The sequence below is a fragment of the Ictidomys tridecemlineatus genome, chromosome 1 (genome assembly GCF_052094955.1).
Source record: "Ictidomys tridecemlineatus isolate mIctTri1 chromosome 1, mIctTri1.hap1, whole genome shotgun sequence".
NCBI lineage: Eukaryota > Metazoa > Chordata > Mammalia > Rodentia > Sciuridae > Ictidomys > Ictidomys tridecemlineatus.
The window spans coordinates 243,898,543-243,970,631 of NC_135477.1; the positions used below are offsets into that span (position 1 = coordinate 243,898,543).

At 39.2% G+C, this 72,089-nt stretch overlaps 1 long non-coding RNA gene across 1 annotated transcript; it reads right to left on the reverse strand.

Annotated features, from left to right (window-relative positions):
- Positions 1-22,636: 22,636 nt before the first annotated feature.
- LOC120885505 (uncharacterized) lies at positions 22,637-50,227 on the reverse strand. Its single transcript, XR_005728166.2, has 3 exons — positions 50,056-50,227; positions 48,095-48,164; positions 22,637-22,795 (listed from the first exon to the last, which is right to left on the reverse strand). It is a non-coding gene; the product is annotated as an uncharacterized LOC120885505 (long non-coding RNA).
- Positions 50,228-72,089: the final 21,862 nt, after the last annotated feature.

A 72,089-nucleotide genomic window follows, 5' to 3' on the forward strand; every position in this document is an offset into this window, starting at 1 on the left:
TGCTCAGAGGACTTCTGTTCATATCTGAATATTCACTTTCATTTCCAGTTAAGTACGCTAGATATAACTTAGAGTGAAACACTCCTCATGCACTTCACATTTTGAAATTCTACCAGCCAGTTGAAGTTTAAATGTATATTTTTCCAAGAATAAAATGCAACAATAATTAGTATAATTGGATGGGTGTTTATTTACATTTCTTAGGCCTCAACTTAAAAGTTTGTTTTCAGAAAAGAAAGAAAATTAGTATGGATAAATTTCTCACTTCAGATTACATAACATTATTACAGTAAAATGTAGCAAAATTACTATATGGCTTATTTGAAAACATTAAAGCTCTTTCCTGTTTGTACACATAAAAGCAATTATACCAATAATCAAAAACTTTCAAAAATAAGCAAGGAAAGTAATAGGTTGGCAGTACATTCAAACTTTAAGCAAGAATATGACAGCTTCTGAAGACACTGGGTTATTCTTTGAAGTCAGATTGTCCAGCTCCACTGCTTACATGTTTAATCCCTAAATCATGTTCAATGAATACAAAATATGTAATTAGCAGCTTCATTGAATGTGAATATTTTACACACAGACTTTCAGAAAAGTTGACTTGCCAGTATAGTGGGCTTAAAATGATTTCAAATACATTGGAAAAGCCAAAAAAAATGAGATATTTCATTTTAAAGAAAATCTGAACAGGAAGCTTGACATTTCTCAAGGTTTTTATGATCCTCAAAGGAAAGAGGTAACTGAAAGAAGAGATGAGTACCCTCAAGTATTTGAAGTTTCCCAAATGCCAAATCAGGAAATACTGTGCACCATCCTGTTGCTGGTAGATCGCAAAACACCACAACTCCTCTGGGGAACATTTTTGTGGTCAGGAAGAGGCAAGACTTTGATCTACTGAGTGCCTTTTTTGCTGAATCTGAAATTGAGAAAGTAATTTTTCCCTAGTGATATTCTTTCTAATCTACCGAAAATTCTGCATTAGCCCAGGTGTATCAGATATCTTAAGCCTCTCATCCTCTTCCCTACTCAGAGCCCAGACTTCTCCAATCCTCGCCACCCAGGATTTAAGATCCTGAAGTCGAACACATCATGGACTGGAAACACTACCCAGGTCTGGCCATGATGGGAAAAGGAGAGCGCGCTGCTATATGCTGAATCCCTGAGGCTCCTGGTGCCGACAGTTGGTAGAAGGAAGCATCAGCTACTCACAGCCTCTCCTCAGCATCACTCAACCTCCATCAAGTGGCCGCACTTGGTCTTTACAGAGAGAGCGACCTCAAACATAGAGTCTACTTTTCACTCTAAGTGCTGGCAGATTCTGAGGGCAGCATACTATTCTTCTTTCACCTCCTGTGTGCACAAAGCAGGGTAAGAAGAGAGGTTGGATCCAGAAGCTTCCCTTCCAGGGGGAGCTGCAGAATGAGTGGCAGCTGTCCATCACAAGGCAGGATCTCAGGTAGACCCCAAAGAATTAACACATCTTTTCTTTTCTTTTTTTTATTGAAATCTTTTTAATTCTTTATTTTATTTTTTTAAATACACAAAAGCAGAATGCATTACAATTCTTATTACATATATAGAACACAATTTTTCATATCTTTGCATATAAAGTATGTTCATGCCAATTCATGTCTTTATACATATACTTTGTTTTTTGTCTTTTTTCTATTACAATTCTTATTACACATATATAACACAATTTTTCATATCTATGTTTGTATATAAAGTAGGTTGACATCCAATTCGTGTCTTCATACGTGTACTTTGGATAATGATGTCCATCACATTCCACCATCCTTGCTAATCCCCTGCCCCCTCCCTTCCCCTCCTTTTTCCTCCCTTCCCTCTTCCCTACCTAGAATTCATCTAATCCTCTCATGCTCCCACTCCCTACCCTACTATGAGTCAGTTTCCTTATATCAGAGAAAACATTTGGCATTTGGTTTTTTAGCATTGGCTAACTTAACTTAGCATTATCTTCTCCAATTCCATCCATTTACCTGCAAACGCCATTATTTTATTCTCTTTTATTGCTGAGTAACAGTCCCATTGTGTATATATGCCACATTTTTTTAATCCATTCATCCACTGAAGGGCATCTAGGTTGGCTCCATAGTTTAGCTATTGTGAATTGTGCTGCTATAAACATTGATGTGGCTGTGTCCCTCTAGTATGCTGTTTTTAAATTCTTTGGGTATAGTCCAAGGAGAGGGATAGCTGGGTCAAATGGTGGTTCCATTCCCAAATTTCCAAGGAATCTCCATACTGCTTTCCATATTGGCTGTACCAATTTGGAGTCCCATCAGCAATATATGAGTGTACCTTCCCCCCATATCCTCGCCAACACTTGTTGTTTGTCTTCATAATAGCTGCCATTCTGACCAAAGTGAGATGATGTCTTAGAGTAGGATTTGCATTTCTCTGATTGCTAGAGATGATGATCATTTTTTCATATATTTGTTGATTGATTGTATATCCTCTTCTGAGAAGTGTCTGTTCAGGTCCTTGGCCCATTTGTTGATTAGGCTATTTTTTTTTCGGTGTTTAGCTTTTTGAGTTCTTTATATACCCTAGAGGTTAGTGCTCTATCTGATGTGTGAGGAGTAAAGATTTGCTCCCAGGATGTAGGCTTTCTATTTCCCTCACAGATTGTTTCTTTTGTTGAGAAGAAAACTTTTTAGTTTGATTTCATCCCATTTATTGATTCTTGATTTTAATTCTTGTGCTATAGGAGTCTTATCAAGGAAGTTGGGGCCTAATCCCACATGATGAAGATTAGGGCCAACTTTTTCTTCTATTAGACGCACAGTCTCTGGTTTAATTCCTAGGTCCTTGATACACTTTGAGTTAGGTTTTGTGCATGGTGAGAGACAGGGGTTTAATTTCATTTTGTTGCATATGGATTTCCAGTTTTACCAGTACCATTTGTTGAAGCTGCTATCTTTTCTCCAGGGCATATTTTTGGCACCTTTGTCCAATATAAGATAATTATAATTTTGTTAACACATCTTTTCTAAGAATAAATTTCAGTGCAAAGGGAAAGGGTATGGTGGATTTGGCTTCACCATTATCATTTGTGGGCCTTGGGCAAAAGCATAAATGAAGGATCACACATCTTCTTATCATTTTAACTGGTAATAAGAAGAAAATTTACAGAGTTTGCTATCTATTAAAATGGCTACATAGAAAAAAATTTTTAAAACTTAGAATGTCAAGTACTAGCAAAAAATGCAAACATGGGAACCCTCACATGCTGCTGCTGAATGTATAAAATAGTACAGTCACTTTGGAAAATTTTTTTGGCAATTACTTACAAAGTTAAACATAGATTTACCAATAATACAATAATGACTCCCAAGTCTTTATCCAAAAGAAATAAAAATACATGTCCACACAGAGAACTGAGCAAGAGGGTTTGTAGCAGCTTTTTGTTTTCATAACCACCCCAAATTGGAAGTAATCCAAATGTCTGCCAACTGAATAATGGATAAACCAATTGCCGTACCTTTGTATAGTAGAATAATACTCAGCAATAGAAAGGAATACACAACTGAGACTTGCAACCGCATGGATGACAACAAGGATTACACTCAGTGCAAGATGTCAAACATTAAAGACTACATCCTGCACGAATTCCATTTACATGACATTTTGACAACAACAAAACCAGAGGGCTAGAAATCAGATCAAACTTTGCCAAGACGTGGCTTCTGGGAAGTAGGGATGTTGACAGATTAGAAAAGGTCACAGGGGAGATTTCTGGGTTGATGAAAACACCCTATATCTTGACTGCAATCGTGGTTACAAAGTAGTATCATTTGTCAAATTGTGCAACACTGAACACCTGAAAGGGATGAATTTTTACTGTACACAAAAACTTCTCTTTAAAAAAAAAATTTGTAATATCTTATTTGTAATTTCTATGAATTTTTATGAGTGATAAGCAACAGATACCTGCTCACTTTTCTTTTCAATAGCTTGTTTCTTTGAAGATTTACTTTTCTTCCTTTATGTTTTTTTTCTCCTTTCTTAACTCTATTTTTGTATTTTCAGTTTCTATCACAAGTGCAAATTGTCCTCATTATCAGTGGTCCAAAGGATTAAAAAATAAAACAAAGAAAAAGGTTTACAAATTTAAACAGATCTCCATCAAAATTTGTAAATTAAAATAAATATAGAAATTTGAAGAGCTTAAAACATTTTTCATAAAATTTTTCTTCTTAAGCATTCAAATGATACAGTAAACGTAAAAGATAAAATACAAATTATAGCCAGGAGCAGTGGCACCTGCCTATAATCCCAGCAGCTCGGGAGGCTGAGATTCAAAGCCAGCTTCAGCAACAGCAAGGCCCTAAGAAACTCAGTAAGACCCTGTCTCTAAATAAAATACAAAATAGAGCAGGAGCTGGGGCTCAATGGTTGAGTGCCCCTGAATTCAATTCCCGGTACCCCTTAGGCTAAATAGCAACATTTAACATTTAAATTATTTAAATAAAATTGAAATTCTTAATCTAATTTTTGAGGCTTTAAGTAAATATTGTAAAACAAAGGTTTTCCTCTTCTGGAGTTCAGTCTCCATCCAGTAGACAATAGAAAGAGATACTATCATAGCCCAAGTATGTTATGTCCATACTGACAGACATACAACCTCAAGAGCTATATGACTTGTTTGATGTGACAAATATTTTCAATTGTTATTTACAAATTAATTCGTGAGTATCTCCAGAACAACTAACTAAAACATGAAGAGCAAGAAAATGGACACTCGGTATTACTAAGAAACAATCTCTGGATTATTTCCAAGGGGAGAGATTTGGAACATTGATGAATCTGTTTCACCTTAAGGTCTTTCACTGTTCAGATCTCCCCCACATTTCAAATAAATGTCCATCTCTGACTCCAAAGGTAGAACAATCCACAGACTTTTAGGTCTAGATATCTTTCTTTGAGAAAACCTGGACAAGACACGTGGAAGAGTATTTCCTTTGGGCCCGAACAATGTTAGACATCGGAGTTTAGGGTGCTGGATTGCTCAGTGCCAGCACTGAGCACACGATTCCAAGTGACAAGGTCACCTCAGTTTGACCTATTCTGTAGAACCCTCTGCTACAGCTTGGATCTGAAGTGTCCTCCATAGGATCTTAAAGACTTGGTCACTAGCCTGTGGTCCTACTTGGAGGTGGTGAAATCTCTAGAAAGTGGGCCTAGTGGAAGGAAGTTAGGCCATTGGGGTGGTCTTTGAAGGGAACATTGGGATCCTGGGCGCTCCTCTCATTCTCTTTGCTTCCCAACCCCTATTAGGTGAGCAGCTTTACTCCCCAGCATGTTCCTTGTCACAGGCCCCATGCCAACTAACCATGAACTAAACCTCTGAAACCTTGGGACAAGACGAACCTTTCCTTCTTTAAGTTGATTTTCCCAGGTATGTTTTCATAGAGATGGAAAGTAGGGCATCACCTCATGCAGGAAACACTCCTTCACATGTATCTTATTTCTCATCCTCAGCTCCTCTCTTCCCCCAAGTCCCTTGTCTCCAGGTTTGATAGTTCGAAAAGTTCACCTGTCATTTCTGCCTACCTATATCAGAATGCAAATTCCACAATCCTGGCTGGTCTGGGTCTCCCTGATATCTCCATCCTATCTAATGGAATCCTTGCAATTGTGGTAAGGTGGACAGCAAATGCTTAAAAAAGACTCTTAATAAAAAGTCAAAAAGAACTACAGCGCCTTACAGGTCATATTCTGGACATAATAGATACTCTGTGTTTTAATTCATTTTGGGTCCTGTGACCTGAGAAGAAACAATATAGGGGAGGAAAAGTTTATTTTGGTTCACAATTTCAGAGATTCAGTCCATGGTTGGCTGGCTCCACAGCAATGGGCCCACGGTGAGGCAGAACATGATGGCAGAAGGGAAAGGCAGAAGGAAGAAGCTCAGGACTTGACCAGTCAGGAAGCATAGAGAGAGAACTCTGTTCACAAGGGACAAAATAAAAACACCAAAGGCATGCCCCCAGGGGCTGACTTCCCCCATCCACACACTACCCCAGTTCATCTACTCAAGTGGATCAACCCTGCAATCGGTTACATCTTCCATAATCTAATCATTCCACTCTGCACAGCCTTGCATTGTCTCACACATGAGTTTTTGGGGGACACCACATTTCCAAACCCTAACACTCTGTGAATACTGTTCCTTCCTCAGGTAAGCTTTCCCTGGGCTCCATGGCACAATAAAGTGTGTGCCCCACGAGCTCCCAGGAGACCGAAGGAAAACGAAAGCTTTATGGTAGGGATTGGGACTTCAAAATAGAATGCTAAAGGTAATGTCTTTTAATGTCAGTGGCATTGCAAATAAATGAGTGTACTGAAGTTTTAAAAATAATCTGGCCTGATGTCAGATGCACATTTCATTTCAGTACTGGGCCTTTTAACAAGAGTTAAGACTATAATTGATAGAACTCATTCATATTTTATTCTGTGAGAGCAGTGTAGAATGTTAATAGATACATGGTGCAAGTCTTCTCTTAGTTCAATAAGTAGGGCTCCAAAATAAAGTGCACCCATTTTTTTTTTTTTTGGTACTACAGATTGAAACCAGAGGCACTTTACCACTGAGCTACATCCCCAGCCATTTTTAAATTTTTTTTTTTAAGACAGGTTCTCACTAAGTTTCTTAGAGCCTTACAAAGTTGCTGTGGCTAACCTTGAAATTGTGATCCTCCTGCCTCAGCCTACTGAGCCACAGGGATTATAGGCATGCACCACCACACCCTGCTCCTTTTTTTAAAATTTTTTTAAAATATTTTTTTAGTGGTTGATGGACTTTTATTTTATTTGTTTATTTATTTATATGCAGTGCTGAGAATCAAACCCAGTGCCTCACTCTGCCAGTGAGCTACAACTCCAGCCCCTCCTTTATTCATTTTTAAGCTGTGTTACTTCATGGAGTTTTTGTTGTTGATGTTCTAATTAGTTATACATGGCAGTAGAATGCATTTTGACACATAATACTTAAATGGAGTATAACTTCTCATCCTTCTGGTAGTACATGATATGGAATCACACCAGTCATGTAATCATATATGCACATAGGGTAATAATGTCTAATTCACTCCACTATCCTTCCTATCCCAATACCCCCTCCCCTCCCTTTGCCCCCCTCTGCCTAATCCAAAGTACCTTTATTCTTCCCCAATCCCCCACCCCTTATTGTGAATTAACATCCACATATCAGAGAAAAAAGACTCAGCCTTTGTTTTTTGGGGATTGGCTTATTTTGCTTAGCATGAAATTCTCCAGCTCCATTCATTTACCTGAAAATGCCATAATTTTATTCTTTTTAAATGCTCAGTAATATTTCATTGTGTATATATACCACATTTTCTTTATCCATTCATTTGTTGAAGGACATCTAGGTTGGTTCCATAGTTTGGCTATTGTGAATTGAGCTGCTATAAATGGTGATGTGGCTGTTAAATCCTTTGGGTATAAACCAAGGAGTGGGATAACTGGGTCAAATGGTGGTTCCATTCAAAGTTTTCTGAGGAATCTCTATACTGCTTTCCATAATGGGCTTCACAATTTACAGTCCCACCAGCAAGGTAAGAGTGTACCTTTTACCCACATCCTTGCCAACATTTATTGTTGTTTGTATTCTTGATAATTGCCATTCTGATTTGAGTGAGGTGAAATCTTAGAGTAATTTTGATTTGTATTTCTCTAATTGCTAGAGATGTTGAACATTTCTTCATATATTTTTGGACCAATTGTATTTCTTTTTCTGTGAGGTGTCTGTTCAGTTCCTTTGCCCACTTATTAAATGGGTTATTTATTTTTTGGTGTTGAGTTTTTGAGTTCTTTGTATATTCTGGAGATTAATGCTCTATCTGAGGTGCATGTGGTAAATATTTTCTCCAAATCTGTAAGTTCTCTCTTTATATTATTGATTGTTTCCTTTGCTGAGAAGAAGCTTTTTAGTTTGAATCCATCCCATTTATTGATTCTTGATTTTACTTCTTGCATTTTAGGAGCTTTCCCAAGCCAGTATGGTGAAGATTTACTTTTTCTTCTATTAGGTGCAGGGTCTCTGTTCTAGTGCCTAGATCTCTGACCCACTTTCAGTTGAGTTTTATGCAGGGTGAGAAAGAAGGGTTTAATTTCATTTTGCTTCATATGGACTCCCAGCTTTCCCAGCACCATTTGTTGAAGAGGCTATCTTTTCTCCAATGTGTGTTTTTGGCACTTTTGTCTAGTATGAGATAACTGTACTTATATGGGTTTGTCTCTGTGTCTTGTATTCTATACCATTGGTCTATATATCTGTTCTGGTGCCAATACCATGCTGTTTTTATTACTATGGCTCTGTAGTATAATTTAATGTCTGGTATTGTGATGCCTCCTGCCTCACTTTTCTTGCTAGGGATTGCTTTTGCTGTTCTGAGTCTCTTATTTTTCCATGATAATATGTACTATGAATCAGAACTGCAGAACCATATTCTTTTTTGAGCATAGATTAGTATTTCCTGTAACTCATGTTTCCTTGGCACACAGTTTGGGATATGCCTTTTAAGAAATTTGCAAGACCAAATTACATGATGATGAAGAAAATACCACAAACCAGAATGGAGAATCAAAAACATTGAGTAGGTGAAAGCATTGTCCCAAATTTGCCTAGTTTACCCAGCTAATCCCTGTTTTTCTGAAAAGCATCTCTCCTTCACATTAATACTTCTCCATACAAATCTGGAATAGAAGTGGCATTCCTGAATTATTAAAACAAGCAAATATACTGATATCTTCTAGGTGGTAAAGGTCCTAGAAGAGAATAGGCAATCTAGAATAGACTTTCCAACAAGACTCGGTGTCATGAATTAGATATTGGAAAATGTTTAAACATTTAAGTTTCACCCTTTCTTTGTCTGATTTTTGACTCTCAATCTGTCATTCATTCATTCCAAAAATATTTACTGAGGTCCTAAGGTCTATCCAAGTTTGTCCCAGGTACTGGGGAAAGATCAGTTACAAAACAAACAGAATCTCTGCTCCATGGAGCTTATAATCTAGTGAGAAAAGGATAGACGATAACTGAAAATAAGCAAATCATTCGTATGTATTGGGAGGTACCAAGTGCTATGTGAAAACATAAAGCAAGAAGGAGGGCTGGAGAGTTGCAGGGACACAACTTTAACAGAGAGGTCAGAGAAGATGCCATTGAAAAGCAAGGACCCAAAGAAGGGGAAAAGAGAGCCAGGGGGAGCACGTCCAGCAGCATAAACTGCAAAAGCCGAGGAGATTGGAAGACAGCAGGAAACCAGTGTCTGAGGGGAATGAGGAGCAGCAGAGCAGCAGGAATTGGACAGAGAGGCTACGCAGGATGAGAGATGGAAGTGGAAATTGACGCCCTGGAGCCACAGACCAGCATGATCTGATATGATGTTCTGACAGCTACGAGTACCTGGAAAGCCAAACAATAACAGAACAGCAAAGTGACAGAAATAAGTAAAAATCATAATTGTGACGCTTTCATACTTTCTGTAGTACATGAAGCACGTTTAAGGCCCATCGTCTTACTTGATCCTTGTAACGTGTTTTGTGACAGCGCAGAGCATGCTTGTCTCATAGCTGGGAACACGGAGCCATAAAGAAGTCAAGGTTCACTCCCAACACACACCAATCTCATGTTAAGCGGGGGAAAGAAACAGTTCTGGATCCAAGGACTGTGCCTCCAAATCGAGAGCTCTTTTCACAATACCACAGCTTGCCAATTCCTGAGACAGAAGAAAATCTTAAAGGATAAGTGTTTGGGGACACAAGGGTGGTGGGTGTGTTCAGTTAACCCCAGCAAAAGTGGAACTTCTCGTTGAGTTGTTGAGTTTCTTCCCTGTCGGTTTCCCTTTCCCTTCCTTTCCTCCCTTCCTTCTTTCTAACTTTTTTATTGAAGCATAACAAATATCCAGAAAAGTACTCAAGCCCTAAACATAGTTTTTAAAGGAAATTTTAAAGTTTCCAAACTGACCACCAATTTGAAGGGCTTTGAGAGCACATGCCAGAATGAGGGCAATCAATTCTTGGAAAGACATTCTTCTGGGTACACATGAAACCCCTCATTAATTCGGTGCCTGGGCTTCCAGACCTAGAGATCACACGGTTTTGCACACCACAAAAATGACTGTGTAGAGACATGTTTTTGCAGTTCAACAACAAGTTTAACCCAATCCTTGCTGTCCCTGCTAGGACTTGGTAACCAACTGGTGATAGCATTTGGGTTGCATTTAAAGGCACACTCTCAAGAATTAAGTTTTCTGGCAAGTGACTTTGTAACAATATACAGCTGTGGTTTTTTGAATAGAGACTTTGCTTTTCATGGCCACTGTGTACAGACAGGTAGGACAAACATTTGTGGAAACAAAGAATATGAAAATGCTTTACATGTTTGAAAAACTGCAATCAATAAATCCTAAAATTTAAAAAAAAACTGAAATAAATTCACATAATGAATTTAGACAACTCTATATCAAACCTGAAGTGTAATAACCTGGAGCAGAGAATTATCCCAAGTGATTTCTGAAGGCAGTGTTCTGAGCATACACATCAAGGGGGATACATTTCAAGATAAGGAGAATGACAAATAAATCTTCCTCACTCACTAGGTTCATTGTCAGTAGTAACAACGCTCTTGTCATTTTGAAATTATCTTGTGTAGAATAAAGAAAATTTAAAAATAAAATATTATTAAATATCAATAGTTTTATATTAAGGGAAAGGATACCCATAAAATCGAAACTGAACATAACCAAGTAATATTAAATCTAAATGAGAAATAATATGAACTAATTTTTTTCTGGCTCTATCCACCAAAAGAAGATAAAAATAATGATAGACAAGTAGCACTGGGCACATCTGGTGCTCCAGTTAAAAGCATTCTCCACTCAAAGGAACCAAGGCTCCTCTATTAGAGAAATGGATAATTTTCAGGCCTAGGACAAATTGAACCTCATTCATCTTATTGAACCAGAAAACATGAATGTGATCAAGTATCAATGGGAATATGTCAAAATACATAGGAGCAGGACTCCTAGCCAAATCTGGGGAAATCAGCGCAACAACAACAAAAAATGCTGACTATACCTGATTATAATTGCTTGAATAAATAATATTCATAGGTTCATGCTGACATTTAAAAGATGAAATAAGAAGATAAAGAAAAGTCATCTGCAGTCTTTGAAGGTGACTATGATATTGACTCACTCCAAGAACTTGTCCTTAAAAGAAAATAATTATGCATCTTGACTTACCTTTTGGTAAAGAAGTAGTTTGTGATTTTATTCATGGTCAATGAAGGAAAGCTCTTCTTTATAGGACAATTTCAACTAATAAATGTAGAAGGGAAGTATTAGATTTTTGTAAGTTCACAAATATTAATAAGATCATTGACTCTGATAAGAATCATTGATAGATGCTAAAGTTATTAAGCAAAGGTTATCCAAGAACAAGATTCTCCCAGTCTACCAAAACACATTCTTACAGAGTTCTTGCTAATTTATTATAATGCAAAGATCTGATGCTCATCATTTTAACCATGTGATAAAATTTAACATCACAAATAGACAACTTTTTAAAGATTATTAGCCTCCTGATAGGATGCGATTTTACGCACACAAAAATCACCTATGAACCTATGAAGTATTTTTGCCAAAACTTTAACTACATTTAACCAAGTTTTTAGATTTAACTTCAAACTTATGAACATACAAAACATAAAGAAACAAGTTAAACAACATCTTGAGAAAGCAGTCATACTAATCCAGAATGGAAGACATTCTACAATGAAACAAGCCTCTTTCAAACAACCAATAGGTATGAAAAAATGCTCAACATCACTAATCATCAGGGACATACAAATCAAAACCACATGAGATATTATCTTAGCCTAGTAAGAATGGCTATTATCAAAAAGACAAAGATAATAAGTGCTGGTGAAGATGTAGAGGAAAGGGCACACTTTCATGCAGGAATGTAAATTAGTACAGCATTATGGAAATCAGTTAGGAGTTCCCCCCAAAATTAAAAATAGAACTACTGTGTGATCCATCAGTCCCACTACTGGGTATGCATCCAAAGGAAATTAAATCAGTGTATAGAAGAAATACCTTCATTTCCATGTTTATCACAGCACTATTCACAGTAGCCAAGAGATGGAAGCAATCTAAGTGTCCATTGACAGATGAAGGGTTTAAAAAAATGTGATATACATACACAATAGAAAATTACTCAACCATAAATAAAGAATGAAATTTTGTTATTTGCAACAACATGAATGGAACTAAAGAACATTATGTTAAGTGAAATTAGACACAGAAAGACAAGTTCCACCTGGTCACTCCTATGGGGGAAAAAAAAAACTGATCTCATAGAAGCTGAGAGTAGAATGATGGTTACCAGATGTGCGGAAGAGTGGAGGAAAGGGAAGAGTGGAAGGTTGATCAATGGGTAGTCAATTATAGTGATCTAGCACAAAGACATTCTCCTGTTTTATTGCATGGTAGGACGACTATAGATTATAATATTGCACTATATATTTCAAATCAGGAAGAGAAGATTTTTAATACTTTTACCAATAAGTAATGAGAAATGTTTGAGGATATATGCTTAACCTTATTTAAACATTGTACAATATATACATGTATCGAAAGATCAATCACATAGACCTCATAAATGTGTACAATTTTTATGGTTGATGAATCAGTCAAAAATAAATTTAATTTAAAATTAAAAAAAATAAATAAAGTGTTTCAAAAAGTTGATTTGTTTCAATGGTGCTTTTAAATGTCACTTAAGATGTGCCCACATTGTGTCGGTACTACCAAATATAAGTAAAGCTAAGAGGTTACAGAGAAAAGGATATTATGCATGAGTGTCTGATAATAATTATCAAAAGAGATTCTGCTAAAATTATAAGTTTGTCCTAAGTTAAAGTCTGATCCAACAGACCTACCTTGAAGGAAAATCCAGATCTTGAGATGTGTACAGGTAAATTAAAATTATAAATGCTTCCTTGGCTAGCCTCATCCAGCTATTACCACAATTGGGAACTTCAGCTACTGTTCTTCATCTCTTAGTAAAATTTCTATCTTCCAGATTACAGCAGTTCCATGGTTAAGAAATGACAACAATGCAAGAACGCTAACCTCTTGCCACAACAAAGACCCGTGTCTTCTCTGTCCCCATTATATCAGACAGGCAGAGACTTTTAAGTCCCCATCTAGGTAGAAAGTTACTGCCCCTTGCCAGCTCAGAGCTGCCATCTAAGACAGATCTTCCCCTTTGTTGACCCTTAAGAATAAGGGCACAAATCTGGGGTGGAGAGAATAAGATAGGAATTTGGGAATACAGAGAAAGAGACTGAGTCCATGAGCCACTGGTACACAGGACATGCCTGTGAACCTGTGAAATGCAAAACAAGCATTAAAGAGCAACTCAGCTCATGTCCTCAGCTTGCACCCTTGTTCCCTGCCCTTGACCTATGCCTTCTTTGGCAAAAAGTAACATGAAGGCAATGTACAAGCTCTAGAAAAACTGATGTTAAATTGTCTGACTCTGTTCTGGCTCTGTCTGTAATCCAACCCCTAGCTGCTGTCCCTTTATAACATTAGCACCCACACCAAGGGTTGTCTCTCACTTCGAAGATGGTCCCATTCTCCCTTGACTGTGAATTCCTTAGTTTACTCCAAAAGCTCCTCATTGTCAAGATGGTCCCAGCATTGTCCCTGGAATATGTCTTTCTTACTGTACCCCCCAAAATTTCTCTTCCCTAAGATAGCCCACATTTTCCCCTGAATGTATATTTGCTTCCCTAAATAAATCTGTGTCTCTTAAAAGGGGGTGGGGGAAAGGACTATCCTAGAGTTAAATAGGATAAACATATTTAACCAAATATGTGTAAAACTTTATTGAATTTTGATTTTTTTAAAATGAGCTACAGAAATGTTTTTAGTAATTAGAGAAATTTGAATTGGGTGAAATCATTTGATGATTTACATCCCAAGGTATGATAATGATATCTTTATGTAAGAGGGTGTCTTTATTTTTAGAGGAATGCTGAAGTATTTATGGGTGATATATGATGATGTAGATAACTTACTTTCAAAATGCAACATAAAATAAGCAAGTGTGGCAAAATGTCCTATCTGAATCTAAGTGGTAGATATAGAAGTACATAATATATTATTCATTCAACTTTTCCACTATGTTTGAATATGGTTATAATTAAAAGATGGAAAAAAAGTATGTAGACCAAACTATACATTTTTAAGAATAAATGTCTATGGAAGAAGAGATATGGGAGTTGGGAATGAGACTATTTGGGGAAAACACAGAGCCAAGCAGCGGGGGCACTGTGCCCAGACACGATGGTGTGCAATGAGCCAAAGATTATAACTGAGTCAATCCTCCACTCCTGAAAAGGGGGAGGGGGTTCTTCCAGTCATCCTAAGGAGCCCCTTCCTGATTGCTGGGAGGTCAGGGCTTGGGAGGGTAAGCAATTGAACCCAACAGATCCAGGAGCCTGCAGCAGCAGGCTGATTACCTAGAGCTCTCATTCTGCAAGGCAAGTCTGGATGCTTTCAAATTCATTTAATAGGGGGAGTTATCTCCCTTATGTAATGAAGGCCTTATGTTATTTGATTTACAGCTTCTCTCAGGACAAGGGATTTGCTCAATAATCCCCTGGATTGTAGCTAAACCCCCAAGGACACATTCATCCACTTAGGTACCGTCAAGGTCTCAACTCAAACATCTCCGTCTCCCGCTGGGAATGTAACTATAATTCTGCTCATTTGCTTAAGGTATCTTATCAACTTCCAAACATTGTGGAAAAATTCTTCTGTGTGGCCTCCCTGTGAGTGAGGGAAAGAGGTGCTGAAGATCTTGCAGGCCTTGTCCATGATAGGGAAAACACACAGCTGCAGTGTCCTTAGAGAAAGAGCCAGAGTGCCCCCATCAGCCTTGAAGACACACAGTCCAAGGGAATGTCATCTCCCAGGAGACCTGCACAGCGACCCCCAGAGGAACATGTGAGGAACTGCAATCCAGTAAGCTTTGTGAAGGCTGGAAACACATCTCCCTGCCCTGCAATGCCTAACCCAGTTCTGAGAACAACCTAAGCACCCAGTGCATCTTTGTCAATTGAGTAAACAGATAAATGAATGACTATCAAAAGAATGCACACATGATTCAGACTGGAAAGGAAAAGCAATTGGGTAAGAAAACAATGATTTTTTCCCCCTTAAACCAAATGACCAAATTATTTGATTCCAAACAAGAAAAATAAAATGCTGTGGCAGATAGCTGAATCTATCCATTTGTTTGAGTGGATTAAAACAATTTTTAAGTAAACATAAAAATTGTTTTAATCCACTTAAGTGGAAGGAATGTTGCCTATATTAGTGAGATACCAAAAAATGTCTAGAGACAAATTGTTCCTTTGTGCTAAGAACCAAAGTGTCACATTACAAACATCCAAAGCTGAGGACTTTTAAAATGCTCTTAGACCACTCTCTGGTATTTCCAGGCTGAAAGTAGCAAACCTCAGTCCTGGTTTTGACAACCACAAGGGTTTTCATTTCATCCCCAGAAGTATCCCTAAATTCTTCCCTAACTTCTCCAAACAAATTACTTTAATTCACTACATTAGGGTAAAACAAGGTGGTAATGGAGTGCTGTGAAATCAAAGAAGCCATGATACCTCTCAAAAGAGGTCAAAATTCTTCTTTTGCCTAGACAGACAGTTGTTTCTGAAGATCTCATATTTCCTAAATCTAGAAATACACAAAGAAAGTTAAGAAAAAAAATCTGCAAGGTTTATTATCCCCTTCCTGGATTCTTTCTCCAAGGCTTCCCTTTTTCAAAGCCCAAGAGGTAAGTCTTGCTAGATGAGGAAAGCCAGACATTTGGGGGCTGGCACAGAGTAAACATTTTTGCTTTGCTTGAATTATTTTGAATAATCAAAAACATCCTCTGATGGACAGCACTGCAAGGCACCAGGCAATAAACTCAGAAAAATTCAAGTGTTGACCTGAACTTCGAACTGGACCCAGGTAGTTGATCAGGAGAGAACAGAGGAGCTGGGGTTGTGGCTCAGTGGTAGAGCACTTGCCTAGAACATGGGAGGCACTGGGTTCAATCCTCAGCTGCACAATAAATGAACAGATAAATAAAGTTATAAAAACAATTGATGAAAATATTTCTTAAGAGAGAAGGGAGTTGTTAGTTTGTAAATGTGGGAAATGAAATAAAGATCCCAGGTCCGTTCCTTCCCACCTTTACCTACTTCCACCTCTCTATGCTTTCAAGATCCATCTGCTGAGCTTGTGTCTTCCTGGGGACTTTCCTTCAGGATTCTTTACAGAATCCTATGGGCTTGAGTCTGACTGTGCTAAATAGAAGCTCCAGTTCCTCTCTAAGCTGACTGTGAACAGAACGCCCATTTGCGGCCTCCCATTATGATTGTGTTCATCTAGTTCAAACTGATCCAACCCCCAGGGCTGGGATGATATCCAGCTCTGAGTTAGGAACAATACTGGAAAGCATCTGCTCTTTCTTTTGTCAATGTGGAACTTTCATGGACGTTTGTCCAATGTCATGGTCTTGAGCCTGAGCCTAGAAGAGAGCTCGCTTTGTGATTTTCCCCCCCTTTTTTTTTTGGACATGCATTTTTTTTCTTGCTCTAAACTTTATGCCTTTCTTTATACTCCTCCAGATGAAAGCCAACAAAGCTCCAATAAGTATCTGCAAGTCATCTGAGAGTTAAAGAAGCCAAAATCCATTTTGATTCACATCTCAGTTTCTCAGTATTTTAAATCCTAAGTCCCAAGCTCAAGATTTTTTCATAAGCAAAAAAACTCATTGTTATTGCTTGGGCAAAAACTGCTCGGGCATAAGGAAGTAGTCCTTATGTTGGAGAGTTAATCATACAGAATCCTGAGTCTTACCCCTACAGATGCCAATACAACAGGTATGTAGTGAGACTAAAAATTGTCACTTAACAGGCACTTCAGGTCATTCTAGACAGATGGACAGGAGTCGTGGCTTTAAGAAACAAGAAAGCCAGAATATTAAGAGCTGAAGACCGCCAGAGTGAGGAAACATCCTGGGGATCTTGATGATGTGTATCCACCTGGGGGAAGCCCTTGGTGGAGGAGAGAACTTCAGAAAATGGAGGGGTCCTCCTTTGGGTTGCCATTTACCTCCTAATATCCCTCTGCAAGGAAGAGAAACGAAGCAGCAATCATGTGGAGCCAGCTGTGACCCCGTTTCCCAGACTCCGCCTTCTTTCATTTGCCACATTTAGGGCTAAGGGAAACCTATAGCCTGTCTCATCCCCACTTGCCAGAACTAGCAATCAAAATGGAATGGAGACAACTTCACTGGGTTGGGTGACATCCTCGCCAGAGCCGTCTGTCGGTTTCTGATCTTATGTGTTAGTTAGGATAACCTTTTTCTACTTGGCATCCCTCAAAATAATTTCTGAGCTAATTTTGTTGGTTTCTCAGTAGACAGTGTGATTATATTCTTGAATTTTTTTAAAAAACGAAATATCAGAAATCCTGAGTTGCACAAGTTTGTTGGACAATGACAGAGTCATTTAATTTTTTAAGACAACTCACTCATTTCCAAGTTGATATCTAACATCTTACGTTGTAGGTCTGAAGAGTTGCAAAGGATATATTTTCTGGTGTGTTAAATATTTTGGTATTCTTAAACTGTTCCATGACTCTTTTAATTGTAAAAAAAATGGGATATAAAAAGTTATTATTTGGGGGCTGGGGATGTGGCTCAAGCGGTAGCGCGCTCGCCTGGCATGCATGCGGCCCGGGTTCGATCCTCAGCACCACATACCAACAAACATGTTGTGTCCGCTGAAAACTAAAAAATAAATATTAAAAAAAAATTCTCTCTCTCTCCTCTCTCTCTCTCTCTCTCCCCCTCTCTCACTCTCTCTTTACAAAAAAAAAAAGTTATTAATACATGTCCTTGTCAAAGTGAGGCCTCCCAAGGGCTTTGACTAGAGTTAGTCATACAAGAGTTCATTTTACTTTTGTTTGATGTGGAATAACCCATTACCTCCTTTTATACCCTACTGTATTAAATAATCAATAATTAACTGTGCAAGTAAATTTGAGGGTACCAATTGATTACCTCCTAAATGTTTTATGGCTGGGGCTGGAACTATGGAACAGAATTCACAAGAATACTAAGTGTTATGGTTTAGATTTGAAGTTTCCCTAAAAGTGCATATATGAAACAATGCAAGAATTTTCAGAAGTGAAATGATTACATTATGAGAGGTATAACTTAATCTGTGGATTAATCCACTGATATGGGTTAACTAGGTGGCAACTACAGGCAGGTAGTATGTGGCCGGAGGAAATAGGCCTCTGGGGGTGTGCCTTTGGGGTTTACATCTCGTCCTGGTGAATGTTGTCCTCGGTGAGTGTTGTTCTTGGTGAGTATTCTCCTTGGTGAGTGGAGCTCTCTGTTTTCTAGTTGTCATGTCCTGCACTGCTTTCCCCCACCATGCCCTTCTGCCAAGGTGCTCTGCATCCCCTTGGGCCCAGAGCTGTGGAGTCAGCCAGCCATGGACTGAACCTCTGAAACCATGGGCCAAAATGAACCTTTCCTCCTCTCAGTTGTTCTTGTCAGATATTGGGTCACAGTGACAAAAAGCTTACTGAAACAGAGTATATTATGCAGAGATTGCAAAAGAAATCACTAACCAGACACATAAAGCTCTAACTGCCTTTGAGATTTGAAGTCTACAGGTAAATTCTAAAATGAGTTGAATGTGTGAGGCAATATTTGAAGAGAAATCAAGGTAGAGTTTATTATTGGTCTTTCCTGGTAAAAGGACAGTGTATTAGTCAGTGTTCTCTAGAGGAATAGAACCAACAGAATGTGTACATAACTGGAAGAGGGAATTTATTGGATCGACTTACGAAACAGGGGCTGAATAATCCCACAATGGCTGTCTGCAGGCTGGAGAGTGGGGAAACCAGTAGCTGGTCAATCCAAGAAGCTGGAAATCTCAGAGCGAGAGGAATCCATGGTGCAGCCCCACACTGAGGTTAAAACCTGGAAACTTCCTGGAGAGTTTCTAGTGGGAGTTGACATTCAAAGGTTGAAAAAATCTAGAGTCTGATGTCCTCAAGGGATGGAAGCATCAAAGAAAAAATAAAAGATCTGTCAAAAGAGAAGCAAACATGCACAGACAAGAGAGCACTGCTCTTTTTCACCCAGGCCCGCAATCTACCTCCCACCATCATTTCTAACCCCCTTCCACCCCCCTTAGAAATGATGGTGAGATGTGATAGACAGCATTATCCAAAGTACAGGTATGAAGATACAAATTGGTGTGAATATACTTTATGTTTGAGTTGAGATATGAAGGGAGTTAGGAACCCAACCAGGGTCCAATAGGTTAGGGGCCTCCAGAGATGATTTCCCTGGACATGCTATCTAAAATAGCACCACTCGGCATCAACAGGTTTATCCTGCTTTATTTTAGAAGGTCTTCTCTCTACCTGACATTTTATTATCTGTTTGCTCATTGGTTGTCTGTCATCCCCATCAGGAAGTCAACTCCAGAAGGGCAGAGACGCTTGTGGTTTTGCTTTGTTATATTTTTACCGTTGAACCCCAGCAGCTGCATCAATGTCTGACACAAAAATATTTTTGAACAGGTGGATGAACGAATAGTATCATTTTTACCATTGGTTTCCCCAGTTTCCTCTGCAGAACAGTGAAGGACTTGAACTTCCTCGACTCCAACATCATTTTCAACTTTAAAATGTTGCTCTTATCATCATAAGCCTCATGATGACCTACACAGTGTAGCTTACTTACACAGTTTAGCTTCTCTGTCCTCTTAGCAAATGCAAAAAAAAAAAAAAAATCCCATTGTACAGATAGAAGTAGAATCGAAGATAAATAATCTGATGCTCAGTGGTCAAAAGAAAAACTGGAAACTCCACATGAAAAGAAAGAGAAAGAGAACTGAAACTGAAACATGCCCAGAGGAAAGTGGTAGTAGATCAACATTCTAATCAGTAAAGAAAAAGGAAACACAGTTGTCCCTTGGTATCCTCAGGGGATCAGTGCCAGATCCCCACAAAATCCATGCCCAGATATGAAATGGCATAGTATTTTTATATAACTTGCACACAAATTACTATATATTTTGAGTCATCTCTCATTACTTAAAACACCCAGTACAATATGAATGCTAGGTAAATAGTTGTCTTACTTTGAGGGGATAATGACAAGAAAAAAATGTCAGTACATGTTCAACACAGGCACCGTTATTTTTCCAAAAATTTTTGATCCATGGTTGGTTGGTGGCCCAGATGCAAAACCCACAGGTACAGAGGGCCAACTGTACTTCTCTTGCAGTCAGCCTGTAGGGAGTGCATCAAGTGAGACAGAGATGAGTTGCCGAGCTCCATTCTAGATGTTCCAAGCACAGAGACTACAGAGATGGTCAGACTGCTAGATGCTCTGCAGGCCCAGGCAGAGAACCGCCCACCAAATGAACAAAGGTGGGAATTTACCGGCAGAGGCTCAGTACTGTGGGTCAAGGTCGACAGGTTCTAGCTTAGTCTCTGATCTACACTGTCTAATAAGGTAGTCACTAGACATGGGTAGCTATGCAATTAAATTAGTTAAAATTATAGGGCAGAGGGGTGGGAGGGAAAGGGAGAGGGCAGGGGGTTAGAAATGATGGTGGGATGTGATGGACATTATTATCCAAAGTAGAAAGACACATATTGGTGTGAATATACTTTATATACAACCAGAGATATGAAAAATCATGCTGTATATGTGTAATATGAATTGTTATTCATTTTGCTGTCATTTATTTTAAAAAATCAATAAAAAATGAAATTAAAACACCCATTGGGCAATACAGATTATATAACACTGGGCATAATTTTTTTGGGGCAGGTCTGACTAGATACAGCCAACCTCCCAGCTTCCCAGTGTCCAGCCTATATCCCAGATGCTTTTAGCTGGGATTCTTCCACTTTTTTTTTTCCTTGATGTAATGGTTCGTAGTTTGTAAGCACAAGATATTTAAAAAACAAACAACAACAACAAAAACAAAAACAGAGTCCTCAATAGCAGCCCAGGACTCGCTATATCTTTCAACTGTTCTTGAGATGGCTGCTCAACACTCACATTCCATCTCAGAGTCACTTCTTTGGATTGGCCAGGGAGTCCAGGGGACACTTGTGCCCTGGTGGCGCTGGCCTGCTCTGTGTCAGCTCTTCCCACTGCTCATGGGCGCCCATACACATTTCTTCACCACGTCCTGCTGAGCAATACAAATCACTTTCTGTCTTTAGGGGGTGGGGGGAAATCTGGCTTTCTGGAGCTGCTCCAGTTCACTTTCTTGCTTGGAATTCACTTCTTCTTTTGATGTTTATCAATACATCACTACTCGGTGCTTGTGCCAAGATCACGTCTGAGTCGGGGTGATATATCCTCTCCCCGTCACTTCTTCCAAGGAACTTCCCACCCCTTTTAGGGGTCTGAAGGACGCGTGAGCTGCATAAGGTGGCAAGAAGCCAGGAAACAGGGGACTCTGCTCCCCTCTGGACATCTTACTCACAGCACAGGGCGGCCTTTGAGAAGCCGTGTGTGTCGGGGAACGATTCCAAGAAGGTGTGTGACTTTGGCATTATGACAGCCGCGAGCAAAATAAGTTAGGAAAGCCTGGAATGGATGGTGATGGCCAACTCTAGACAAGGCGATGAAGTTGAGAAGTTTGTCTTTGGCCACCCTCCAAACTCCCCTGAGAATCTTTCTTCCCCATTTGTCCCCTTGGTGGCTTCTCACCCCTCAGAGAAGTTCCTTTTGGTTTCTTTTTCTCCCATGGAAACTCAGTTTCATTACCCTTAAGCTCTGCTAGTGAAGACCGGCCAGTTAATGAGAAAAGCTAATTTACTGAAAAAGCAGGAGTCCTTCAACACAGTCCAAAGATGGACTTCAGAGGCATGAGACCTCAAGGTGTGATCACTGTGCACACCCGTCTTCTAGGAGAAAGGTTCTTTTAAAAATCTTTTATTTTTAATTGTCGATGGACACAATACTTTTGTTTTATTTATTTATTTTTAGGAGGTGCCAAGGATCAAACCCAGTGCCTCACCCACAGACTAGGCAAGGGCTCTACCACTCAGCTACAAACCCAGCCCAGGAGAAAGATCCTTGATTCCATCAGATTCTAAAATATGTCCATGACCCCACAAAAGGTTAAAGCCACTGCTGGAAAATATTAAGAGTTAATACCAGCAGGGGGGTTCCTTGTTAGAGAAGGTTTTCATTTTAACCATAGCGTGATGGAGAATCTGCCACTTTTGCCTCAGGAAATAATGATGAGTTTTTCCATCCCTAGGCAAGAGAAGCAGGAAAGACTGTGGAGCAAAAAACAGGACCTAGCATTGCCTTTGAGGTCACATCCCACCCCCTCCACTCAGGAGCAAGTGGGTTTCTTTGAACACAAAATCTTTCATTGACATATAATGGAGACTTTCATTAGAAATTTCTAAAAAACTAATAATAATAATAATAACACTTAGGATACCACTCATTTTCTTTATTACCAATAACTTCTTTGATGAAGCAGCAATAGGTTATGGGAGAGGAATCAGGGTTTTAGCCTCAGCTCTATCACTAACTTGCTGAGCAAACTTTTGAGATATGGCTTGGCTTCTCTGGGCCTCAGTTTCTTCATCTGAAAAACAAAAAAAATTAGTCAGTCTTCTCTGGTCCTGTGATCGTAAGTAAGCTGACAGAAGTCTACTTGAAATAAAATTTCCGTACTGCCTTTATTGGGATTAAGAGCTTGTTTTCATATTTGGGAAGGAAAAATATTCAACCAAACACTAAGTTGTTTTCTTCCTTTTTAATATGTTAGCATCTTGTCTGAAGTAGCAAAACCTGCTCTTGAAAGCTTCAAAACAGTTTGTGGTGGATTGCAATTCTTGTCTCAGAAAGATTAATTGGAAGCGAAATCTAAGGAAGAAAATTCAAAGCCCATTTCTACGCTTCCTGCCTTTTAGATCTTCTAACATGTAAATCGACCGTTACAAAGAGGATTAGTTATTAGAATGGTCTGCGTGGAGACCAACATTCAGCTCCCAGTTTATTCCTTGCCAGAGAGTCCCTGCTGCCCAGCATGTTAATGTCCTTCTTTTCAACTTGCAGGAAGACAACCGCATACCAACTCCAAGGCCTGTGTTTCCCAACTTTAATTTAACCACAGCCTTGACATCCACACTAGGGAACTACAATGACTTGTCAAGATTTAAGAAAGTTGCTTCTCACCTCTGGACTGTTTGTCCTTTCCCATATTCATTTCACCCTAGTCCTCATCTGCTTCGTTTCTTTTATTCTTATTATGTACTAGATGGTGTTTTGTTTTGTTTCCTTGCAAAATTTCCTTCCAGATGGCATTTGCCTGATGGCTTCATTCTCCCCTACCATATCTGATCTCCTCCATTTCCTTTTTACTTCTTCTGATTCAAAGACACCTCCTTAACCAGCAATCACAGCCATCTACTGCTGAGAACCAACAGACATAGAAGACCTAGGACTGACTAGCCAACATGGCTTTATCACAAAACTTGTGATATGATTCGCCTTCATTCAAACTAATTTGCTTTTATATTACATATAATTCCATCTAGGAAAAAATGCCACTGTCCAATGTTTAAGTGGGTAGAGAAGGGGAAGGGGCAGGCAAATTCAGGAGAAGGGAAGAATCTAAGGTCTAGACTCCCATGCAAGAAAAATGCCAGCAGTCAGATAGTAAGATAGGAAATTGAAGGCAGAGGGGGAAAAAAAGATAATCAAGGAATCAAAGACGACTAGGGTATTAATGGTGAGAACCATGTTCCCTAGCAATATCCAGCATATCTAGATGGAAGTAGAATAGATCCTCGAATTAGCCTAAGACAAAGGTAATAATGTTGATTGGTTGGAGCTATCTCACCTAAGCTTTCACAAATCACTCTTCTTTTTTAAATTTAGTGATAGCTGAGACATGCCTGCTTAGGAGAAGGGCCACGATTGCCAGCCTCCCTTGCAGTTGGGCATGGCCAATGATGTGAATGGAGTCGGCATGGACAGCACCTAGGCCATGCCCTTCTTTAAGGGAAGGATCATGTTCTCCACTTGCCTCATCTGCTGGCAGGATTACAGAAGTGGTGGCTCGAACAAGGACAACCAGTCACATCAAGGATGACAGAGATGTCCATGACTGAGTGTCTCTGGCACTGACACAGTGGAGCCCCCATGTCACCTTAGACTGTTTATGCTTGGTCTGTTTCCAGACAAGAATATTAACTTGTTTTGTTTAAGTTACTGATATTTGGGGTTTTAGCAACAAAACCCATACCCTAGTTAATCAACTAATGAAATTTTATTGCTTTAGAGTAAAGATATGATTTGGGGGATCCCAAAGATTATGCAACAAATTCCACGTTTCCTCTCTCTTTTGGCAGTGGCTCCTTGGTGGAATTAAAAAAAAAAAGTGGGATTGGAATCAAATCTTGGCTCTACTAGTCACTAATTTTTCTTCACCTATAAAATATAGGAGAGTTGATATTCAGTAATGCTTCTGCACCATGGTTGCTTATATGAGCTGTTCTATCTAATACCCACAACAATGCGATGCAGTCGGTATTATTATTATTACTCCATTTTATAGATAGAGATAAGAATTTTTTTCCCAGTGAGAGGTAAAGCTTAGATTTGGACCAAGAGAGTTTGACCTGAGAGTCCACATTTCTTAGCCATTTTCCTTTGTACCTAACTTTCTGCACGGATGGGAGATCATGGTTAAATACAACACCCCTCAACATAGTCATCCCATTACAAGCTGGGGGGATGACTGAATGATGCTGGCTATGTTACTGATCTCTGAGCTAAGGCATTGCACTGCCTGTTGATCATCTTTTTTCCATTGAAATATTCTTACTTAGGCAGAGGAAGAAGGGAGTCAAAAGTCTGCTTAGTTAATCAGGGAAGTTTTCTTCCTGTTATAAGTTGATTTTCTTAGTCAAACCCCCACAATACTAGGTCTCTCCAAGGCCACAATTCATACTGATAATTCTGAGCCTCTAGGAAAAGTTTACATTCTCTATAGAATGCTTCAAAAAGCAGGAAAGCTGTCTCGATGGTAAACCCACATCCTGAGAGGGCCTCCCCTACAGAAGAGGAGTGAGAATGACAAACTCCAGTGCTCTGTCCTTCCCCGCCTCTTGTGGGAGGGAGAAAGAAGAAATAATTACTGCTTGAAACGTGAGGACTGTCACTTCTCACAAACAGGAAAAATAGAAGAAATGCATGTGTGTGGAGGAGATCAAGGAAAAGGAAGAAGGAACGTAAGTAATCTGTAACAGTTTTCTCCTAAAATGGATAAAGGGGGAAATTGGGATGCTCATATGTGAGGCCTTGAGTTCAATCCTTGGTACTGAAAAATAAAAATAAAAACAAAAGGTAGTTTCTGTTTTTCTAGGAAGTTGCTCCATAAATGATTGTCACACTCCCAACCCTCACTGTTTCATGGAGTGAATGGGCTAAAGGCAAGTGAGATAGTGGAGATTCCCCTTGAACAGTCCCCAAAGCACCAGGACTGTGACCCTTCTCTCTCTGCCTACACAGGTACAATCTCCCATAGTGCTAGAAAATGCACCACCCCATTTCACAGATGAGGAACTTAAATCTTGAAATAATGACTTGTCCAAGAACATATCACTAATGAGTGGGGGACTTGGGCTTTTAAACTCAATATTCTCAGTTACCAAACTAAGATTCATTTGATATGAAGTGACAATATTCTCCTCAGATTATGTCTTCTATTAGTAATTTATTATTCAAGTATTTTTCTTTCTTTTATTTTTTTATTCGGCATTTGTTCAGCACCCATTGTGTCCAATGGCTAAGATATAAAGGCATGGTTTCTCCTGTCGTTAGATTCATAGACTGATGGAGAAGGCAGAGATGAACAACCTATGGGTAATAAAGGGTTGAAGTGTTAGAAGTACTGTGATGAGAGTGCTTGCTGAGTACAGGAGTAACCAAAGAAATGGACAATTATTGATATTCACTTGCTGTGTGTCAGAGAGATTTGCCAATGGTAGTAGAGAATGGAGACAAAAGAAATGGTAATTGTTATTATTTGGATCTGGAATATTCCCCAAAGACTCATGTGCTGGACATTGGGTCCCCAAGGCAGCAAAGTTCAGACATGGGGCTTTAAAGAAATGACTGGATCACGAGGGTTCTAACAATATTAGTGGATTGATCTATTTGATGGACTTATTGGGAGCTGGTGGAAAGTGTCAGAGGTGGGGACTATTTGAGGGAATTAAGTCCTTGGAGCCAAAGAGCTTTCCTCGGCCATGCCCTTCCACCATGATGCACCTGCCTTACAGCCAACTCACCATGGACTGAGATCTCTGAAACCACGAGAAACCAAAATAAATCTTTCCTCCTTTAAGTTGTTTTATGTCAGGTATTTCAGTCACAGCAACAAGACTCTAATATAACAATCCAGATTCCAAGTTCAATTTCAGATATGCAAAAGATGCTTTCTAATTTAAGAGTGTCTCATGAAATGTTTGAGAGACACTAAAATGTTAGTCATAGTTTACCTGAAATTAAAATTTAACTGGGAGTGCTGTATTTTATCTGGAAATTCTAGGTGAGGGAGGACAACGAAGGAGTACTAGAATATGTTTCATAGAGAAAGGAAGTCAGGGAGATAGGTAGTTTTTCTCCACATTTGGGGCATTAGGTGCAGGGGGAGCAAAAGTGGGAAGTACTGAATCTTTAACTTTCCTTGAATCATGACCATGGAGAACTATAAACTTTCCAAAGACCAATAGGATTGGTTTTATAGGGATATGTTAGGTCACCCCAAAATCATTTCTGTTTTCTTTTTTAATAAATAAGTGGGAAATACATTAGTACATGTGTTTTGTCACTTTGCAAATACAAGCTCTCCCATTGAGTTGGGTTAAGATAGAAGTGTGTGGGTGCAAAGCTCATGGTTGCCAACCACTCAAGATATAGCCTACTTCTGTACACTTCTAAGGGGAGTGCTGTGCTTTTAAGAAGCATTTCCTGCCCCTTCAAAGCAGAGATCAGAATGTAAAGAAAAGGTAGTGTCCTGTCCTGGAGATGCCAACCGGTACACACTCCATGGCTGGCCAAGTGACGAGCTGAACTATCTCCCCTCCATCAGTGTCAGCTTCCCATTCATGGCATCGCCAGGCCTTCCTGACCAATCTCTAAGGCTCCCTCCAGCCCTCACATTATCCACTGTTAAATAGATAATTAAATAAGGAGACAAGCCAAGTCAGCCATCTGATTAACCAGAGAGGAGATAGCTTGGTTCTCCAGCCTTCCTGACAATTCTCCAAATTCCCGATATTCGTTCAGAAAATTTGCTTTATCTCTTTTAGCTAGGTTTGACTTCTGCTACTCTCCACCAAGCATCAAACATCAAACACCAAACACCAAGCATCAAACAATTCCAGGCCACTGGGCAGTGATGGTTGGAGGGGAGGTTCTAAGGTCTGTTCCAATTGTGGAACTTGGGGTTAGACAAGCTAAACCAGACTGTAGGACTTTTCAGACCCTTTTACATGGTCATGTTTTTGTGACTTTCTAAGTGAGAATAGAGTATTTGGAGTTTTCCAAACCATTCTTTTTGTTGTTGTTTTACTAGAATAATTTGAGGGACCTGTAGCCTAGACTTCCTGACTTTCAGATTTTTCACTTTCCTCTTTAAGTGTAATATGTGTGTAAACTCTGACCTAATAGCCAGTTTTAGGTGAAGAAACCAAATTTTCCACTTCTCCTTCACCCCCACAAAGTACTAAGCATAAACTGATTATTAGAGTAAGTCAACATTGTACTTTGAACTCATTGTCAGCCAGCCATCCCATAACCACAGAGTGGTTTAATGTGATTAAAGCCACAATGGATCACAGAACACTCTTCATGAGGCCAAGAGAGTTGACCCATGTCATCTTGCCAGAAAGCAATTCTCATGATTACTTTCTGCCTGCCCAAGATTCCTGTGGTTCCCCCTGGTAAAGTGATCCTCCGTTTCCTTACATCGTTGCTCTTACTGCTATTCCCTGTGTTGTATCACGGGACTCCTGGAAGAGCTGGCTGCCTCAGGATGCACTCTTCAGGCTCAGCCAAACGTTGATTATCCACAGGAGGCTCAGCTGCAGATCCATCAGCAGCCTGTGGTATCAATGACGTGATTGCTGCCATTGAGCAAAACATTGCTGCTCAGCCCAGTGTTTTCCTTAACTCAAATTGTTTGTCAAATATGTACTGAACCCAGACTTTGTCAGATCATCTCATACTTTCTGTTCAATCCCTGCCCTATATGATTGCATTTTAACTGTTTATAATCCTCTGGGACATACAAGTTCCTCCACTATATTGCCTAGAACTTTGGGACACTGGCCTCAAGGAACCACAGATTTCTACTCATCTTAGTGTCCTCTGGGTATGGATCACAGGCACTTTTTGGAATTGCGTGTTGAACTACAAAAATAGATGCAACCAAAAAATTCTAGGCTTAATTTTTTTTAAGTCTTTTTTCCCATATTTTCATTGAAGCATTATAGTTGTATACAACAGTGGAATTTGTTGTTACATAGTCATACAATTTCTTAAATTCTTGTAAGAAAATTTTGGGGAAAAAATCCTTATAACAAAAGAAAGTCAATCTCAAGTTAGGGATAGAAGTCTTTCATTTGGGGGGACATTCCTTAATAAAAACAATTCATTTAATGTAAAAACCTGACTAAAAAGAGAGGGAGGTTGCACTTTATTTTTGGTGCATTCATGACCAAGAATCTTTCTAAGGAAGTTTTCATGTATACTGTATGTGTATATTATACGCACATTTATGTAGGTGAAAGGCATTATAAGCTAGGTAATTTTATTAAAATCTTTATTCTATAGAGAAGGAAATTGAGACTCAGGAGTTTTTAAAAATATTGTCCAAGGATATATTATTTGTAAGAAGCAAAACTGATTTTTAAATATGAGATTGTTTTATTCCAGTGTTTATTATGCACCTAACTACTGTGTTACATTCCTAATAGGATTGCTGAGACACTGATTCCATCACTGGGCATATGGAGTCCCTAAAACCAGTTGCCACTGGCCATGAGCAGTTACATCTATTCAACCCTCTGTGGTTCACCTCCCTTCACAGCCCTGAGCTGTGATGACTGCTACCATCTTCCAAGTGGGCCATCCCAGTGGAAAATGCCCAGAAGCTTTAAATTAGCTACTTTAGAAATCACTTCTGGATTAAAAGGTAAAAGTCACTATGTGGGTAAAAACACCATGAGGGCTCATATTTGAAAGGCCTTTCTCTGTTTTTCAGACAAAGAAGACTGGGCTAAAAGATCAGAATCTTGGGGTGTGAGAGAGGGTGGGGGGAGCTGTCACCCTTGCACTTAGTAGGGTCAGGAGGCTAAGCATTGAGTGAAAGTTGTTGAAGTCGAAAAAAAAATTCTCATGGTTGTGATCAGAAGACTCAGTCCATCTAGAACAAAGTTCAGTATCAGACCAGTGTGCCAAATCCAGCCCACAGTCTTTGGTTTGTTTTTTTGGTACAATCCATAAATGTTCCTTATATTTTAAAATTCTGTATTATATCATTTGGATTTGGAATGTCCCTCAAAGGCTCATGTGTTGAAGGCTTGGTTTTCTATGCAGCACTGGTTCAGAAGAGAGATCTTCCGGAAGTCATTGAATCTTGAGGACACTAACCTCCTCCTGAAGTTATTTTTCTTAGGTATTTGTCACAATGAAAACTGACTAACACATATTGGAGGGGAAAAAAAAAAGGCCATTTGTGGTCCTCAAAGCCTGAAATATTTGCATTTGATCCTTTACAAAATAAGTTTTCTAGTACCCCTGTTTCTAGAGCCACATGTGATTCCCACAGGACAGCTATAGCACAATGAATACGAAGCTGGAACATAAATCATTGCAAGTTTGCAATGGCTTAGTTTGCCATTTTATGGCCTTTGGGTAACTCTTTAATACAGACCTACTTTAGCCTTTGGGAACAGTTTTAGTAGTTAGTTTAAATACAAAGAATGGAAAATTGTCTCCTGTTTCCCAGTTATTTACTTATAAATTTTTAATTCTTTTGGTGTCTTGGTTTATGTGAAATTTTTCTAGGCAAATTCTGTAAGAATGAATTAAAAAATGTTTCTTTTAGAAACATAAGGAATCTTAATCATAAGAAATAAGACAGCTAGGGCTATAGTTATAGCTCAGTGGTAGAGCGCTTGCCTAGCATGCGTGAGGCACTGGGTTCGATCCCTGGCACCACATAAAAAAATAAACAAAATAAAGGTATCATGTCCATCTACAACTAAAAAAAAATTTTTAAATAATAAAAAAGAAAGAAAGAAAGAAGACAACTATTTAAGACTTATTGTGTACCAGAAATTCTCACACTTGCTTAGCCTAAAGTACCAAGCAAGTTGGAAGTGCTATTGCACACCTGTAAATCAAGCCACTCAGGAGGCTGAGGCAGGAGGATCACAACTTCAAGGCCAGCTTGGGCAACTTAGTGAGACACTATCTCAAAATAAAAATTCTGGGAGTGGGGATATAGCTCCGTGGTAGAGCACTTGCCTAGAATTCATGAAGCCCTGGGTTGAACTCTGAAGGCTGAAATAAGTAAGTGAATATATAAATCACTCCCACGCAGTCTACTCCAGTCTTACAGACAACATGTTGGGTCTCCAAAGGGCTGTTTTCCACCTGAGATCAAACAGCAGCAGCAAACCTGGGTTGCAAACTTCTGTTTTCTGATTCTAAATCCAGTGCTTTTTTTCCTACTCTTGGCTCAAGATAATGAATTTGAAAGTGTTCCAGGTGGGGAATCCAAGCCAAGCTCTGGTTCCTCATTTGATCAATAACAGTTATCAGTCTAGAAGATTGCAGATTCCTCCCAGCTCCTGTCATCTATGATTGGTTTTAAGAAATGATGCACATGAATTGGGAAGGGAAACTCAGGTATGCAACTTCATGCTCCTGGCTTGTCCAGCTTCCTTGGAGTATGAAGTCAGTGTGCATAGGCAGAACTTGGCCAGATTCATTAATGAGAAATGCAAGATGACCAAAATAGAATGCAAAAAGGCTTTCGGTCCTGGAGGCATGAAGGCTTACAAACACATGTAACCCTCAGTTAAATATTTTACAACTTTAAAATATATAGCCTGAAAGAAAGCCAAAACAATTTCCAGGTGCCAGAAAAAAGAAAGAAATTCAAAACCAGACATGTAAGCTCCAGGTCTGGACATGGACTTCACAGTCAATTTGGCCTGTTGTCTATTCAGATAGGAACTGGAACCTCTGTTTAAAACCATGACTTTCAGAAATTCTTGCAGGACCAGGAAGGGGAATTAGAAGAACTTTGTCTAGAGCCCAGAGAAACAGTAGGAAGCAAGTTATCTTTTCTATGCTCTGGTTGAGGAAACATATACAATATATTCTTTGAAAAGCTCCAAACCCAACCTGGGTATGGAGTATAGGTTTAAGCCATCTACATATTATTATAAGAATTTCAGGGAATAAAGTAACATAATCACTGGTCCATGATGAGTGGAAACTACAGGAACCTTGAAAGAAGTACATACATAGCACTATAGGAAATTATCCACAATTCAGAGTACATGGGACTAATCAGAAGGAAAAATAAAAGCTTACAGTAAATAATTGCAAACCACATCATTAAATCATATCAAGTTGGAGCATCATCTGATACAACACATGGAGGAAAAATCCACATCAAGGATGAGAAATAATGATGAAGGAATCTGAAAGATGCTGTAAACTAAATATATTTATACTGAAACAATAAAAAATAACATAATAAAAACATAAAAATGATAGGATACATAAAAATAAGGCAGGGATTTAAAGAATAATCAAATGAAACTTGAAATAAATCAAATCAAATGAAACCCAAAGCATAATCATTAAAATTTTAAACTCAAGTTAAATATCAATTACATATACTTAAAAAGTACTAGCAAACCAGTAGATTAATTTGAAAAAATCAACCAAAATGAAATACCTGAAGATAACAACATAGAAAATACCAAATCAAATTTAAGAGACATGCAAGACTGACTGATAAGTTCCAACTGAAATCAACTATAAATTCCAGGAGCAATGGACAAAAGGAGATTAGAAGCAATTTGAATAAATAATGGCTAGGAATTTTCCAGAACTGAAGAGGGCTACTGAGTCCCAGTTAGGATTAATCAAAACAGAAAACAAACAAACAAACCAAAAGCCCACACAACTACATACACTGGAACCAAATTTTAAATAAAAATATCTCTTTAAAGCACCTAAGAAGCTGGGTGCAATGGTGCACACCTGTAATCCAGCTGCTCCGGTGGCTGAGGCAGGAGGATCAAGAGTTCAAAAACAACCCCAGCAATTTTAGCAAGGCTCTAAGCAACTTAGCAAGACCCTGTCTCTAAATAAAATATTAAAAAGGGCTGGGGATGGGATGTGACTCAGTAAGAGATAACCAAAACATAAATGACAATTAGGATGTCCAAAGGATTATCATCAGTAATAACAGAGTTTCTCCTTTACCCACCTACACTGATAGTGAAATAAAGCTACCACTGACATCCAGTGCTGGGAAAAACAAAAACACACACACAAAAAAAAAACTATACTCTCCCATTCTGTAGGTTATTTCTTTCCTCTCTTGATGGGTTCCTTTGCTGTGCAGAAACTACTGGGTATACATTGAAAAGGAAATGAAATCTGTGTTAGTTAGCTTTGCATTGCTCTGACCAAAACACCCAATAAGAACAAATTAGAGGAGGAAAAGTTTATTTTGGCTCAGCTTAAGGGGTTTTGTTCATGGTGGGCAGATTCTTTTGCTCTGGGCCAAAGGTGATGCAGAGCATCGTGGTGGAAGAGCATGGTGGAGGAACACTGCTCACCTTATGGTGGCTGGGAAATCAGACACAGGAAAGATGAACCCTTCCAGGGCATGTCCCCAGTGGCCCACCTCCTCCAACCATGCCCCACTCACCTACAGTTATCACCCAGTCAGTCCATTCAAACTAGGATGGATCAATTAAGTGACAACTCTCACAATCCAATCATTTCACCTCTGAATATTCCTTCATTAACACAAGGGCTTTGGGGGACACCTCATATCCAACCCAGAACAAAATCAGTATGTTGAGAGTTGTCTGCACCCCTATGTTTAGTGCAGCACTGTTCAAAATAGCCAAAAGATGGAACCAGTGAAAATATCCATCATCAGGTGAATGGTTAAAGGAAATGTGGTCTGTACCTGCAATGGGTACTATACAGTCAGAAAATGCTCAGAATCCTGTCATTCACAGAAAGACTGTCAAATCTGGGTGACATTATGTTAAGTGAAATAATTTGGGTAGAGAAAGACGAATACCATAGGATCTCACTAAAGTAAAATCTGAAAATATAGTTCTCCTAGAAGGAGAGAACTGAATAGTGATTAGCGATTACAGGTGGGCCTGTTTTGTTTTTTGTTCTGATTTTTGCAGTGCTAGATTGAACCCAGGATCTTACACAAGTGCTATGTCACTGAGCAACGCCCCCAGCCCAGTCCTGGTGTTCTTTTGCATAGTAAGTTGACACGAGTTAACAATCATGTATCTATATTTGAAAATAGCTAGAAGGGAAGTTTGTTTTGTTTTGTTTTGTTTGTTTTTTAATGTTCTTATCATAAAGAAATGTTCAATGTTTAAGGCGATAATTGTGCTAATTACCAGATTTGGTCATTATACAAGGCATTAATGTATTGAAAATGTCAGGTTGTACACAAAAATGTGTAAAATATTATGTGTCATCCCTTCTTTGTTTTTTAATTTCAATTTGCCCTAGTCCCTGTTGAGGTTGGGCACCACCTGGTGGTGACTGTCTACTCTGGCTTGAATATTAACTAGGAGGTTTCTGGGTCCAGCAAGTGGTCGGGGACCCACTTGGGCTTCAGTGGCCTGCCATTTTGCCTCTGGCCAGTCCTCTCCCACCTGCACAGAAGGTGCAACCTCTTGATTTAGAGCAGAGGCAGTCAGACAATGGGAGCCTATTGCCAACTGTATTAGAACTCTATTCATTTTTTTTGGCCAGGATGTATTACATTCAAAAAGAATAAATGCTGAAATATAATGACTAAGCAGTTAACTCAGGAAGTTAAAAAAGGACTGAAGGATGGAAAGAACATAGAATAAAGGATATGACAAAAGTAAGTAAGAATTTAAGGAATTAAAAAATAAACAATGAGGAAGTCACCAAAATTAAAGCTTTTTTTCAAAGATAAATAAGATGAATATCTTGCACAGAAAAAATACAATATTAAAATTTTTAAATGAGACATAAATAAACAATTTATATATGTAATATTATGCTAATAAAATTCAAAATGTAAAATGGATGATTTTCTTCTTTTAATACTTAATCATTTTACTTATTTGTATATACAAAGCATAAACATATAAGCATATTATATAAACATGTTTGTAAACATATATCATATACATGTAAACATACATTATGTTTATTTTATGTAATGCATATTATTACTATATTTATGTAATAAATATGCATTTATTACATTTCAATGCATATTCTGACATGTGCTTTTCTGACATGTGCTTTTCTCATGACCCAAAGTCATCTTATGTGTGTCATAGGACACCCACTGACAGTGAGTAAAACCACGGGGATTTAGCTTTCTTCTCATAAGAAGCAGGGTAGGTATTCTGCTAGCAGTTCTTTTAGCTGTTGCTTCATGGTGCCAATATGGCTGTTGCAAGCTTCATTTATCATACTCACCTCTAAGCCAGGAAGAAGGAAGAAGGGAGACAGGACAACTGGCAGAATTTTAGTTACATCCCTTAAGCCAACTGTGTCACATGGCCATCCCTGGCTGAAAAGAGGCTCAGGGGGGAAAAAAAGATTTGGGAATGGAGGTGGGATTGGGTCGAAGGGCCTACATCATCTGCCATCCGGTATTCACTAGTTCATTTGTATCTGTGTTAGCCAACTTTCTGTTACTATGACAACTGCCTGAGATAGTCAACTTATAAAAAGAACAGGTTTATTGGGGCGGTTTTGGAGGTTACAGTCCATGATTGATTGGTCCTGTTGCTTTCGGGTCTGAGGTGAGGCAATACATCATGACAGGAAGGTATGGTAGAGCAGAATCACTCACCCAAGCAACCCATCCTACTTTTTTTTTTTTTTTCCTATACTGAAGTCAACTCATTCTATGCTCTAAGATGTCCTCTGGAGTAAATCTGATTATTCTTCACAAATCTTTCATGACTGGACTGCGTACAAATTTCAAAAGGTAATTCAATGTCCTGAATAAAGAATATATGTTTTTCTGTCTATGTTTCCAAAAATGTAACTATATAAAACTAACTGAAAGAAAGACAATAATCAGAGAGAAACCAAAACACAAATAAGGGCCTTGGATGCTTATTGAAGGTATGGACCAAGTTCCTCCTGAACCCACTATTCCCTGTGACTATGCTAAGACACGCCAAATCATCACCAGGCCCTGTTTGGGGCAGGCAGACTTGGCTTTCTCCCATTAGCATTGGGATTTATCATTTCCAGAACTAAAACCCCTTTAGACTTTATGTGTCCTTTACAGGGGTACAAACAAGGGCTCACTCCTCACCCAAGCTCATGTTCAACAGATGAGGCCAAGGTTTTAAAGAATGCCAGCAGTGATTCTCTAAGAATCTTCTCCTTTCCTTTACCTTTTTGTTAGGTTTCCTTAGGGATTCTTTGGGGTGTGTCTCCAAGGAGGTGTGACTACAACCAGGCCTACGTTCCCTCTCCCTGAAGAGATCAGGGGAAGATTCAGATCATGCGGGAAGGGAATCACTCATCAACTTGGGTGGGGCTGATGAAAAGAAGTTTCAGCAGATGGCAAGCGAGGAAAACCCAAAGAACTCTCTGAAATTCTCTTCAAGGAATGCAATTGGAGGTCTTTGTTTCACGGGATCTTTGCTAGAACATGACTTTTCTTGGCTCAGAGCACAGGGTTGCAGAGGCCCTCGTTGGACCCCAGCCAAGTAAGTTAGATTAGCAGAAGTACCCGAAATTCTGCACGAGAACACAGTGTCACTGAGAACACAGGCCTTGAAAAGAGATCCCAAGGGCAGCCGCACCGCGGGGTTTCAAGTTAAGTGAGCCAGACCGGGGGAAGTCCAGGAGGAGACCAGCTGACCCTGCTGAGACCAGGCTGTAAGACATAGGCTGAACATTCCAGAATCCAGGGCAAGGCTTCCACGGGCAGGATTGCGGCTGGGCCTAGAGCCAAGTCCAACCGCTCTGACCCCACCAGGAAAGCCATAGAATCCTTCCTTCCTGTGAAGACATTGCCAATTGGACATTTATGAAGCATCAGGGACATGTAGAGGAACACACACGACCCTTCACCGAGCGCAGCAGGGGTGGAGTTGGAAACGCATGAAACAACAGTGTCCCCACCATTCCAGAAGTGTGTGTGCAGTTAGAGGTCAAAAGAGTGGCTGTGAGGACACACATAAGTAAACACAAAATTATTAATGTGGTACAAACACACTAATGAGGTTTAAGGAAAAGGACTCATAACAGCAAAGAATTGAAAGGTGATTACATTCTTAAATAGGATGGCCAAGATGAAAAATGTAAAAATTAATTCTTGGCTATCTTGTAGGCGGGGAGTTGCCAAATAGGAGTGTGTGTGTCTGCGTGTGTCTGTGTGTCCACGTGCACACCCCAAAAAACATAAACACTGGTTCTCATCCCTCTTCCCATTTGTCTTGGGGTCTGATTCCTGACCACGGATGCTTCCCCTCCCACTCTCTTTTTCTCCTCTCCACCTTCTTTTTTCCCTTTCCTGTGCCCACTCACTCAGGGGCCTGTGATCTCACTGATGGGAGATATTGTAAAACATGTCTTCTCTCTTCTCCTGAATTCTTTCGTTGCCCTGCACCCTTCTGCTCTTTCCACCCCCTTACCTTGCCAAACCTCAGCTGCACATCTTGCTCCAAGTGTTTGGGATGATTTCCCAGTGTGTGCTAAGGAGGATTCTAATGCCAGCAATTCCATGCCATCTCTGGATCTGAACAAGTTGGCAGCCAAAGAAATGCAGGCCAACACAATCAAAGCTTCCAGGGAAGCAGCAGCCACTGTTGGATCACTCTGTGGCTCTGACTCACACTTCAGCCCCTACTCTTGTTCCTTCTTCATGACAACAGCAAACAAATGATACACAGATTCCAAGCACCAGTCAGTGAAGGCCCTTGAGACCCTTGTCGACTCTCTCCTCTAAACCTATTGCTCCCCACCAGGAACCCTTGGTTGGGATGGTTGTAGTCTCCTAGTGTGAATAAGAACCCAAAGTGACTTGGTCTTAATGACGTCAGGGTTAAAGAGTCTACTTGTCCCTTGGTAGGCAACACTTCGTCCTTAGCGCAAGGCCTTACTGAGAGCCCCTATTCAGCCCTTGTTTATCCATTGTTGGACTGCAGCTGAGCCGTGGGGAAAGAAGGCCACTTCTCTTAAAGCCTGACAACTTACTGGAGCATCTGAAAAGTTGCGAAATGTCAGTGGTTATTATGTCACTGTTGCTATGGTCTGGGTGGGAAGGTCTATTTGGCTGCCTTTTCTGATGTAATGACGTCAAGGATCGGTCCCCAAAAGGCCAGGGCAGGCTTTTCACAAAGGGAAATGTGCTGTGCGGCTCTGACTCCCTCTGGCTTCTGTCATGGACTGTGGAGCATGGCCTTGCTCCGGCCTTGACAGAGTGTAGTCTGGCTTAGGTCGTGTTCATCCTGGGGGGCAGCGAGGTGGGAGACTTCAAAGGAAGCATCCCACCACAGGCTAGCAGCAGCAGCAGGGAAAAATAGATATAAAAGAAAGCACATTAGCGTCACAGTGTTGAGGTCTCTCTCCAGACTCTAGCTGCCTTTTCCCTCCGATGAGACCTACATCAATGCTGCCTGAATGCCTTGGACAATGTTCCTTTATTAATGCCCTTGCATATATTTGCTGGCTTTAGCAGGACCAGGGACAAAGAGCTGCTTGCACACATACCCAGACACAGAAGGTGGGACAAGAAGCAGGTTACTAAGCCTCTCTGCACCCCAGGCTTCTCATTCATAAGGTGACATAATAAAAATATCCACCTCTAAGTTACATAAAGCATGCAAAAGAGCTATGTCATTTGTAAATTGACATGAAATGGCCTTTGTTGTTTCTTAAGTGGATTCCTGCTCCAGAAAAGAAAAGCCCTTTTCACATGCTTCCTACTCAGTGTTCAAAACTCTCCTGTCCAATTGGTGGGAATCAAGCCAACTTGGAGCAGAGGATAGGTGGTACTTGGAGCCCAGATTCATGTGTAATAATTAGAATTGCTTGGATAAGAACAGAGGGTGCTGAAATCATCAGGATAGGCTAGGTGTGTATACATTTTAAGCTGTTCAGAGTCAGCCAAGAAGAGAAGCCCTGAGCCGACCTCTCACCCTCATGTTCTTTAACCCAGGGTAGAATTTCTCCAGTTTTCCTAATGATAAAATCCCCTGTGGTGCCACATAAAAGTACTAAACCCCAGACTCCATTCCAACTTCCCTGAATCAATTCTTGGGGGAAGAATTGCAGAATGTAGTTGAATCACAGCATCTGGAATTTCTAAAATTTCTCAGTTATTGAATGTGTACAAGAATTACCTGGGAATCTTGTTTTTTTAAAACTGAGGATTGCTAGGCACATCCAATCTAATTAGAGAAATTTTACTTTGGAAAACCTTGGGTGAGACTCGGAATTTTAATTTTTAACAAACACTTTCAACTGCCCTCCTCACCCACACACACACACACACACACACACACACACACACACACACACAATTTGTAACATTGCTTCAAATGTCTAGAATGACTCTGGAGAATGGAGGAAAAAACCATAAGAATTATCAGCTACCCCATGACTGAGCTGAACATTTTTGCTTGAACATTCGGTTAACTGTTAAGGGAGGCTAATTCTAAGATAGGACAATTCTGAGATTTTCCAAGTCTTGGAAGCAAAAGCTATAAAGTAGGACATATGGCATGAGGTACTGAGACAACCCAAGGAACACTAGCACCAGAAGAAGTGGCATTCCTAGGGTTGCCTATTTGGGATCCACTCCCTTAACCTGTGAGCCAACTTGTATGGGTCGTTGCCTTAAGAAAGATCTCTTCTGTTCTGGCCCTGTGGGTGCCAAAAAGGGCCAGTCAACAATGAGCTGGGAATCTGGATGAGTTGTTGTTTTGTTTTTGACATCCATCTTCTCAGCTCCCATCGCCACAGGATCAGCAGACCCATTACTGAGGATATAGAAGATGATATAGTTCTTACCAAAGTATCTTTGTCTTACCAAATAAGAAGCCATCGCTATTATTATCTTTGCATCACTGTTACAAAATGCTTGACCCAACCTACTTATGAAGTAAAGAGATTTATTTCAACTTACAGTCTGGAGGTTAAAGGCCAAGATCAGGAGGTTTCCTGGGTTTGGGCCTCCAGTGAGGGCCAGCACATGGCTACAAGAGTCTAGGTCAGAGCAAGGGCTCATATCTGGAGCTAAGCAGCTCAGAGAGACAGAGACAAGAGAGATCAGGGTCTTGATCTGGAGGGCTTAACAACAACCCAAGATCTCTCACTAGCTCTTATCTTTACAGGTCCCAGTGATAGGTCCCAGTTACAGGTCCCTGTTTCCTCTCATGCTGAAGTATGACCTTAGAGAAGCACACGGAGGCAAGCAGATAAAGCAGGTTTATTTACAAAGGGGGTAACATAGACTTCTCTCCGGAGGGAGAAGGGGGCCATAGCTGGTATCCTGGTATCCCAAGAAGCGAGGTGTTCTGCCTTTTTTATGTGTCCTCGGCTTCCTTTGTTCTCCTGTTCTCTTCCCCTATCTCCTTCCTGCTTACTTGACTAGGCCCAGGAGATGCTCCATGGGATGGCCAAAAGGTGAGAAGCAGAAGGGCTGGAGGGGCCAAGATGGAGTGATCTGGGCAGGAAGGAGGCATAATCAACAACTCCTTGTAGGGAGGGACAATCTCTGGGACAGTTACCTTAGCAACAGGTTGGAGCAGAGGCAGGTTACTCTGATAAGGGTGGAGGAAGGGCTTTGAAGGCATTTAAGTCCCTCAGGGGGCATTCTTCGACTTTCAGGACTTGCTCAAATTGGGCTCCTTGATCCAATCTGACTTGATTTACCTATCCATACTGACTGCCTGTCTAATTCTGGATTCACCAGCACCCTCCATACCTTAGGGACCAAGACTTTACATAGGGACCTTTGGAGGCATTCATCCGAGTCATAGCAGAAGGGTAAGAAATTTCCTTTTTTGCCCCTAAGTTCCCCTCAACACACAAATAAGAATATCTGCCTTTTCCAATGCACTAAAGAAAAAGTTGCTACTTCCTTGCTGTCTCTCATAGGCTTCTCCCTAAGGGATAACAGGGGGTCAGTTTTCCAGTGTGGGAAGGGGATTTCTTATTGGGTCTCTGCCTTTAGCAGGAGGCATTCATCCCATGGCTAGCTTGTAGCCCACATTGCTTTGCCTCTCTGGAGGTCCTGCAGCTTGTCTCTTTGATGGTGTAAATCTTAGGTTATGGATCCAAAAAATTAGTGGAAAAAATCTTGCTCCAGCATATAAAAGGGCATGCGGACTCACTATTTGTCCTCCCAAGATAAAAGTGCAATCCGATCTCTGCCCTCCCACCTTTCATCTGCTTTAATCTCTCTTCAGAAACCAAGATCAGCTTTAAAATGTTATAAATAACATGGACAATGAGTGGGTCCCTGAAATGACCAATTTGTTGAATGACTAAGGAGACTCCTGATTGAAGCCACATCCAATCTGCATTCACTCTTAGAATTAATCTTTGATGGTTGCTGTTTTAGTCAGGTTTCACCACTGAAATTAAAAAAAAAAAATCTGACTGTAACTTAGAGGAGGAAATCTTTATTTGGGGCCACAGTTTCAGAGGTTCAGTCCATGGTCAGCTGACTCCACAGCTCTGGGCCCAAAGTGAGGCAGGATATCTTGGCAGAAGGACAATACAGAGGAAAACAGCTCAGAACATGACAGCCAGGAAGCAGAGGCAGAGTTCTGCTCTGTAGGAAACCTAGACAGACCAATATCACAGAATGGAATTGAAACAGTAATTAAAAGTCTTCCAAAAAGAAAAGCCCAAGAACTAACAGATTAACAGTGTGTTCTACCAGACCTTTACAGAAGAACTAACACCAGTATTCCTCAAATTATTTCATGAAATTGAAGGGGAGAGAACACTCCCAAATATATTTTATGAAGCCAATGTAACCCTAATACCAAAACCAGACAAAGGCACATTAAGGAAAGAAAACTACAGACCAACACCTGCTGAATATAGATGCAAAAATTCTTAATAAAATACTAGCAAACCACATTTAAAAATACATCAAAAATATACAATGTTCAACTGGGTTTCATTCCAGGGATGCAAGGTTAATTCAACAACATTTATTGTTGTTGAATATGGACGAGGTTGGGGTGGGGGTGTACCACCCCACTTGTACATTGTTGTTGGACCTAGTACAACCACTTTGGAAAGCAGTACAAAGATTCCTCAAAAAGGAATGGAGCCACCATATGACCCAGCTGTCCTACCCCTTTGTATTTTCCCTAAAGACCTAATATTAGCCTACTACAGCTATAGAACCACCTCAGTGTTTATAGCAACGACACAATTCACAATAGTTAAATTATGGAGTCAACCTAGATGCCCATCAATAGGTGAATGGATTAAGAAATTGTGGTATATAGCTATAATGGAGTTCTACTCAGCCATACAAAAGAATGGAATTATGACATTTGCCAGAAAATGGATGGAAATAGAGAATATCGTGCTAAGTGTAATAAGCCCAACTCAGAAACACAAAAGTCGAACGTTTTCTCTCCTATAAAGTAAAATAAAGGAAAAGGGAAGGAAGGAGAAGATAACATAAAGAATCAATCAAATAAAAATTAATAGAGGAACAAAAGGAAGTCTAGTCGAGGAAGGAGAGTGGGAGAGGAGGTGGAGGATGAGAGGGAAAGAGAGGTGGGTCATAAATTGAAACAGACTTCCATTCATGTATGAGTTTGTTGGGATGAACCCAACTACTATGTATAACTATAAAGCTCTCATTAAAGCCCCCAGTGACCCATTTCCTCCAGACGTACACTAACTACCTACCTGCAGTTACCACCCAGTCAATCCAGATTCACTGATTAGGTGGCAGCTCTCATAAATCTGATCACTTCACCTCTGAATGTTCTTGAATTGCCTCCCAAAAGAGCTTTTGGAGGACACTATATATCCAGACCACAAAAGCTGCCAATCAAAGATATTTTTAATGGGGAAAATTGACTTCTGGTAACATTTATAGATTGAGCACAGCGATGAACTTTCTCCTCCCAAAACACCATTGAAAATGCTACTAAAGAGATTATTAAGACACAAATCTGAAAGTCTTCTTGCCCATGAAAAGAGGTTTTATGAGCAGAATTTTAGGAGACAGAAAAGGCATGAATGTATTCCACTTATGACTAAGAATATTATTTGAGTGTGTCTCCTAAGAGTTTGTGCCTGGGAATGTTGGTCCTCAGCGTGGCAATGTTGAGAGGTGGTGTGGGACCTTTAAGAGGTGGAGCCTAGTGGGAGGTGATTCAGTTATTGGAGACACCATCCTTGGAAGAGATTAGTATAATTCTCAGGGGACCCCCCCCCCAGTTAGTTCCCAAATGAATGAGTTAATATAAAAGAGCAAAACTGACTCTCTCTCTTCTCTCTAGCTTTCTGTCTTGTCTTGTTCTCTCTACCACTTTCCTTAACTACTGCCATGTTGCCATCTACCATGTGATACAGTAAGAGAGTCATCACCAGAGGAGTTTAGATCTCCAGAACTGTTAGGTGAAAAATAAATCCTTTGTCTTTATAAATTACCCAGTCTCAAATATTTCGTTATGGACTTAATACATGTCCCCAAGCCAGAAAGCTGAGAATAAATTTGATTTGCAGCAAATCTTCAAAAGGCTTAGAAATTAGAAATCATGGGTGCCTCTGGAAGTAGGGACTGGAAGAAGTAGCTGAAACATGTAGGACTGGTTAAAGGATTCCCAAAGTCCCTCCCAGGGCAGTCAAGTTATACAATTTGCTTTTCTCCTAACAAATCTCATAAATCTCTGTGACTTTTCAAACTATGAGTGTTTATTGCTTTATTTTTTTTTTTAATGAAAGGATGGTGAAGACATGGGAAGGAGGGATTTTTCCATTGGTGAGCATGCTGATAGCCAATTTCCTGTCTTCCTCTCTTCTCGAGATCCGGCCTTTTTAGGTCCAACACACACTGTCAGTTCAAGATCCCAAGCCAACACTGCTGCAGTGTAAGGAGATCCCATGGTGAGGACAGTCGAGCGCTGTGGCCCATTACTCAGGGGCTTGGCTTCAGTTGAAAGCGTCAAACAGGCCCATCCAGGCACTCCCTCTCTTCCCATCCTCTGCCAGGCTACAGGACCCTATTGGAGGCCCTGACCCACAAGGCTCCTATCACTCTGGGGAGTAAGGCAACCTCCCTGTGTCCAGCCAAGGCTGAAGTCATCTCTTTGACTTCACCTTGGTCTTGGAGAAGGCCCTTTCTCACCCTGGCCTGCCAAGTTACATGCCTTGCCACTTATTCACTAAAAGCCCATTTTTTCCTCAATGATTTCTGCTCTTTCTTATCAAAGCTCTTCTTGCCTGGAGTCCACCCAATCTCACCATTCTCAGAAAAATCAGTCTGGATTAGACATAAAAAAAACATCCTTTCTGGACATTTTCTCCTCTGCAAAATGACTTCTTCCTGACTCTGTCTAGCATACCGGATCCTGTTTGGGGCTCTTCTGTTCCCAAACTCACAAACATCTCCATTTTCAAGGTGAAGGAAATATTCTGGCTCTGAGAAGCCAGTGAAGTAAAATCCCCAGGATCCTGCTTCGTTGGCATTTTAAAATCTAAGCCTCTGGTGCTGGCCTGAGCCACAGTCACCATTTCTGGGAGGTGAGGGAGTTCTCCCGAGGTACTAGAAGCAGTTACCTGAAACAGAAACACTGCAGTCATTTTACTTATGGGGACTCTGTGTCTCTGAGAGCTTCTTTCTAGGAACTCCTGGCTTCTGGTCCCGTGTCTGGGACTCTAATCTATACTCCATGGGAGCACCTACAGATCAGAAAAGTGAGGGCACTCCATACCTGTTTTCCCTCTCTTCATCTTGAAGCATCATACTGAAAAAGTTCCCTGCAGTGCTGTGCAGTTGTTAGAACTGTGCTCTGGGACGTTGAATCCTTGCTCAGCTAAGTGATCTTCGGCTATCTTGGCCTGCACATAGTAAATGCTCCACAAAAGCTATGACCATTAGTTCCTCCTGCCCTTCAAGCAGGACTCGTCCTGCTCCCAAGTCACCCACTTCTTTCTCTGTGGACCCCTGAGCTTAGTTTAGGCAGATGTTGTTGCATTCATCACCCTACAACCTTCTCCCTCTGGACAATGGTCTTCTGAGGGCAAGAGCTGTATCCAATCTCCTTATATCCTCCAGTATCTGCCAGAGAGCTCAGCATTTGGTGGGTGTGCAGTAATTCTGTGTGGAACCAATACTTTTCAGATGACAGATAATGACAGGCACTTCTGAAGGACTTGGCAGGTTGGGTCAGGGCAGCCAAAGCAACATGAAAACACCCTGGTCAACCTTCCTTCCTTGGAGACCTGAGAGCCGGTTTGTCACTGCCACGCCGACTGTGGGACCTGGGAAATTCCCTTTAACTTCTTTCCTCTCTTCATGGGGGAACGATGAAATATCTACAAGGAAGAGAAGTCCCAGAAGAGGGAGGGAGTCAAATGAGTACACGTGGCTGATCCCAATCAGCAGGCAGCCAGTTCCATGGCTTTGTGTTCTGTGACCTTTTCAAGATGTCAGTTTTCAAGCGTCCTTCCCAGCAAGAGCACCCCGCTTCCCCTAAACTTCCCTTAGCATTGTGGTACCACCCAGGAGACTATTGACCACAACGTTTGTTTATAAGTACCATGGCAACCCCAGGATCTCTGGCAAGTCTAAACCACATTGCCAGCCAATAAAGCGCAAGGCTGGAACCACTGAAGCCCTCTGGACTCCAGACTGGCTGATAGGGCTGTCAGCGCATCTGCTTTCTGTCCCTGAGCAAGCATTTCACTGTGACTTTCAGGACATTTTTCTTCTTCAGGGGTCTCATATCCCTACCCTACAGGACCTTCAAAACCCATTCTTCTTGCCAGTGACCCCATTACGCTTCCAGAGCTTCCATGATGGGATTTTCAACTTTGTTTCTTTTGTTCTGATTTTAATGAGAGAATACATCAAATGTGATTTCTCACTGTTTTTATATCCTCCGCCCTTACCTGCATAATTTGGTTGCAGATCCCGATATAAAGACTCACATATGAAGTTTGGAGGGTGAGGTGATTCCAAGAAGCACCAGAAAAGGAGAGGCAGTGAGATCGGAAATAGAAGCGTACGATCAAGTCCACGCTTTTGGTGCTAAACCCACTTGGAAACTCCAGGAGCCACTTAGAACAGGTTGCCTTAAAGTCATCAACCCAAGGGGCCGAAAGATCCATAAACCAACTCATTGATTACAGGTTGAAGATGGCAGATGGCAAAGTTGGAACTAATCCTCAGATACCTGTCACCAGCTGAAAGAAAGTCCTAAAGTGTGAGAAGTCTGACATTACAATGGCAAGGCCACAGGGAACATGGGCAGGTACCCCTAGGCGCCTCCTTGACCCTGTGCCCAGGGTTGGGGGATTCGGCCATTCGCAGCTGGGAATTTTTTTCTTTCTTGTCCTGGACAGAATGATGCTGGTCATGCGCACATAAAATTTGTCCTTAGCAAAAGTTTCTTTCTCACTAACTGTGGGTCACATCTGGGTTTTTGCAGCATTCACACGCACGAAGACAGGTCTGGCTAGTGAGCCACATGTACTTCTACACTTTATTTCAAACCTTTTCAGATCATCCAAGATGACTGTCTTTTTCCATGGAGTCTTCACTTATCAAGGTTGAACAGACCCATGTTTTCGTTAGATTTTTCACCACTGTGACCAAGACCGACAAGAACAACATAGAGGAAGAAAAGGTTATTTGGGGTTCATGGGTTCAGAGATCTCAGTACACAGATGGCCAACTCCATTGCTCTAGGCTCAAATGAGAAATCATGAGGAAAGCAGCTCAGGACCTGGCAACAAGGAAATAATAGATACCCCAAAGTACACCCCCAGCATCCCACCTCCTCCTGACACACCCTGCTTACTATAGTTACCCCAGGAGCCACTTAGAACAGGTGCCTTAGAGTCATCAACCCTATGAGAGAATCAACGCACTGATTAGGTCAAGACTCTCCTAACCCAATTGTTTCACTTCTAAACTTTCTTGCATTTTCTTACACATGAGCTTTTCAGGGAAAGCTCATATCTAAACTATAACGCCCCAGATGCCTTAGTAAGGATAATCTTGTAGCACCTCCCGGTTTTTGTACAACACTTTACTTCCCTATGAAGAAACACGTCATACCACAGTGGCCACTCATGCTGAGTCCTCCCCTGTTAATTTTTCAAGAGGACATAATGATAAAGGGGTTAATTCTTCACAAGAACATGATAATTTTGAAAATGTATACCTACAGCTAAAACAGAAGTTTAATAATATATGAAACAAAAAGTAAAAGAACTTCAAAAAGAAATTTTCGAAATCCATAATTAGAGTATGGATTTGGAAATATGGGCAGGTACCCCTAGGTACCTCCCATATCAATATCTATCTGTCAATAACTAATATGTACAGTTGACAAAAAATAAAGATATATATCAGTAAATATACAGACATCTTAAACAACGCTATCAACTTGACCTAACTGATATTTAGAGAACAGTCCACACAAGAACAATATAATACACATTCTTTCTACATATACACAGAACACATATCAAGAGTTTACGTTCTGGGCAATAAAACAAATATTCATGAATTTAAGAGGACTTATATAACACATACAAAGTGTTCTCTGATCACAGTGGAATTAAATTAGGAATAAGTAACAGAGCACTATCTGGGAAACTCTCAATATTTGGAAACTAAGTAATACACCTATATATAACCGATGGGTCAAAGGTCAAAACCAAAGGGAAATTAGAAAATATTTTTAAATGAAAGAAAATGAGAACACAACAAATCAAAATGTGTGGGGTGCAGGTAAAATAGTTCTTAGGGGCTAATATGTAGTGGCATGTTATTATGATATTTATATTTGGGGCTTTTTCCCTTGTTTCTGGCTCATAATGCTCTTGCCAAGGCAAGTCGTAGACCTGATTGGGTTTTCTCTTACCCAAAGCAAGTCATAGAAACTTGAGTCTTTCCCCATTTTTCTGTCTTAAAATAAGCCATAAAGAAATTCTCTAACCGGGCCATGTCTGATGGTAGGTCTTAAGACCCTCCTTATTCTAGAGGGGGCCTGCCTGATACTCTGGCTGAAGGATGCTACACAGAGAGGCTAAGAAGAATGCTAAAGCAGCCGATCCTTTTGGGATTCCCCCACCCAGTATATTAGCATCTGCTAATTATTGCTGCTATTAACTGTATACACTTGCAGAATTGTCTTGTACTCTTGAAGAATTGGCCCGTTTATCATTATATAGTGGGCTTTTTATCCCTGACAATATTCTTTAAAATCTACCTGTCTCCACCAAAAAAAGAAAGAAAAAAGCCTTCAGAGAGCTTCTGGATCATTGAACACATAAAAATGTGTCAGAATGGCAGTTATCAATAATACAAACAACAGGGCTGGGGATGTGGCTCAAGCGGTAGCGCGCTCACCTGGCATGAGTGTGGCTCGGGTTCGATCCTCAGCACCACATACAAACAAAGATGTTGTGTCCGCCGAGAACTGAAAAAAAATAAATATTAAAATTCTCTCTCTCTCTCTCTCTCTCTCTCTCAAAAAATAAATAAATAAAGATATTGTGAAAAGAATAAAATTATCTTTTAAAAAAAGAATACAAACAACAATAAGTGTTGGTGAGGATGTGGGGAAAAGGCACACTCATACATTGCTGGTGGGACTACAAATGGTGCAAGCTCTCTGGAAAGCAGTATGGAGATTCCTTAGAAAACCTGGAATGGAGCCATCATTTGACCCAGCTATCCCACTCCTCAGTTTATATCCAAAGGACTTAAAATCAGCATACTACAGTGAAGCAGCCACATCAGTGTTTATAGCAACTCAATTTACAATAGCTAAACTATGGAACCAACCTAAGTGCCCTCCAACATATGAGTGAATAAAGAAAATGTGAGATATATATATATCAATGGAATACTACCCAACTTTAAAGAAGAATGAAATTATGACATTTTCTGGTAAATGGATGGAAATGGAGAATATCATGCCAAGGGAAATAAGCCAGTCCCCAAAAACCAAAGGCCAAGTGTTCTCTCTGATATGCAGTTTGCTAATTCACAGTGGGTCGGGGGTTACTTTAGGTTAGGTAGAGGGGAGTGAAGGGAGTGGAGGAGGTATGAGGATAGGAAGGATAGTGGAATGAAACAGACATTATTACCTTATGTACATATATGACTTCATGACCAATGTGATTCTACAACATGTACAATGAGAAATTATTCTCCATTTATGTATGATAAATCAAAGTGCATAATTGTATTCTACTGTCACGTATAAATAATTAGAACAAATTTTAAAATTTATAAAGAAAAAAATAATTAGAGAGAGAATTGAGGTTGTAGCTCAATGGTAGAGCACTTGCCTAGCAAGTGTGAGGCACTGGGCTCAATCTTCAGCACCAGATAAAATAAATAAATAAGGTAAAGGTATTGTGTATCATGCCCATCTAATTAATAATAATTAATATCTCATATATATATATATATATATATATATATATATATAAAATGAGAGAAAGAAAAACTAAAATAAATGAAGCAGAAGGGAGTAGTAATAAACATCAGAACAAAAATCAACAAATAGAAAACAGGAAGACAACAGAGAAAATCAATGAAAGCCAGAATAGCTTGCTTGAGATCAACATAATTGATGCATAAATAATACATTTAATGAATTTCTATCCAGAAAGATTAGGGGAAACAGAGAAAGCAAATATTACTAATATTAGGAATGAAAGATTAGGGGAAACAGAGAAAGCAAATATTACTAATATTAGGAATGAAAGAAATGGCTTTATTATCAAATTCTGCAGATATTAACAAATGGCAAGAAAATATAGCAGCTTCGTCCCAATAAACTCAACATGCTAGATAAAATGGACCAGTACTTTGAAAGATACAAACTAATAAAACTCACTCAGCATAGGTGAATCTCAAAGGACTGTGTTGATGAAAGAAGCCTGACCAAGGAAGAATGTATACTGTACGATTCCATTTATATAAACTTACAGAGAATGAAAACTAGTCTTCTATGAGAGGAAACACCAGTGGTTGCCTGAGGACATCCGAGTTGGGGCAGGCAGGGATCAGAAATGGGTGGGGGGGGATGGATTACAAAGGGACAAGCGGGAAATTTGGGGAGTGATAAATATGTTCACTATCCTGATTATAGTGCTGATTTCACCTCAATCAAGGGCAAAAACATAGGTTAAAACATCAAATCATAGACTTCAAGTTTGTATAGTTTATTTTTATGTGGGTTAAACCTCAACAAAAGTGCGGTTTTAAAAAAATTTAGTTTGGAGAATTGTTCTATAAATCTGCACTTAGAGTTTGAATTTTAAGAACCGTCTGGTCTTATTAAAAGTGAGACCTACCTGAAACAAGAAGATATATTCTCTTACGTGCATAGTTACGTGCCGTGCCCAGAGTTCTGTTCTAAAGAGAAAATGGCAGGGAGGTGGGGCTGTGGAGAAAGGGAGGGTGGGCATGGGCAGCAGCTTAGCCAGAGCTACCAAAAGCGCCACCAACACAGAACAACTATTTCTCTTGCCCACCCTCTCACCAGGCAGTACGGAGGATGCAAAGTGAGTTAAAACCATTTTCTTTACTTTTGGCCTACCAAAAGTAATAGTCACTGGCCTGAAGCAGGAGAGATTCCAGCCAGCTTGCCAGTTCCCCGGTCCCGGCCAGGCCACACGCCCAGCCAGCTCTATTCCAAGTCACCCTGTGCTGGCTAAGCCTCCAAAGGCATTGCTTGGGACCTGGCTATAGGCAGGCAAGGATTTGCATTTCTTAGCTGAGGGACTCCAGTGAGTCCCTGCATCTGACAGTGAAGTGTGGTTGGACCCAATACAGCAATTGAGATGTTGAGACGCATTTGCAACCGACTGGATGTTACTCCCGCGAGCATTTCCCTCCAGCCGACACTTGACTCAGAAATCTGAACTAAGGGTAGGTAAAAAGTGAGCAGATCTGATGGGTGGTTAAAAAAGAACCCTAGGTCTCCCTGCATAGGATTATTTTAATTCCTTAAGGAACTGTGCCTCCCACCATCCCTCCATCCGCTGGTCAGCCGTTGGTATTTCCTTCCATTGCTGGGAATGCCGCTGCTCTCTCAGAAATGCCACCACGGTTGCCCTTGGCGATCCTTTCTTGTGCAATGTCCTTTCTCAGGAAGATGAATACAAGCTGTACATAACCAAGTGTCAATCAAACACTCAGCCACCACCAGTCTCATTAAGCGAAACTAAAAGGACCCTGAGGAGAAGTAAATTTGACTGAAGCTGGGGTTCAGAGGAGAACCAGGCAAAGGGAAGAAGCTTCCTGCCACGTGGGGCACTTCCAGGCAATAACTCTGGAGCCCAGTGTGCCCATTTCCTGAGCGCAAGGGCCGTTTTAAACTCTTTGTCCACTTGTTTCATCAGTAAAACCCCTGATTTGAGAGCCATGAGCAGAAAGAATTGATAAAAGCAAAGGTCTTTGGGGACAGGACCACACTGGCTTCTCTTGGAACAGACTATGTGTCTGCAAGGGAAAGAAAGCTGCCCCAGGATTTTTCTCATCTCAATCTGCCTCTAATTAGTAGTGAAATCATACACAAGTCTCTTTCCCTCCCTGGGACTCCCTTTCTTCATCTGCAAAAGGAGAAGATTGGACTTCAGGTTGTAAACTCTGAATTTCTGTAGTCAAAGATTCAATAAAGTCCTCCTCGGATTGCTCTCAGGAACTCTGGGCTCTCAAGAAATCAGTCAGAGTCCAGCGGAAGAAAGTCAAAGTTGTCTTCAGAGACAGCCATTCTGCTTTGATTTATTTTTGCTGCATTTTTACCTTTTGGGTAATATATTTGGCACATACTGACAAAAGGAGCAATCGATCTGAGCCATGGGGAACCACAATTGTAAGGACAAAAATTTGGTCGTATGCCAAAAAAAAAAAACTCCTTTCTCTGTATAGTGATTAGGCTGCCTTTGAGGTTTCAGACTCTTAGTAGGAAAAAAAAAAATAATCCCAAGTTTGAATGTTTCGTGCAGTACTTTGTACTTTGCCTTATAGAGATTATTTTAAAATTTATTATTATTGCTCGGGTTTATCTTGTATTAATTCCTTGCGATAACATAAGCCAAATGCCATAAAGCAAAATATCACTTATCCAGGGGCATGGAGTTTAACCTCAGCCAATTTTCTCACCTGCTCTCGCAGAACCGGCTCTAGATGGTCTGAGCTGATGGGGAGGATCTTTCTTTGTTTCATTCTTCTTTCTTTTTAATTTTTAGTTGTAGATGGACACAATACCTTTATTTTATTTATTCATTTTTATATCGTGCCGACGATCAAACCCAGTACTTCACACGTTAGGCAAGCACTTTACCACTGAGCTACAACACCAGCCCTGGGGCATGTCTTTTCTTTAAGGCGATCACGAGCAAGGGATTTTTCATCTCTGACCTTACGACCAAGGGAATGATCCAAATTACCCATCCAACCTCCCCTATTGCTGCCCCATTGGTAAATCAAGCGAGTGGAGCATCAGTTAACTTTTTCTTGATGCTGAGTGCCAACGCCTCGGACAGTATGTGTTCGACGGTGAAGTATGTAGAAGGATTGGAATGAGGGACCTTCAAGGGGGAGACAGGAAGCATGGACAGCACACATCTCTGCCAGCATTGCGCCCCTCAGCCTAGCTCTGATTTCCGCAGTAGCTGCACTGGACGGTTCTGGGAGAGCTCAGACTCACCTTGAGTGACTGGTTCCCCACCTCAAGTATACGGCACAGTCTTTCTACATTCTGCCCAGGGCCTTTGTAGAACAGATAAAGTGCAACCTGATGTCTATTCCCACCCCCACCCCCCCGGCAGGGCAGTCCTCAACCAGCAGGATATGGGGTAAAATGGTGAAGATAAATGTAAACACTCCAGCCTCCCTATCTTCAGGGAGACAGTGTGACAGGCATCTGCGGTAGCAACTTTGAGAATGTAGCATGATATTTGCCTTCCTCCTCCCCTCTCTCACCATCCTCTCTCCTACATCCCTGCTCCCTAAGGGCAAAAGGGAGGCAACCCCAAAGGCTACTCAAGACCTTGTCTCAAGCTCTGCCATAGAGGGAACCCACACAAAGACAGGCTGCCTGGACTAGTCAGTTTTGTGTCACTGTGATCAAATACCCAACAACAACCATTTAGGGGAGGAAAAAAAATCTATCTTGTTTCATATTTACAGAGTTTCAGTCCATGCTTAGCCAACTTCAGTGCTCTGGACACAGGGTGTCACAGTAGAAGAGCATGGGGGAGGAAGGGTACCCAGCTGGTGGTGACTGAAAAGCAGAAAGAGGGGGAGGATCAGGGGCAGAGAAAAATAAATCCTTCCAGGAAACACCCCCAGTGACCAACTTCCTCCAGGCAAATGCCACCTGCCTATAAAAACTGTCCAGTGAGTCCATCAAATGCATTAGGTGACAGCTCTCATAATATAATTTTACCTCTGAACGTTCCTGCATTCGCACAGGTTGAGGGACACCTCATAACCAGAATACTGTCAAGTGAACTGAGTCCATGAACTAGAGGTTCTATTTCTGAGCCTTATCTGCTTCAAGTACCAGTGCAGCGGAGAAGGAAATGAGAGAGAGAAGAAAGCAGATTCCAGAACTTCACTGAGAAGTTGGGGGTGAAAATTCAACACCAGCGATGCATAGGAGGCTATGACACAGCAATGTCTAAACAAACCCCAGGAGTTCAGACTTAGTTCTTACAGCCAGAATACACCTGAGCTCAAGTTGGACTCCATGGATTGGATATGACTATGACCTTAAATATAGTCATCCCAAGGAACTTCCCAGAATCCAACTATGGAGCCAAGTATTTATTAAGAATCGAGAGCAGTCTCCCCTAGACTAATAAGAGCTCTCCAGGTGACTAGTGTGGGGAAAGGGGGAAAGATCATGAGGTAGAGAATCAGCAAGGTGGAGCAAATCAGGTTTGCAACAGAGCAGTACTGGACATCAATGACCAAAGAAAGCCAAGATGAAGGAAGGCAGAGCCAACAGGAAGGGCACAAAAACAAAAGGTCAAAGATAGCACCAGAACAAGATAGTATAAGTATGGGAAAATCCTTGTGAGCATTGCTTTTCTGATAATTATGTGGATGATTAAATTATATCCCCAGTCCTATGCACTGCTCCCTCTTGGTGCAGCTCTATTAAATAGTCTTTACCCATGACTAGCCATTTTCATTCCTGGAAAGACAAATGTCTAAACTCATCTTCCAACGGATGTTTGTGCATCAGAGTTATGATTCCATCCTGACTTGGGTTTCTAGTGGCCTGCACATGACCCCAATGGCATTATCCCCAACTCGATTCTCAAATTCCACACTCTTTTTCTTTCTTCATTTGAAGGCCCTTAGTTCTCACCTGAAGCCCAGTCCAGCTATACGCTGAACAAATTCTGGTTTTAAGCAAAAAGAATTTTTTTTGTTTTTTGTTTGTTCTTCTTAGTTTACATGACAGTAGAATGTATTTTGACATATTATATCTACATGGAGTATGACTTCCCATTCTTGTGGTTGTACGTGATGTGCTGGTTGTATATTCATATGTGAACATAGGAAAGTTATGTCTGATTCATTATACCATCTTTTTTTAGGTTTTTTAATTTTTTTTTCATTTTTTATTGGTTGTTCAAAACATTACAAAGCTCTTGACATATCATATTTCATACATTAGATTCAAGTGGGTTATGAACTTCCATTTTTACCCCAAATACAGATTGCAGAATCACATCGGTTACACATCCACATTTTTACATAATGCCATATTAGTGACTGTTGTATTCTGCTACCTTTCCTATCCTCTACTATCCCCCCTCCCCTCCCCTCCCATCTTCTCTCTCTACCCCATCTACCGTAATTCATTTCTCTCCTTGATTTTTTCCCATTCCCCTCACATCCTCTTATATGTAATTTTGTATAACAATGAGGGTCTCCTTCCATTTCCGTGCAATTTCCCTTCTCTCTCCCTTTCCCTCCCACCTCGTGTCTCTGTTTAATGTTAATCTTTTCCTCCTGCTCTTCCTCCCTGCTCTGTTCTTAGTTGCTCTCATTATATCAAAGAAGACATTTGGCATTTGTTTTTTAGGGATTGGCTAGCTTCACTTAGCATAATCTGCTCTAGTGCCATTCATTTCCCTGCAAATTCCATGATTTTGTCATTTTTAGTGCTGCATAGTACTCCATTGCATATAAATGCCACATTTTTTTTTATCCATTCATCTATTGAAAGGCATCTGGGTTGGTTCCACAGTCTAGCTATTGTGAATTGTGCTGCTACGAACATCGATGTGGCAGTATCCCTGTAGTACACTCTAAGGTCTTCAGGGAATAGTCCGAGAAGGGCAATAGCTGGGTCAAATGGTGGTTCCATTCCCAGCTTTCCTAGGAATCTCCATACTGCTTTCCAAATTGGCCGCACCAATTTGCAGTCCCACCAGCAATGTATAAGAGTACCCTTTTTCCCCACATCCTCGCCAGCACTTGTTGTTGTTTAACTTCATAGTGGCTGCCAATCTTACTGGAGTGAGATGGTATCTTAGGGTGGTTTTGATTTGCATTTCTCTGACTGCTAGAGATGGTGAACATTTTTTCATGTACTTGTTGATTGATTGTATGTCTTCCTCTGAGAAGTGTCTGTTCAGGTCCTTGGCCCATTTGTTGATTGGGTTATTTGTTATCTTATTGTCTAATTTTTTGAGTTCTTTGTATACTCTGGATATTAGGGCTCTATCTGAAGTGTGAGGAGTAAAGATTTGTTCCCATGATGTAAGCTCCCTATTTACCTCTCTTATTGTTTCTCTTGCTGAGAAAAAAAAAAAAACTTTTTAGTTTAAGTAAGTCCCATTTGTTGATTCTTGTTATTATCTCTTGTGCTATGGGTGTCCTATAAAGGAATTTGGAGCCCGACCCCACAATATGTAGATCGGAGCCAATTTTTTCTTCTATCAGATGAAGAGTCTCTGATTTGATATCAAGCTCCTTGATCCATTTTGAGTTAACTTTTGTGCATGATGAGAGGAGGGGATTCAATTTCATTTTGTTGCATATGGATTTCCATAATGGTGCTGCGACATACGTAAAACAAATTCTCCTCAAGTTCAAGAATCAAATAGACCACAACACAATAATTATGGGTGACTTCAACACACCTCTCTCACTATTGGACAGATCCTCCAAACAAAAATTGAATAAAGAAACTATAGAATTCAATATCACAGTCAATAACCTAGACTTAACTGACATATATAGAATATATCAACCATCATCAAGTGGATATACATTTTTCTCAGCAGCACATGGATCCTTCTCAAAAATAGTCCATATATTATGCCATAGGGGAACCCTCAGTAAATATAAAGGGGTGGAGATAATACCATGCATTTTATCTGATCATAATGGAATGAAACTGGAAATCAATGATAAAAGAAGGAAGGAAAAATCCTACATCACATGGAAAATGAACAATATGTTACTGAATGATCAATAGGTTACAGAAGACATAAAGGAGAAATAAAAAATTCTTAGAGATAAATGAAAATACAGACACAACCTATCGGAATCTATGGGACACAATGAAAGCAGTTTTAAGAGGGAAATTCATCGCCTGGAGGTCATTCCTCAAAAAGAAAAAAAAAAACAACAAATAAATGAGCTCACACTTCATCTCAAAGCCCTAGAAAAGGAAGAGCAAAACAATAGCAAAGGTAGCAGAAGGCAAGAAATAATTAAAATCAGAGTGGAAATCAACGAAATGGAAACAAAAGAAACTATTGAAAAAATTGACAAAACTAAAAGTTGGTTCTTCGAAAAAATAAATAAGATTGACAGACCCTTAGCCATGCTAACGAAGAGAAGAAGAGAGAGAACTAACATATGGGATGAAAAAGGCAACATCACAACAGATACTACAGAAATACAGAAGATAATTAGGAATTATTTTGAAAACCTATATTCCAGTAAAATAGATGATAGTGAAGACATTGATAAATTTCTTAAGTCATATGATTTGCCCAGACTGAGTCAGGAGGATACACACAATTTGAACAGACCAATATTAATGGATGAAATAGAAGAAGCAATCAAAAGACTACCAACCAAGAAAAGTCCAGGATCTGATGGGTATACAGCGGAGTTTTACAAAACCTTTAAAGAAGAATTAATACCAATACTTTTCAAGTTATTTCAGGAAATAGAAAAAGAGGGAGCTCTTCCAAATTCATTCTATGAGGCCAACATCACCCTGATTCCGAAACCAGACAAAGACACCTCAAAGAAAGAAAACTACAGACCAATATCTCTAATGAACCTAGATGCAAAAATCCTCAATAAAATTCTGGGGAATCGGATACAAAAACACATCAAAAAAATTGTGCACCATGATCAAGTAGGATTCATCCCTGGGATGCAAGGATGGTTCAATATACGGAAATCAATAAATGTTATTCACCACATCAATAGACTTAAAGATAAGAACCATATGATCATCTCGATAGATGCAGAAAAAGCATTTGACAAAGTACAGCATCCCTTTATGTTCAAAACATTAGAAAAACTAGGGATAACAGGAACTTACCTCGACATTGTAAAAGCAATCTATGCTAAGCCTCAGGCTAGCATCATTCTGAATGGAGAAAAATTGAAGGCATTCCCTCTAAAATCTGGAACAAGACAGGGATGCCCTCTATCACCACTTCTATTCAATATAGTTCTCAAAACACTGGCCAGAGCAATTAGACGAAAGAAATTAAAGGCATAAAAATAGGAAAAGAAGAACTTAAATTATCACTATTTGCGGATGACATGATTCTATACCTAGAAGACCCTTCATTCCCCTTTGTCTAACACAGGGAACTTCTATTCTTCACTCCCTCTCCATTATTGTGAGTTAGCATTCACATATCAGAAAGAACATTCAGCCTTTGGTTTTGGGGGATTGGCTTATTTCACTTAGCATGATAGTCTTTAGTTCTATCCATTTATTGGCAAATGCCATAATTTTATTCTTCTTTAGAGCTAATAGTCTATCATATATATGTACCACATTTTCTTTATCCATTCATCTGTTGAAGGACACCTAGGCTGGTTCTGTAGCCTAACTATTGTGAATCCAGCTGCTCTAAACATTGACATGTCCATGTCACCGTAGTATGCTCTTTTTAAGCCCTTTGGGTATAAACCAAGAAGTGGGATAGCTGGATCAAATGGTAGTTCAATTTCAAGTTTTCTAAGGAATCTCCATAATGCTTTCCAGAGTGGTTACACCAATTTGTAGTCCTACCAACAATGTATGAGTGTACCTTTTCCTCCACATCCTTGCCAACATTTATTGTTACTTGTATTCTTACTAATTGCCATTCTGACTAGAGTGAGATGAAATCTCAGTGTAGTTTTGATTTGCATTTCTCTAACTGCTAGTGGTGTTGAACATTTTTTTTCATATTTGTTGACTGATCATATTTGTTCTTCGGTGAAGTGTCTGTTCAGTTCTTTATCCTATTTATTTATTGGGTTATTTGGGTTTGGGTGTTAAGTTTTTTGAGTTCTTTATATATCCTAAAGATTAATGTTCTATCTGGGGCGCAGGTAACAAAGACTTTCTCCATTCTATAGGCTCTCTCTTCACATCCTTGATTGTTTCCTTTGTTGTGAAGAAGAATTTGGTACCATCCTGTTTATTGATTCTTTATTTTACTTCTTGTACTTTAGGAGTCTTATTGAGGAAGTCAGTTCCTGAGCCAACATGATGGAGAACTGGGCCTATATTTTCTTCTCATAGATGCAGGGTCTCTGGTCTAATGTCTAGGTCCTTGATCCACTTTGAGTTGAGTTTTGGGTAGAGTGAGAGAAAAGGGTTTCATTTCATCTTGCTACACACGGTTTTCCAGTTTTCCCAGCACCAGTTGAAGAGGCTATCTTTTCTCCAATGTATGTTCATGGCACCTTTGTCTCATATGAGATAACTGTGTTTATGTGGGTTTGTCTCTGTGTCTTCCACTCTGTACCACTGGTCTTCATGTCTGTTTTGGTGTCAAACCTGTGCTGTTTTTGTTACTATAGCTGTGTAGTATCATTTAAGGTCTCATATTGTGATGTCTCCTGTATTACTTTTCTTGCTGAGGATTGCTTTGTCTATTCTGGGCTGCTTATTTTTCCAAAGGAAGTTCATGACTTATTTTTGTATTTCTACGAAGAACATCATTGGCATTTTAATAGGAATTGCATTAAATGTCTATAGCACTTTTGGTAATATGGTTATTTTGATAATATTAATTCAAGCAGAAAGATTTTGAAGAGCTTAAACTCAGCAAATCATGTTGCGCAACCCAAGCCCATAAGCAAATCCAGGTTATATGAAGTTTAAAATATGTAGGATTTCAGGAGTTCTCCTTGGGAAAAATACTTCTTAGTCCCTATTCCTAATTTGACTAAGAAGGGGCCTGAGGAAATTAAGATGTATGAAACTTGATCTTTACTAGCTTCATGATAAATCTATCCCTGCTTAAGTAGAAAACATTAGAAAGTTTCAGTTTTTCTCTTTTCTCAATCCCCCAATAGTGAATCCAACAGTAAGCTCTGTGGCTCTATATCTAAAATCTGTGCTATCCATGCCCACAATTCTATATTCTGACTGACTCCTCCGAATTTAAGGTGTGGGTATTCCTTTGCCTCCTTACTGATTTTCTTGACATCATTTTTTTTCTCCCTAGTTAATTTTCTACACAGGTAATTCCTTTTAGATCAACTTGGTATGTTAGTCACTTATTTAAGGCTCTCCAAATTTTCCAGTTATGCTTAAAATAAGATCCAAATTTATTACTACTGCCAAAAAAAGGCCAGATAGGATTGACCCTTGCTTCTTCTTCCAAATTCATTCTGTACCATTCCCTCTCTTCCTTTACTTGATACACTCTTGGATCTCTTTTCTGTTCATCTGCTAAAAATGCTCTGACCTATAGCTGAGTGCTTCTTGTCACTCAAGTGCCCACTTCAGTGTCTCCTCCAATATCCGTTCTCTGTTGCTGCTGCAACCAGAGATGACAGAAGTTTGCATTAAACTGTGCAAACTTATTATAAAAGTATTACAGTTCCAGAGGTCAGAGGTTCCAAATGGGTCTTACTGGACTAACGTCAAGGCTTTGGCAGGGCTGTGTTCCTTCTGGAAGCTCTATGGGGAAATTCATTTCCTTGACTTTTCCAGCTTCTAGAAGCCTCCCTCATTTTTTGATTCATGGCTTCCTTCTTCCATCTTCAGCACCAGCAATGGTAAGGCAAATCCTTTTTATATGGTATCACTCTGAGATTTCTTCCTTCCTCTTTTCCTTTTAAAAAAATTTGTGATCACATTGGATCCACCCAAATAATCTAGGATGATCTCTCTAGCTTCATGGCCTCTGCCATCTTACTTCACCTTTGATATGAAAGGCAACATATTCCACATGTTCTGAGCACTAGGACAGGAACACCTTTAGGGACCTCTGCTCTACCTTCTGCACATCCTCAGGCTCCCAAAACACCTGATTACTGTGGCCAACGGTCCTCACCACCACCGTAGCCACCTTGTTTTCCATCATCCTGTCTGATTCTCTCTAGATTATTTCAATTTCTAAATAATTCCATCCAATTTTTACTCTGCCATTTCTACAGAGGTGAGCTCATGAGGGCAGAGGTCATGTGTAACTCATCATAGCTATGCCAGAGCACGTAGGCCAGCCGAGATCCCATAAATATGAAATGAATGAGCAAAGGAATCAGAGAACTGGAAAGAAGAGGTTCATTATTAACCATGATTTAAAAAAAACAATAATAATTACCAATAAGTAGTGCTTGCATACAATCTTATATAAAATATAAACCATTGTGTGGTTTGGGTTTTAGAATCTGAGCTAGGTTGGAATCCAGGTTCCTTAACTGACAAATTATATAATCATCAGCAAGTTACTTAACTAGAATAAGCCTCAATTTCATCATCAACAAAATAAGTATTGTAATAGGATGCTCCTCAAAATTTTTGTGAAGATTAAATGAGATGGTCTCAGAAGATGTCTGGCACATGGTCTTATATAGCATTTATATAGTTACCTATTTTTATTACCAATCTCTTTTTGCAAATGAGGACATTCAGGCCTAACTATCAAGTGGTAGAGATGGAAGCCTCATCCTGATTTGTTCAATGACAAAATCTAAAGTGATTTTAGCTGCTATTTGTTTATACTGTCCGACTGGAATATGACCAGAATTTAACCCATGGAAATGGATAATTTATCTGTGTCCATAGAGATGGTTCAACATATGTCTAAAATAGAGCCTGGAACAGTTTCTGGAAAATATCAAGTACACAGAGAGATATTATGGACTAATTATCTGTGACCCTGCCCCAAAATGCATATGTTGAAAGCCCAACCTTCAATACATTAATTAGTATTTAGAGGTGGGGCCTTCGGGAAGTGATTGGGTTTAGAAGACGTCAGTTGGGGAGTAATAGTATAGACAAAGATACAAAAATTAAATGCAAACTAAAATAATATTCATATGTCATAGTAAAATTTACTCCACCATGAACCCCAGAAATGAATGGGACAGAGGAGGGAATTTGGTAAGAATTACCAAAGTTAAATAATCGTGAACTTTTATGAAAAGAATAGCATCCATTTGGAACAGGCAAAATAATAAACATAGAGAGCTAGAAAAAAAATACAGAAAACAGTATTAATAGGAACATACAAATACCTGTTTTGATTTTTGACAAGTGAAATATGAAAAATAAATAAATTAGAATAAAGAGGATCTATCTAAATACAGAAAAGCTATACCCAGCTACATATGAAGCCAAACATTTTTACCTTCAAAAGAGGCGTCACTCTCTTCAGAGTTCATAAAACATTTACAAAGATTGATGACATATATTGTACTACCAAAAAGGTCAATAAATTGCAACTGTAGATGCTGCAGAAGCAATACTATTATTAAAACAAAACCAAAATATATTTTTATTATTAAAACAAAACAAAAATATATTTTTGTTTTGTTTTAATAATAAACTTCATCCTGAATTGTCTCATTTAAACCTCACAAAAACCCTATTTGTGGACTATATTATTAGCTCTAATTTACAAATGAGAAACTGAGGCACCAAGAGATTAAGACACCTGCTGAGAAGTAGAATTCAAGTATAAAATCACAATCATTATATTTTTGCTTGGTAAATCTACTTTTTATTTCCTACATTTAGAAGATAAAAGGAAAAAAATATTAGAAATGTGTGTTGTTGGTTACACAAGTAAAAAGATGATTTCTGACAATAACAGCTTAGAGGAGAAGGAGGCTACAAGAGCAGGGCTGCTGTATTAAAGTTACATTGGTTTCAATTCACACCAGATTGGTATGAATTTCAGATTTTAAATGTAATCACCATGATAATCATAGAAATTATTATTAAAAGATGCACAAAAGAAATGAGAAGGGAATCAAAGCTATTTCCTACAATAGAAGAATGCAGGAGTGGAGGAAATGAGGATCAGAAAAGGTAAAGATACACAGAAAACAGCAAAATGGCAGAAGCAAATTCTTTCATAATGTCAATAATTATATTAAATGACAATGGATTAGACTTGCTAATCAAAAAGCAGACGTTTGAAAATGAACAAGCTAACATGATCCTACTGTTTGCTCTCCACAAGGGACTTACTTCAGATCCAAAGACACAAATAAATTGAAGGTAGAAGAATGGAAACAGATATTCCATGAAAACAATACCCAGCAGGAGTAGAGGTGGCTCTGTTCACATCAGACAAAATAGACCATAAGACAAAGCGGTTACAAGAGACCAAAAAGTACATTAGGTAATGATGAAAGAACCAATACATCAAAAAGATAAAATAAATATAAACATGCACATTCCATAACAGAGGCCAAAAATATATGAAAGAAACATTGACAGAATTTTTTAGAGAAAAATAGATACTGTCACAATGATAAGATGGAGACTCTGATGCACCATTTTCATAATGGATAGCAAATCTAAAAGAAGATCAACAAGGAAATGGAGGATGTGAACAGCACCAAGGAGGCCTAATAACCATTTACAGAATATTTTTATTTCCTCGTGATGCTGATGATCCAATTCAGGGCCTTGTGAAGGCAAGGTAAGCACCATGCCTCGAAAAAACAAAAAACCCCACCCAACAACATCAGAATAGAAATTCTTCTCAAATGACCATGAAGAAACATTCTCCAGGGCAAACCATATGAGGCCTTAAAACAAGACATGATATAATTTTAAATATTGAAATTATGCAAAATATCAATTATTATCACAATAGACTGAAACAGGAAATCAGTAACAGAGGGAAAACTGGAAATTTCACAAATAATGTGAAAATCAAACAACTCTCTCTTAAATAACCAGTGAGTGAAAAAGAAATAATAAGGAGAATTATAAAATATCTTCAAATGAATGCAAATTAAAACATAACATGCCAACTTTTGAGAAGCAGCAGAAAGAGTACTCAGAGGAAAATTTGTACCTATAAATACCTACATGTAAAAAGAAATAAAATTTCAAGCCAATAATCTAACTTTATATGTGGAGGAGCTCAAGTATGGGGCAAGCTAAATCCAAGTTAGAAGAAAGAGTGAAACAATAAAGATTAGAGTAGAAATAAAGGAAATATTGAGTACAGAAAAATAGAGGAAAAAATATGCGAGCAAATGATTTCTTTCAAAAGAGCAACAAAATTCACAATGTGTTAGTCAAACTGACCACTAAAAAGAGAAAAGACTCATCCATCCTTTCAAAGATGACATAAACATGAAATAAAAATAATACTGAAGAATTGAAATACAACTTGAGGAGAAACCACAAACTTGTCTCATACAAGAGGTATCTTAATTTGGGTTTTCCTCAAAAACTGACCCTGTGACAAATACTGGGAGTGAGGCTTATACAGCAAAGTAATCCCAAGAAGCACACGTGAAAATAACGGGGGATTGTGAAAAGAGAAAGAAGAAATGTCAGCAAATGGGGAGGGATTGTATTGATCGTATTACTATGGGAACTGATGCTCAATATCCTGGGGCCTCCTGAGAAATCTTGTGAAACACACCTCAGAATCTTTCCATTGAAAAACAGGAAAATTAGGGCACTGAGGATATCCATGCCCCACACAGTGGCAGGTGGCCTCAGGTATGATCCAAGGAGTGCTATCAGCAGCATCTGCTACTGATCATTCCTGGTGTTCTCCATGTCTGCTCATACCCCACTCTGATTCCATTCGTTAATGTTGCTTCAGGGTGAAAGCTAGAGTCCTTGCGGCTTCAACTAGATCCAGAGTAATTGATTTCAGTATCTCTTTCCCTCTCAACCATTCTAGTTTTGCATCATACTCAGCCAGAACTTTGGCTACACAGGTTGTTTCCCTAATGGAGTAAACCAGAACTTTATCTCTCAGGTATCCAAGTCCTTGGCTTCCTTGATCTTATCAGGGCTTAGTTGATAAAATTGCCCTTATGGCAGGTCCAGGATTGTCAGAGGCTCTCTCATGGACACACTGGGTTTCAGACTCTGCCCATTATTGGGGAGGGGGGGGGGAATGCTTTGATGAGTATCAGGTTGATTACCCCCTTTTTAAATCTGATGGTCTATTGATATTCCATAAATGATCCAGCAGCATCATAATTTTAGGTTCACTCATACCCTGCTTGTATTCCCTGATAAAAGTATGCCCTGGAAGCCTATGACATTTAATTCAGAAGCCCCTAATGTTATAAGAACAAGAAACAGAAATTCCCTAATTGTAATATAAGGGTAACGGAGAAGGGAGTCATTTCTCCTTATTCACTCCTCTTTAATGATTCTACCTTGTGTTTTCATCAAGGACAAAGCTATACACACACACACACACACACACACACACACACACAGCCTACTGGGGTCACAATGCCAAGGATAAAATGAATCCTGTGTGTTCCTCTAACAGGACATTCTAACTCTTATATCAGCAGCTTTGGGTAATATAGTATACGGTAGGACCAATCAATTCTAAGGCCCACATTACCACTCCTTATGATACAGAAAAACCTCTAGATTCCTTGGTCCAAGGCAATAATAAGAAAGATCCTATATCAGCAAACTAGAAATTCTACCTTAAGAAGTGGTGCCGGCTAAGACATTGTGGCATAGATGATGAACCCATACCTGGAGTATTTATCAATCCTAGGTTGGAAGATTTATATTTTCTCTAGTGTGTAAGGGATCAATGTAATTAACTTGCCATCAGGTACCTGGTTAATTTCCTTGAGTAATAGTACCATATCAAATGCTCGACACTGTTCTGTGTGCTAGCATGTTGGATATTCAACAATGACAATGACTAGCCTTGGTGAGAGAGAGCCCATGTTGTTGGACCCATGCGGAGTATCCATGCTTGCAAGCACTTTGATGTGTGAGGAGAGACTGGCTGACCTCTCCTGGCTGAACTGTCATGTCCTCTTGTTCAGTGCATTCTCTGTGGTCGATATTCTCTGTGGTGGACATTTATTCACTGATTCCTGCCTCTCCTTGGCTAAAGGTTACCCCCAGGAGCATAATTCCACCCACACTTCTAAGTCATGTTTGCACATAATCATACAAACTTCCACATTCCAAAGAAGGCCTTCAGACAGTACAGAAGAGAAATGCAGGTCCCTGAAAGAGGGAAGCTCTCAGCAGCCAGCAACTGCCTGCAGCTGCAGGTAAACTTAGGCAAGTGAAGGTGATATGGGGTAAGATATTAGAAGTATCTGCCATAAATTGTGAATATGGCAGGCCCAGTCCCTATTAGAGAAGACACAGGGTTAGACAAAGCATAGCAAGTTCAAAAGAAATCAAATAGAAGTTTTAGATAGGTACAAAAAAGAAGATAAATTAAATATAGCATATAAAAGACAAATGTAGACATAAGAGTGAATTAAAACCCAAGAAATACAACCTGATTCTTTTAGAATGTGTACTATAAAGAAATTTGTTTAGCAAGAATTCTATTTTAATAAGAGTGCAAAGACAATTTGATAAAAAGAAAACATGGCAATGGGAAAGGATATGTATAGTGAAAAAGCATATTAAGAAAAAAATACTTTCCTGTTGCATATCAAATAAATAACCTGATACAACAAGGAATAATATAAATGTTAAAGTTATGGAGAAATGCCTTGAGACAGAAAAAATATGAAGACAAAAGAAAAAAATTAAATGAATAAAAACAAAATGATTGCGTCAGCTTTCATTGCCATGACCAAATACCTGAGATAATCATCCTACAAGGAGGAAAAGTCTGTTTTGGCTCATGGCTTCAGAGTTTTCAGTCCTTCATTGCTTGGCCTTGGTGCTTTGGCCTGTAACGGTGGAGAGAAAAACAAGAAAAAGGAGAAGACCCACACCCCAATATCCCATTTAAGAGCATGTCCCCAACAACCTAATTTTTTTCAATAAGAGCCCACCCCCAAAAGTTTTCTCAGTGTCCAATAGTGTCACAGGCTAGAAACCAAGCCACCAACACATAGGCTTTTATGGGACATTCAAGATTGAAACTATAGACATAGAAGACAAAGTTCAACTTCCTTCAGGCACTTTTTTTAAGACCCTGATGAATGATGAAAAACAGTCACACATGCAAGAGATTGAAACAAAGAGTCTGTAAGCCTGAAATGGTGTTCTTGGATAGGCAGAACAAATATTGTCAAAATGGCCATGTTAACAAAAGCTCTAAACAGATTTAATGCAATTCCTATTAAGGTTCCAATGATGTTGTTCATAGATATAAAAAAGCTGTCATGAAATTTATTTGGAAAAATAAGAGACCAGGAATAGAAAAAGCAATCTTCAGTGACAAAAGTAAAGCAGGAGGCATCACAATACCAGACCTTAAATTATACCACAGAGCTATAGTAACAAAAACAGCATGGTATTTCCCCCAGACATGAAAACTAACAGTACAGTATAGAAGACACAGAGACAAACTCACATAAATATAGTTATCTCATAATAGACAAAGGTGCCATGGACTATACATTGGAGAAAAGATAGCCTCTTCAACAAATGGTGCTGGGAAAACTGAAAATCCATATGTAACCAAATGAAATTAGACTCTTATCACTCACCCTGCACAAAACTCAACTCAAAATGGATCAAGGGCCTACACGTTAGACCAGAGAACCTTCAACTATTTGAAGAAAAAGTAGGCCAAAATATACATCATGTCAGCTTAGGAACTAAATTCCCCAACAAGACTCCTAAAATGCAAAAAGTAAAATCAAGAATCAGTAAATGGAATGGTATGAAACTAAAAAGCTTCTTCACAGCAAAGGAAACAATCAAGAACAGGAAGAGAGAGGGTCTACAGAGTGGAGAAATGTTTGCCACATGCAACTCAGATAGAGCATTAATCTCCAGGATATATAGAAAACTCAAAAAACCTAACACATACACACACACACACACACACACACACACACACTCACACACACATTGACCCAATCAATAAATGGGCAAAGGAATTGAACAAACACTTCACAGAAGAAATATGATCAGTCTACAAATATATGAAAAAATGTTCAGCATCACTAGCAATTAAAGAAGTGCAAATTAAAACTACACTGAGATTTCATCTCACTGAATGGCAATTATCAAGAATATAAGTAACAATAAATATTGGTAAGGATGTGGGGGAAAATGTACACTCAAACTTGCTGGTGGGACTGCAAATTGGTGCAACCACTATGGAAAGCAGTGTGGAGATTCCTTAGAAAACTTGGAATGGAACCATCATTTGACCCATTTATCCCACTCCTTAGTATATATTCAAAGGACTTAAAATCATCAAACTATGGTGATGCAGCCACATCAGTGTTCATAGCAGCTCAATTAACAATAGCCAAGCTATGGAACCAACCTAGGTGTACTTATACAGATGAATGGATAAAGAAAATGTGGTACATATACATAATAGAATATTACTTAGCCTTAAAGAAGAATGGAATTATGGCTTTTGCTAGTAAATGGATGGAACTGGAGGCTATCATGCTAAGTGAATTAAGCCAATCCCCCAAAACCAAAGGCCGAACATTCTCTCTGATATGAGGATGCTGACTCACAATAGGTGTGTGTGTGGTAGGGGGAGGTTTAACAGATTGTACAAGGCAGAGTAAGGGGAAGGGAAGGAAGATGGGAATGGGAAAGACAGTAGAATGTATCAGACATAACTTTCTATGTTCATGTATGAATACGTAACCAGTGTAACTCCACATCCTATACAACCACAAGAATAGGAAGTTATACTTCATGTATGTATGATATATGAAAATACATTCTACTAAAAAGAACAAATAAAAAATTTTAAAGTAAGCAAAAAAATAGAAATCTGAAATAATAAAGTTAATGTGAAATGACATTAGTAGTGAGAAATGAATCTGTCTAAAGTCACTCTTAAAAAATAGAGAAATAAATTTCATCTCAGAACAAAACATAAATATTGATTGAGCAATTAAACAATTAAACAAAAATCAGTAAGGGTAAAATGAAACTGAAGAACACAATCAACCAAGCTAACCTAGCTAGTAGGTATACTCCATCCAACAACTGCACATTAGACACTCTTCAATCTATGTGGATTGTTCATGAAGAAAGACCAAACATAAAGGCCATAATGTAAACCTCAATAAAATGAATTATACAAAAATCATGCAAAGTACGTATATATAACTCTAACAAAAATAATTAGAAAGCAAAAACATAAAGATATCTGAAAAACTGTTTGGAGTTAATCATATACATCTAAATTACCCAAGGGTAAAAGATTAAAATAGAAATTAGAAAAAATATTTGAATTGGATGAATATTAAAGAATAGCAAAATAAAATTTATGGAATGGAGATAAAACAGTACTGAGGAGGAAATTTAAATATTTTTATGGTTTAACTTGAACAATTATAAAAAAAAAAAAAAACTTCAAAGTGCCTGAGTGAATTTGTGACTTTAAGCTCAGAAAAGAAAAATAATTAAACCCAAGTAGAAGAAAGATTAAAATTAAAAGCAGAAATCAGTAAAGTTTCAATAAAAAAAGAAAGAAAAATTAGTAAAAACAAAGGCTATTTCTTTGAAAAAGTAAAGTTGATAACCATCTGCTAGAGACTTTACAGCAATTTAAAAAAATAATAAGGAAACATTGCAAAATTCGAATCCAAAAAAACTCAACAAAATTGATAAGATGAAAAAATTCCTCAGTATAAATGCAAAAATCACTGAAATTTCATCAATAAAAAGTATAAAACCCAAATATCCTTCTCTCTATTAAAAAAAATTAACTTCACAGTTTAACACCTTCTTAACAAAGAAAATGGCAGGCACAGATGGCTTCATTGGTAATCTCTATTGAACATTTTCCGAAACATCGATTCTACACAAACTTTTCCAAATAAATTAGAGAGGAGGAAGTATTTCTTACTTTGTTTCATGACGTAAGAATTTTTCTGACACCAAAATTAAACAGACACGACAAGGGAGAAAGGGCAAAAAGAACTATAGGCCAGGCTCCCACATGAACATGTACTCAGGAATCTTGAACAATTTTTAATAAATCAATGTAACAATAAGAAAAAAATAAACAAAAAGGAAACACACTATAATCAAATGGATTTCATCCCAAATGCAAAGGAACATTTGAAACTCAGTTAAGAAATATTACCAATGCAATATCTCACCGAATAAAGGAAAATGTATTAAATTTTAGCAGATGCAGAAAAAAAGTAGGCTAAGATCCAACACCCACTTACAATTTTAAAAGTTTTCAAAATACTATCATTCCAAGCTGAGGGATCAGCAAGCACGAAGGGCGTTTGACAGGAGTGAGCCTGTGGCAAAACAGTGGGGAATGTGGCAGGTAAGGTCACTGGGAAAGGCAGGCATTCTGCTGGGCTTTGGAAGCAGTGGTAAGGAGACAGACCTAAGCCAGGCAGGAGGAGGGATGTGATCAAGTTGACAATTAAAATGATCTCTTTGGTTGCTGTTGGTAGCATAACTTCACTCCTTGTGCTACAACAACCCAGACACATCTATGAGAAACCTGGAGAGAATTTGTTAGTAATTTCAGAGGGAGGGAGATCTCTTTAAGAATGGAAATCATGAAAGAGAAGACTGGTACATCTATTTACTCATTCACTCCACAAGATTTGGATTGCTAATGGTGTGCCAGGTATAGTGACAAGGCCTAGGAATTCAGTAGCAACAAAACTCCGCTCTCACGGAATTCATAATCTCACCCACTATAAAGATGTTGGTGACTTCTGAATGGTGAAAGAAGGAAAACAAGATACAGTCATGCATTGATTAATAACAGGGATATATTCTGAGGATTGTATCACTGGGCACTATTTTTTGGTTTTGGGGGGGGGTTTTGGTGGTGCTGGGGATTGAACCCAGGGCCTTGTGCATGCTAGGAAAACACTCTACCAACGGAGCTATACTGGGCACTTTCTGCCACTGCAAACATCATAAAGCACACCTACACAAACCTAGCTGATATAGCCTACAAGGGCTAGGCTATGAAGCAGAGCCGTTGCTCCTAGGTTACAAACCTGTGCAGCACATTACTGTACCGAATATTGTAGGCAATTGTAACACAGTGGTAAGTTTTTATGTATGTACACATATCTAAATATAGAAGCGGTACTGAAAAAATACTAGTTGACGGGAATTTTTCAGCTCCATTAAAATCTTAATGGGACAACTATTGTAAATGTAGATCGATGTTAACCAAAACATCATTAAGCACCATTAAGCACCGCAAGACTACAAAGACAAAAACAAAACAAACAAGACAAAAAAAAAGAAAGAAAGTCACAATAAAAACAAAAGATACCAAATTGGAAAGAAACCTCTGCACTGCACCACCTAAGGGATCTAGTTTTCTTACTGCACAGAGTTCATATAAACAAATCAGAAAAAAGATGAGCAGTCTAATTGAAAAATTAGGCAAAGAAAATGAATAGGCTGCTATCATTTAAATGAATAGTCAATAAGCAAATATAAAGATGTTCAACCTCAATTACAATAACTACAAATAACAAAAAGACTATTAATATTCCGTGTTGATAAAAGTAGAAACTTGAAAAAATTTTGGAGGGTAATTTTTAAATGTCTATCAAAATGTAGATGTGTAATTTTGTTATTCTGTAAACCCAATGGTCTGGGATGGAAGGGATGATAAACAGGAAGACGATATGGAGAAAGGGAGGAAGAGTAATGCTGTACTAGAACATTATTATTTTTAGAGTCATTCACTGCCTACATATTTTATAGCAAGAATTTATAATACATCTACAGTAAATGTAGATGTAAAGAAAAATAAGAGAGTATAGGTAAGCAAAAATTTAGAAAAAATTAAGTCACGTGTAAAACTATTAACCAAGGAGGACCTTTTTAATGTATATTCTTGCAAGCATTTGTGGGGGATGGTTTATGCACAAACACACACGTATAGTTGTACATACAAATATACAGCAGTAGGCTTTTACTGTATTTGGCAAACTGCTTTTTCAATCAGTAATGTATCAAAAATGAGGCTTCATATTATCGAATGTGTATATACTATCATTCTTAATGGTACTTAACTCTTCACTTGATTGGATGAAATGATTTGTTTAATTAATATCATACTATTAAATATTCAGGTTGTTTCTACATTTCTGCTATTATGAGAAAATATACATAATTCCATGCAACATGACCTTTAGTCATTGTTCAGAAAAAATCTAGCTAGGAAGGCATTTGAGGGACAATTGGGGAAATCAGATTGTGGAATGGATATAAATGATATCAGGAAATTACAGTTCATTTTGTTAGTATAATTATGGTATTACTGTTATGAAATGTTCTTTTTTTAACAGTTGAATGCTATCATAGTTTGAATTGAAGTGTCACAATTTCTAAAACTTTGTTGTGAATGACAGCAAAAATCAAAAACAGATGGGTAGCTGATAAAAAAAGAGAAACAGATAAAGGAAATATGGCAAATCTTAGCAAGCACTGAATCTGGAAAGGTGGTAGATACAGAAGTGCCCATTGGACTATCCTTTTACTTTCCTATTTGCTTGAAATTCTTCATAAGTAAAAGGGTTTTTTAAGAATATAAAAATCTTTTACAGCACAGCCAGGAGGGTTAAAAATTGCGGGGGGGGTGGGCAATGATAGATATACTATTTAAACATCTTTGCACCTTTAAATAATTTTCGTAATATAAATTGTTCAAAGTGAATTTCTGGATCAATGAGTATGTATTAATTTAAAGCATTTGAAGCAACATGTTATTAAAATGCCTTCCAGAAATACTTTAGTATT